The sequence below is a fragment of the Sceloporus undulatus genome, chromosome 3 (genome assembly GCF_019175285.1).
Source record: "Sceloporus undulatus isolate JIND9_A2432 ecotype Alabama chromosome 3, SceUnd_v1.1, whole genome shotgun sequence".
Taxonomy (NCBI): Eukaryota; Metazoa; Chordata; class Lepidosauria; order Squamata; family Phrynosomatidae; genus Sceloporus; species Sceloporus undulatus.
This window is the reverse complement of record NC_056524.1, coordinates 32,814,845-32,871,633: the sequence shown is the minus strand read 5'-3', so window position 1 is coordinate 32,871,633 and position 56,789 is coordinate 32,814,845. Positions and strand designations below refer to the sequence as shown.

General features: G+C 40.8%; 1 protein-coding gene across 1 annotated transcript; it reads left to right on the top strand.

Moving 5' to 3' along the window:
* Positions 1-17,347: 17,347 nt before the first annotated feature.
* SLC7A1 (solute carrier family 7 member 1) lies at positions 17,348-48,379 on the top strand. Its single transcript, XM_042461074.1, has 12 exons — positions 17,348-17,396; positions 18,350-18,733; positions 26,273-26,431; positions 28,793-28,946; positions 31,418-31,536; positions 34,960-35,182; positions 36,412-36,551; positions 38,248-38,350; positions 40,358-40,569; positions 40,868-41,034; positions 44,066-44,174; positions 46,765-48,379. Exons 1-12 carry the CDS (start codon positions 17,363-17,365, stop codon positions 46,872-46,874), a joined length of 1,914 nt encoding a protein of 637 aa, XP_042317008.1. The 5' UTR covers positions 17,348-17,362; the 3' UTR covers positions 46,875-48,379.
* The last annotated feature ends 8,410 nt before the right edge of the window (positions 48,380-56,789 follow it).

Below are 56,789 nucleotides of genomic sequence, written 5' to 3'. Positions count from 1 at the left end.
TTATTATTAAAATAAATCTGCATGCATAGTGTCCTCCATTACTTGTGTGTGTATTTGTGTGTACTGTGATAGTGTATCTTATGCATGGAAACTGTTTGGCTAACTGTTTCTGGCTTTGCACCATCTAGTTCTGGCTAGCTGCCAATACTGTGGCTCTCTGAAGATGCTTTGGCCATGTTTGCTTCATACTGCCTTCTGGAGGCCCCTTTCATAGATGTCTGCAATTGCAATGTAAGACCAGTAGGTCATGCAATTTGAAAAAGGCAGAAGCACTTCAGAGAGTTGCAGAGCTGAGGTGCTTATTCCAGTAGCAGTTGCTTTCATTTGAAAGCTTAACTTGCTTCAAGGCTGGCAACCAAGGAGTTACTGGATACCAGAGTGCAATAAAAAAGGGTTATAAGTGTGGGTTACTTCATGTGCTTAATATGTATCTAGTATACCTAAAGGCATCATATCCCATCTGATCTTGGAAGCTAAGCAGGGTTTAATACTTCAATGAGAGACTATATGCCAGAGTAATGAACTGGCAAAACCATATCTGAGTACAGTGGGCCCCTGGTATTTGTTGGGGTTTGGTTCCAGGACTTCCCATGGATAACAGAATCCATGGGTGTTAAAGTCTCATTAAATGCAGTGGATAGTAAAATGGCATCTCATATATAAAATGGCAAAAGGAGGGTTTGCTTTATGGAATTTATATGTCTTTTGAATAGTTTCAAGGTGTGGATGCTTCAGCCCATGGATATAGAAGACATGAATACTGAGGGCTGTCTGTATTCCTTATCTATCAAAACCCTATGGAATTCAATGGTTTGCCATCCATTGACAGGTGACTTAAAGGCACATCCCAGGTTTAACCACTGTCATCTCCAAGTAGGGCAAAGCAAGCCCCCTATCCTTCGGGAACTGCTGCCAACCATTAGAACAGTATTGAACTAGAAGAAAAAAATTGGCCTACTTAATATGAGGCTGCTTCCTTGGATCATTCATTACTTCATGGTATTTTCCAAAAGTCAAATGGTCAGTGTCTTAGCTGTACTCCTAGTGGATGTCCAAGGAACTCAGGAAAAGAGGTGGGGGCCTGAAGAGATTCTGATCTCTTATCTGCCATATACACTGCCTGGCATAGTACTCCTACTGCTTGTTACAAAAATTATTGTTATGTGTGAACAGAATGTACATTCTTCACATTGTAGGAAGCTTTGCAAGCTTTAGTGAAATTGGTTGTTCTGTAAGGGGGTTGTATTAGTAGGATGAGCGAACAAAAAAGTCTTTTGATACTGTAAAGCCTAGCAAACATATTATAGAATTCAAAGAAATAGCCATGTTAGTCTGGTATATCAATATGCAAAGGGATCTTGTAAAACCTTTGAGGCTAACTGTGAAAGAAGTTGGGCACGAGCTTTTGTAGACTTGGTTTACTTCCTTAGATGCAAGTATAGCATAAACATTTTTGGAGTAAAGCTTGCTTCATCAAATGTTCTTGGTATTAGCTCATGAACATTTATGTTGTAATAAATGTGTTATTTTTTAAGGTGTCCTAGGACTTGTTTTTTTCTCTAACAAACTAAGACAGATACAAAATAGTATCTTATGTCAAACATTTTCAGCTGAATAATGCAACATATGCTTGGAACATGTTTTGAAAGCATATGCAAAACTGAGTTTCTGAGAAACATTGATACTAGTTTTTGGTTATAGATGTTTGTGTTCACACAACTTGCTTCTAATGCTGGTAGTTCAATGTAAATGTGTGTTCTGCTGCTGCCCCTTAACTACTCTGCTAAAAAATTTTTTTACTGTTCAAGTTGCTCATGGAATTACGCATCAGTTTATGTATGCTGTCTGTAAGTGTATTGCTCAAAGGGCTGTGTGGCTGCTCTCATATAGAATCATAGAATCGTAAAGTTGGAAGAGACCACAAAGGCCATCCAAGGAGGGAGTGTGTTCCACTGTCGAACAGCCCTTACTGTCAGGAGGTTCCTCCTATTGTTGAGGTGGAATCTCTTTTCCTGTAGCTTGCATCCATTGCTCCGGGTCCTGTTCTCTGGAGCAGCAGAAAACAAGCTTGCTCTCTCCTCAATATGACATCCCCTCAAATATGTAAACAGGGCTATCATATCACCTCTTAACCTTCTCTTCTCCAGGCTAAACACCCCCAGTTCCCTAAGTTGTTCCTCATAGGACATGGTTTCCAGAACCTTCACCATTTTAGTTGCCCTCCTTTGGACACGCACTAATTTCTCAGTGTCCTTTTTGAATTGTGGTGCCCAGAACTGGACACAGTATTCCAGGTGGGGCCTGACCAAAGCAGAATACAGTGGCATTATTACTTCTCTTGATCTAGACACTATACCTTTATTGATGCAGTTTAAAATTGCATTGGCCTTTTTAGCTGCTGCATCACACTGTTGACTCATGTTCAACTTGTGGTCTACTTGGACTCCTAGATTCCTTTCACATATAGTCTCCTTAAGCCAGGTGTTCCCCATCCTATATCTGTTCATTTCATTTTTCTGCCCTAAGTTCAGTACCTTACATTTCTCCGTGTTGAATTTCATTTTGTTAGCTTTGGCCCAGCTTTCTAGTCTATTCAGGTCATTATGAATTTTGATCCTGTCCTCTGGGGTATTAGTTATTCATCGTAATTTGGTGTCATCTGTAAATTTGATAAGTATGCCCCCAATTCTGTCATCCGAGTCATTGATAAAGATGTTGAATAGCACTGGGCCCAGGACAGAGCCTTGTGGGACCCCACTGGTCATTTCTCTCCAGGATGAAAAGGAGCCATTGTTGAGCACCCTTTGGGTTCGGCCGGTCAACCAGTTACAAATCCATGCAACAGTTACCTTGTCTAGCCCACCTTTTACAAGCTTGTTTGCAAGAATGTCATGGGAAACTTTGTCAAAGTCCTTACTGAAATCAAGATATACTATATCCACAGCATTCCCTTCATCTACCAAGCTGGTAATTTTATCAAAGAAAGAGATTAGATTTGTCTGGCAGACTTGTTTCTCTGAAACCCAGGTTGACTTTTGTGATATAATTGTTTTCTAAATGTTCACAGATCTTTGTTTAAGATCTACTCTAGAATCTTCTTGGTATTGATGTCCAGACTAACTGGAACGATAATTGTTGGGATCCTCTTTTTTTCCCTTTTTGAAGATGGGACACACGTTTGCCCTCCTCCAGTCTCTGAACTTTCCTATTTCCAGGGGGTTCTCAAAGGAGTATTGCCAATAGCTCCGATATTACATTTTCCAGTTCTTTATATACTCTTAGATGTAGTTCATCGGTCCTGGAGACTTAGCGGCTTACACAACCGGCAGTTGGGACGTCACAGGACGTCTCCATTTTAAAAAAGGGGTGTTCTCTTCTAGATGCCCCCTGAGTCTAATACGGACTGTGTCCGTACCATATGGCGCCGGCCCTTCTACATGGCCGGACACCATAATTGACGTATATGGACTCTGAGCGTCTAAACGTCGCGTGGACGCTAATGACGTCATGAAATGCGCCCTGGCGCTTCGCGACGTCATCAGTATGCCGTGGAAAAGAAGCTCCATTTTGGAGCTTCTTTTTTGCTCTGCGCGGGAGCCGCGCAGTATGGCTGCTGCGGCTCCCGCGAGAGCAAGCGGCGGCGTTGGGCAGACCGCCTCAAAGAGGCAGTCATCGAACCCGCCTTAATTTCCTTTAGATTAAACAAGGTATTCCTCTACTATCTCTTTACTTATTCTGTGCTGTGAAATTCCCCTATTCTGTCCTCTGCTGTTGTTTTGAACTCCTCTTGGTGATTTTCCCGTTTTTTCCATTTCTTATACTGTACATGTTCCGTTTTTAAAAGTTAGCTCAGTGATGAAAGTTCCTTAGTCATCCATCGGCGTTTCTTGAGACATCTCCCATTTTTCTTCCTCACTGGAACTGTTTGAAATTGTGCCTTCAGTATCTCCCTTTGAGAAACTTCCCTCCATCCTGAACTCCCACTCTTTCTTTTAGTATTCCAACCGAGCATCACCCTCAGTACTCTCTAAGTTTACTAAAATCAGCTCTAAAGTCTAGAAGTGTGTTTGACTATGCCGGGCTTCTTTTCCACTGTATAACAACTTTCCAGGAGAACATGGTCCATTCCATCTAATGATTCTACCACTTGCACCCATTAACCAAGTCATCTTTGTGGGCTAGGAATCAGATCTAAAAATAGCTGACCCCCTTGTTGCTCTTCCACCTTTGGAAAAATGAATTGTCTCAAGGCAAGTGAGGACATTTGCTAGACCTTGAGGATTGGCTGAATTGAAATCCAGCAGCAAATATCAGGATAGTGTGACAGTCACCCATCACTACTACATCTCTCCTTTCAGAGTGTGTAGTTATCTGTCTAGAAAGGCATCATCAATTTCCTCCATCTGACTTGGGGGGTCTGTAGTAGACTCCCACCATATACATCCTTGTGTTTTTCTCCCCTTTAATTTTATCCAGATGTCTTCACTGGCTTCCAGTATTGATGTCCTGGATCTCTTCACTGGTGTTGTAAATATCTCGACAATAGTGCTATTCCTCCTCCATCCTGTTTGGCCTATTCTCTTAAAAAGGTTATAACCCATCTATTTCTACATTCCAGTTCTGAGACTCATCCCACCAGTTTCAGTGATGGCTATTATATCATTTGCTTTGTTGTACTAGGGAGTATGAGTCCTCATGCTTATTTCCATGCTCTGTGCCATTAGTGTAGAGTACATCACAGGACCATGGGTCTCTTTACTTGCTCCCTGTGCAACTTTTTTGACTCCCAACTGTTGGGTCCTTGCACTATTTGTCTTGTTTCCTCTATGTTCAGTTTGGCTATTTTCTCCATCCCTTTTGCCTTCCATAATAATTGTCCCCTCCATCACGGAACTCATTTTAAAGCCCTCAAATTCTTGAGGACTGTTGGCAAAAACATTTGTTTCCAAACTGCCGTGAGAGCAAACCCATCCTTTGCCAGAAAGCTCCCCCCCCCGGTCCGGAAACCCATGATGCAAAGAATCCCAAATCGTTCTGGTGTGGCACCATCTGCGGAGCCAGTTCTTTACATCTGCAATTTCCTCTCCTTTCCTGGACTATGTCCTTCAGCTGGAGAAGAGACAAGATGAACAACTTGTGCACCATTTCTTTCAGCTCCTACCAAGAGCTCGTCGCCCTTCTAATGTTCTGAAGACTGTGTCTTGCAGTATCATTGGTGTCCCACATGGACCAAAAGGAAGGGGGTATGGTCAGTAGGCTTGACCAGTCTGTCAGCCTTGTCACATCATGGATCTTTGCCCGGGGGGACAACACACCTCTCGAGGACTATTGTCCAAGCCTACAAATCACTGGCTTCTGTGCCCCCTCAGCAAGGAATCCCCATTACGACCACACGTCTGCTCCGAGGCTTAGCAGCAGCTGTTCCCTTGTGGGACTCTCAGGCTCCCCTGCTCGTAACCTGAAGTCTATTCATGCTGCTCTTCCTCGTCCTCCTTGATAAGAGAAAGAGCTTCAAATCAATTCTCTAGCTGCAAGCTCCCAGAACAATCCCTTCTTGGCCTAGTCTCTGTGTGACATTCCTCCAGCTGTCTGCCTTCCGTGTATGTGAAGTGACCTCTTCCCCCAGCAACTTCTGTGTGGTCCCTGTCCAATACCGTTTGTTCCGTTCTGTCCAGGAAAACCTCTTGCTCCCTGATATGCTGGAAATGTAGCTGCTCTAGACTCCAGCTGCTGTACTTTTCTCCTCCAAGAGTGCTACCAACTTGCACTTGATGCATGTGAAGTTCTCCACATCTGTAGGCAGAAGGCAAATATCCCGCAAGCGTGCAAGTGACTCGCGCAGTCCTTTCTTCAGTGTCCATACTGCGAAGTCTTAAGTAATTACTGAAAACAGGAATGTGGGCTTCCTCTTCAAAAAATCCTCCAGTATAACACCAATATTAAGGCCCTGTAATGACCTGGCCTTTCACCAATCTGGCGTGAGTCAATAACTCAGCGTCTGCTGTAGTTCTCCTGGCTGAAAAAATTTCCCTCTATGGCTCGGGAGGAGTTCCTCCCTCTAGTGATTCACAGATATGACTTGCAGAAGCTCCCACCCCTCCAGCAACAAGCACACTTTTTTCACACACTCCCATCCACAAAATGGCTGCCCAGCTATTTCTCTCCTTCTCTGCTCTGGCAGGAAACTTTCCATTGTGTGCATTATATCAAAAACCATGGTTGTAAGAAGCATAACAGTGATAATTCATTTAAAATATTGCTTACGGGGGCATGATATGTGCAGATCGTGGATGACTGGGCCACACTGCAGAACTGATGGAACAGGGATGCTATCAACTTTTGTCCCAGTTAGGTATGTTGTGACATGTGTTTCAGGTGGTGATCCTCTCCATTGACACCCCCTTGTCGTGGGGAGGAGAGGCTTGCCACACCCAATGATGTTTGTGAGCTATGCTGGCGGTGGTATAATAGCCACAGGCAGGGACTCATGCCAGACAGGTCAACAACCGAAGGGGTCCTGACCCAAGAGCGCCAAAGGCAGGATGGGACTCTCTAGCCTTATATGGAACCATTCTAGGAGAAGGAACAACTAATCCCAAACCCGGGCAGATGGTGCTCGTCTAACTCTGTAAGGGTCATCCATCTAAGAGAAGGAAAACAATCAAAACCTACGACCTGAGGACCTCGCTGCTAACCGGTCCATGCTTGTCAAGGCCTCAGCAGACAAAAACCTCTTGTTTAAAGGGTTGAGGCCAGTTCTGTGCATGCTGCGCTCCACCAGAAAAAAATCCATTGACACAGGCTCGAAGGATACATCCAATCTCTGAAAAGCCTGTAGCGCATAGGCGGGGACGAAACGTCAGGTGTACAAGATGCATGGAGAGCGCAGACCCAACCCTGCATGTAGGCGGTTCAGGATTTTGGTTGCTTGTGACTGGACTGGGAGACAGTCTTGTTCGGCAGCATCCTGATTGACCAAGCAGCCTTTTTAAGGAGAGCACTGCTTGCTCCATACTGGAGAGGGGCCTAGAAAAGGGTGGCCTAAAGAAAGTCATCCCCCAACAACCCGGTTGGCTAGCCACGGCCAACAGGCATCTTCTGATTGCGGGTCAAACAAAGACAAAGAGGCAAAGGCACCACCAACCTCCAAAGGTGCAAATAGACTCAATGCTTGCATGCGAAACATCAGAACCATGCAAGATTCTGCAGATAGTGGACATCCGAGTTGTCGTTCTGCCCTAATAGCCCATGAACTGTCACGACTTAACCATCGACATCGTTGCTCTTAGTGAAGTTGTCTCACAAAGGACGCCAGTCTTAAAGGAAACACCCGGTGCGGCCGGCTACACAACACTACTGGTCTGGCAAACCCAAAACTGAAAAACACGTCAGGTGTAGGCTTATGATCAGAAACTCCATTGACTCCAAACTTGAAACCTTGCCAACAAGACACTCTGATCGCTTATCTCCCTTACGCCTCCACATGGGTTCTCTTTCGTATATGATGCCCCAACTATGCAACCGACCCTGCGGGAAAAGACAATTCTACTCAGAACTATGCCACCTTATACAGCAAAGTCCCTGCCAGAAGACAACATCATTCATCTTGGTGACTTCAATGCCAGAGTAGGAAAGAACTTCGAAGCCTGGAAAGGTGTTTTTTGGCAAGCATGGTGTTGGAAACTGTAATGATGAATGGATGCCCTCCTGCTAGAGTTTTGTGCCGCAACAAGCAGCTGACTATCCATACAAACACCATCTTTCAGCAGAAAGATAGCTTGAAGACAACCTGAATGCATCCCCAATCCAAAACACTGGCTCTCATTGACTATATCTGACAGGCGCCAGAGAAAGATTCACTATGTCCGGCATACCTGAGTGAGCCCAGTGCCGAATGTCAAACAGATCATCGCCTCGTAGATGCAAACTAAATCTTCAATTTGAAGTTCAAATCTAAGAGGGGTGGCATCCTACGAGGAGACTACAAGTCAACCATCTTCAACAAGCTGCCATAAGAGACGACCTCCAGGCAAATTTGCAAACAATACTTGAAGACCATCCTGCAGACTCTTCTCCCTACAGTGCTTGGCAACATATCAAAAACAGCATCCTGCAATCTGCGGAAGAACCTTAGGTTCTACCGCAAGAAAAACCACAACTGAATTGATGAAAACAACCAAGAGATCCCAGAGATGTTGGCAAGACAGAAAGAAGAGAACTGCTCACCAGGCACACCTCGCCCACAGCAATCCTGCCATGTAAGAAAGCAGCCTTTCGTCGCATTGTGTAGTCAACTCCAACAAAAACTCCGAGACATCAGCAAGTGGTGGATCCAACTTAGCAGAAAAGACACCACTGTGCAGATCTGGTGATTCCAGAGGATTTTAACGAAGCTCTTAAAGCAGTGTTTGGGACCTGCGTATCAGATCCCACGTCCCTATACAGTACAGATGGTCAAACACTAATCACAGATAAAGCTTCCATTCTGAACCGATGGGCTGAACCTTTCCAAAGCTTCTTTAGTGCCAACCGAGTAGTCCAAGACTCAGCTATTCAACATATGACACAACAACCAATCAAAAATGAATTGGACATAGCTCCCACTTGGAAGAGAACCCTTAAGGCCACAGCAGATGAAAAACGGCAAGGAGCCTAGGATTGATGAAATCCACCTGAAGCTTGGAAACATATGGATGGTCAGTATCCCATGCTAAACTCCATGGCTCCTGGGAGTTGCTGGGAAAAAGGCGAACTTCCATCAATCTCCGAGATGCAGTCAGTCATCACACCTGTACAAAGAAAAAGGAGCAAAATCGGATTGCTCAAACTATCAAGGTATAACACTGCTCTCCCATTGCTGGAAAAATCCTTGCGAGGATACTGCTGAACAGATTAGTCCCGCTATTGCAGAAGAATTCTCCCTGAAAGCCACATGCGGCTTTAGAGGCTAATAGGGAGCACTACAGACCATGGTATTTGCCCTTAGACAACTGCAAGAGAAATTGTTAGAGAGAGAGCAGAAACAAGGACTCTATGTAACATTTGTTGACCCCCACAGGCCTTCGACACTGGTAGAAAAGATCTGTGGCAGATCTTGGAACGATTAGGATGTCCCCCCAATCCTCCAAAATGATCATCCTACTACATGAAGGCCAGCAAGCGTCATGTCAGATATGGCAGTGCTCTCTCGGAGCCTCGTTCTAATAACTAATGGTGTGAAACAAGGTTGTGTTCTCACTCCAACTCTATTTACAATCTTCTTCGGTATGATGCTCCAAAGGGCTACGGCAGATCTCACAGAAAGAAGATGGCATTATATACCTACCGTAATCGATGGTAGCCTGTTTATACTTAAGCTGCCTGAGGGCCGCAACTAAGACTCTGGACCTATCTAGTCAATGAGCTGCTTGCTTTTTGCTGACGATGCTGCCCGTTGCCCCATACAGAAGCCAGCTCTGCAGTCGCCTAACATCCTGCTTTGCAAGAGCTGCAGCGCTCTTTGGGACTGGAAGTAGGCCTGAAGAAAACGGACGTTCTCTACCAGACCGGCACACTCAGGAAGCACACTACCATCCCCACATCACCTGTAGGCACATCTGTGCTTAAGTCCGTCCAGCACAGTTCACCTACCTGGAAGCATCATCTCCTCAGACGCCAAGATTGATAAAGAGATCGATTACAGACTGGCAAAAGGCATATAGTGCATTGGAAGGCTTCACAAAAGAGTCTGGAGTAACAAACAATGAGGCGAAGCACAAAAATCCGTGTATATAATCTATTGCTCCTCTCTGGGTCGAAAACATGGGTCACCTATCGCCAACAACACTACGACTCCTTGAACGCTTTCAATCAGTGCTGTTTTACACAGAATTCTAAATTATACACTGGGACTGACATGTGACGAATGTTGCTGTCCTGCAGCAAGCAGGGATCAACAGCATTGAGGCCATGCTATTGAGGATTGCAGCGCGCTGGGCAGGACATGTTTCTAGGATGAAGGACAATCGCCTTCCCAAAATAGTATTCTACAGTAACTCGCCACGGGTCAGCGTAAGAGGGCGCCCCCAAAGAAGGATACAACGAACTCCCTGAAACAATATCTCAGGCTGGCCAAATGACTACACGAACAAGGTCTGCCCTGGCCCTGAATCTGGGAGCATGGAAAACGAACTATCCACGATGCTGCAGCCTTTTTGAAAGCTCACGACCGAATGAGTATACGAAGAGAACGACACCCCCCACCCAATCCCCCCCCCCCCCCTCTCCCTTCCCCTCACCCCCCCTCACCACGCAGAACAGAACACAACCCAGGAAACATCACCTAAGGAGACTCGCTGTGCATTCTGCAACAACCGGACCGTTTGTCCCGGATTGGACTTTTTAGTCCACCAACGCGCTTGTACAAAGCGCGGGATGCGTCCTTCCTGAATATTCGTTCGCGAAGCCAAAGCCAGAGGAGAGAGATAGTGGTGATATTGGGGCCAATCCTATTGTGAATTCATTGATGTGCTTCTGTGTCTGCCTTCTATGTGAGGCAGACTGTGGATGTCACTGGGAGGCCATGCATATAGACACAGCAGTCTATTTACATGGATATTGGTAGCCTGAAACATGTCTGTTAGATATGAAGTTGGGGAGGCAGGAAGACAACCCTTATCCTTATTTGTGAAGGTTATAATTTTCAAGGTATTTATGTTTGGAACTTCGCATTGATATGTCCTTGTTGTGAGAAAAAGTAGCCTGTTACAGTACAGATAACTGTGTCAGAGAGGCTGCTCTGTCAGTGGAAGGGGGATAGAATTCTTCCTTTTGGGGAGGTCTCAGGCTCATCTCCCTTGTGAACCTCTACTCTTGCCATGGTGTGAAATTGCAAATTGAGATAACTAGGCCCATTAACATATAGTATTCCCAAGATGTTGGTATGATATGTGTTGTTAGCTGGTCTAGGTGGTTGAGATCTACTATGGGTCTGTGATGGGTGGAAAGGTGATAAATGCCTTAAATAAATACAGTGGGGCCTTTTATCTGTGGGTGTTTAGTTCTGGGACCCCATGTAGATCCCAAAATGAGCAGGTGCTCAGTCCCAGTATATACAAAAACGTATAATAAAATGGCAAAATCAAGGTTGAGTTTTTGGAATTTATATTATTTTTAATTTTCCAGCCTCGGATAGTTGAATCCATGAATGAATCTGTGGATACGAAGGGCCAATGTGTAAATAAAGGCCCCATTACCTTTGAAGAGAGTTTCATAAGTTCCTATTAAGAACATTTCACTGGTATTTAGCTCTTTCTCAAAGGGTTTTAGCCTAAATTCTTCCAGTGATACTAGATCAGGTTCTTAACTGGGGATCTGTAATGTCCTACACAGGGAGTCCATGAAGGCTGCTTAGCCCACTTCCACTCTGCAGAGGAGCAGTTTGTGTGATAGAGCCAAGGTAAAGCGTGGCTGGCGGTAGCTGGCTGGGCCTGCATGTTGCCTGTCAAATGGCCACTTCATTACAGGTTGGCTGAGCAGCTGAGCAAAAGTGCAACTGACAATCAGCCAAGCCCAGCCTTTACCCTTCTTTCTTTTGTTCCTCACCTCCTTCCCAGCGGGGGGCAGTCCAATCTCCTATCGGAAATGGTCCAACCCCCCACCTTTTTGCCGTCTTCATCAGGAGTGGAGGAGACTGAGATGGGAGAGCAACAAAAGAGAGGGAAAGAAAGAGCAGGGGTCCACTAAAGAAAGCAGGCAGATAATCTGGCACCCCTTCCTTAACACTGCATGTCAACTAACATTAACTTGTTCAGAATTAACCAAGGCCTTTAAACACAATGCAGTTCTCAGCCAAAGCCTATCTGCCCGCTTGTTCTTGCTGTCTCCTCCTCCTCCTCCTCTCTGTTTCCTTTTCCATCAATTGCCCCCCATACCTCCCTTTCCTGCCTTGGCACCATGACACATTTCCTTGCTCCGAGGCTGGCTGCCTCCACCAGGCTCAAACCTTCTCTCATCTGCCTCTTTTCTACTTCCCAGTTCATTTCGCAGATCCTGTCAAAAACACTCCAATTTTGTATGCTAGAATCAAGAAATCTTAGAAGCTGGAGAAGGGCTGCTAAAGGGGCACGACTTATGACATCCATGTGCACAGTGTGCAGAGCCCAGCCAGTCAGCACGGAGTTCAATCTGGTCCAGCCTCAAACTGCAGGAGGAAGCAGCAGAAAAAGTTTCTTCTCTTCGTGCCTCCAAGGAAAGGGTTATAATGAATGGTGTAATTGTTAATGTGTCAGTTTTCAGCTATTATTATTATTATATTGATTTTAAACATTTACTTCAGTCTTGGAGGGGGGTCTTAAGGGGTCCCTAGTAAAGAAAGATTAAGAACTACTGACTTAGAGTCTTATAGCCAGCGTTAAAAATCTTCCACCATCTATAAGTACAGTGGGTGCCTCGGGATACGAAATGATCGGGTTACGAAATTTCCGTGGATAAGAAAAAGTTGGATGGACACAAAAACTGTTTCGGGTTACGAAATTCATTCGGCGGCGACAATTCAAATGCTGCAAGTGCAGCTATAGGCTTTCCCAGTGCTAACGAAAAGTGTTTCGGGTTAAGAAATTTTCGGGTTACGAAAGGTGGCGGAACGAATTAATTTCGTAACCCGAGGCACCACTGTATAGCTTGCCTCCTTTCTTTATTAATCACATTGTAAAGGAAGCTTTGGAGAGTTAAGTCCATTTGCAAGAGATGCTTGGTGAAGCTCGAATTCTGGTTTCCATGGGATTTTACAGCATGCATTGCTAGCTTATGCTGCCTGGCTTTCTTCTAAAAACGCCTAAACTCAGACCTACAAAGATATTAACTATAAGCTGACCTCATGTATAAGTCGAGGGCACTTTTTGAGACCAAAATTATGGATGTTAATATGACTCGGGGTAAGTCTACGGTTAAAATTTAGGGGCATGTAGCAAGGATGGAAGCAAAGGGAAACAATGCCAAAGGCCATCTAATCCCAACTTGCTACAGTGCAGGGAAACTTTTTAGTAATGTTGAACTTTCAGCTATATGACCTCTTTTCTGAAATGGTCAGCACCCAAAGTCAAGCTTATCACTGTACGTGGGAACTAGCCTTAATTATCTTTGGGAATTGTTATATTGCCACTGGAAGTATTGACATAAAGCCCGTTGTTGTGTAGTGAATTGGTAAGATAGGACTGGTGAGACCCTGATTAAAATTTACATGGCTGTGAAGTTCATTGGGTGACCTCTTGTCAGCCACTATTCTCAGCCTTCGCCTACCTCACAGGACTGTTGTAAGGGTGAATGATGAAATTAAGAGAGGACTCTTATTATACCACACACAGTATAACAACTAAATAAAAATTCAGGCCCGTTACAAACGGGGCCTTTTAGTATGTAGTCAAGTCCGTATTAGGTTAGGAAGGTGCGGTGCGTTCCGCACCCCCCCTAACCCTACTACGGACTGAGGTCCGTACTACAAAATGGCGGCGCCCTCCCCATACTACATGGGGGCCGCCATGACGACGTTACGACGCGCCGCCTCTATACGGGGCGGCGCGGATGTGTGATGTCGTCGCCTCGACAAGGGTGTTAGTGCGCCCTTTGCGCGGCGGAGCCGGAAGGAGCTCCGTTTCGGAGCTCCTTCCGGTTTGCGTCGCGCTTTGCCGTCGTGGGCGCAGCCTTCGTACGGCCTGCGCCCGCAACGCAAGGGAGAAAGGGCCAAGCGGCCCCTTCTCTCCTCCCCGCCGCTCGTGGTGTCCTGGGGCGAAGCCCCAAAGGAACACCCCTTTCCAGGCTGCGGGGGGGAAGCGGCCTTTTGCCGCTTCCCCGGGAAAGCGGCGGATCGGGGCCTCAGCGGCTGCCATTCTGGCCACTGAGGCCCCGATACCCCGGGGAAAGGGGCGGGTACAGGCCGCTGCTTTTTGGCAGTCTGTAACGCACCTCAGTGTGGTGAATGGTACTTTCCATCATTCTGATCATTGTGACTAGGGTGTGGTTGCTTTCTGTTAAGTGAGATAAGCTCTTCAGCCTTATGATTTCACCCTGACTTCAGAGGTGGGTGTAACCCCCACATGGGATATGTCACCCCCATAATTATGTGATACTTTAGAGATCTTTGACAGTCCCTGATCAACTCTTCAGATGGTCATCACCCCTCCCTAGCTCCAAGGTTGAGAGGAAGGAAGGGGTGGATTGATTACTGTTTTTCTAAGTTGCTTAAATTTATCTTGGAAAGACAGTCAAAGTAACAAGCTCCCAATGTAGAGCTGTACCATTTACAGAAATGTTGAAGCTGTGACAGAATATGTTTTTCCTGTTTTTTTGGTGATGGTGGTGGTGGTCAGGAATTAAGAAAGGATAAAAATTTACTTTTTTACTTAAACTTCTATTACTGTTTTAATAACAATGCATCATTCATAATGGAATGCATAAAATATACTGTTTGGCATTGCAGAGCAATTCTATGCATACTTACTGTGACAGTGATGCGCTGTTACTCACAGGTAAACATACATTGTACTTTGTACTAAGTACCTTAATTTTAAAAAAATAAAACAGCAAATATGCCAAACATCAGAAGGAGTGAAAAGCTGCTGAATCTTTCATTTTTGCTGGCCAAGAAATCAGAAATGGCATGGGAACGGGTAATACAAAGTTGAGAATAGACATCAAAAATTGAACAAGATCCTACAGCAAGTAGGTGAAGTGAATTGTAGTTCTGTGCCTTCCCCTCAAGTCTGTTAACTTTCAACCCCTGGGCAGCCACTCTAACTGCTCCTGACCAATGGGAAAGACAAAGGAGGGAGAGATAATGTAGAGAAGAAAGATGCAGCTGGTTGGAGCTTATAGGGGAGAAGAAATGAGGGCATGTGCCTAGATGGAGTGCATTTTCCTTCCCTCTGAACCAAGACCACATGCCTCCTTTGAACTGCCTCCCCTTTCCATCACCTCCCCATTGATAAAGGGCAGATGCTATAGCTGCTCCTAGGGCATGCCATCTGTGGAGGTTATGTTTTCTACAGGGTGCAAAGGGCTAGAGAATATCCCTTCCAATCTTGCCCAAAAAGATACATCTGTGTAATCTACTAACTGGATTGTGCTCATTGTAATAAGTGAAATAAAGCCTGTTATTTGAACTATATATATTAGACAGCTGCCATCTCAACATGAAGAATTAGCAAGGTATATGAGTTTTAAGCTAAATAATTGTAACTTAAATAAATTAATTAACTCTTCAATAGCATTCAGTGTTGTGTGCTTTCAAATTGTTTCCTTCCTACAGCAACCAAAAGGCAAACCTATCTCAGGGTTTTCTTGACAAGATTCATTCAAAAGAGGTTTGCTATTGCCTTCCCCTGAGGCTGATTGATGTGACTTGCCGAAGGTCACGCAATGGGCTTCCCTGGTTGAGTGGGGATTCGAACCATGGTCTCTAGAGTTGCAGTCTAATGCATTAAACCAATAATAGTTTCATAAATTCCAAATCAGCTTATGAGAGAGTGTGAGCGGTTTGAGTGTTGGATTACAATTCTGGAGCCCAGGCTTCAATTCCCAGCTGGGCTATGAAAGCCATTGGTGATCTTGGGCAAATCACTTGCTCTCAGCCTCGGGGAACCTGCCTCTGAACAAATCTTGCCAAGAAAACCCCATGGCCTTACGGTCGCCATAAGATGTAAATGACTTGAAGGCACACAGCAACAACAAGTTGCTAATCAGGCTTGGTTTGTAAAAGATTAACATCTGCTGATTTCTTGTATGAATGTTTTCATCCTACACATTTTAAAGAAAGAAAATCTTTTTCTTGAAAAGCATTTCTCTCATTCCAAAATCGAGACTCTTCTATAGGAGTGTTATTTACTATTATTCTGTTGACAAAATGGTGAAAAAAGTTTTGGGAGTGCATTTAGCTGCCAGACAATTTTTCTGTCCCTCCTCCATCCTCCCCCAGTTTTCATAGTTTTGTCTTTTCCTGGTCTAGGAATCCTCTGTTTTGGACCTGTACCTCAGAGGCATGGGGCCAAACTCAACAAGTTCTAGTCTTTATCTCTAAAGCCAGGCAGGAACAGCTGGGGCTTGCTTTGCTGCTGCTTCAGGTCTCAACCTTCTTTAGCTTGGAGTTGAAAGGAGGACAGGGATCACCCCAGCAATTTCGCTGATCTTTTGAATGCCCCCATTAGAATTTTGGGGGTGATTCCCAGTCTCCTCTTTGGCTTGGAGAAAAGGAAGAGAGCTAGGAATAATGGATTACTCTCTTTACAGACATTGAATTTACTGTCCCTGACCTCTGTTGCATTTTGCAGTGGCACAGTACAAGGTCAGGAGCAAGACTCTTGCAACGGAGGGAGGGACAGGGCCCTAGGGTCAACAAACCTTTGTTGATTGGCCACCAAGGCCAGCCAAAATGTGTTGACTCCAGTTCAGTGACAGCAAGATTGAAATTTAACTGTTCTCACTTTAATCAGTTATAAATTTGAAGGTTGGTTTTTTTAAAAAAAACAACAACACATGAAGAAACACAGGAACTAAATTACACCTATGATACATACATATACACACACATCTTCCTCTAATGTTTATCAAAAAATCTACTCGTCAAAAACCCGGGACAGCTGAAACAGAATCAGACTCCCTCCTCCCCTCAGCCTGACACACATATGTGTGCTCAAATCCCCCCCCCTTTTCCGGATCCAAGTGGGAACTGTATATACGAGCGAGCGTGCTTTCTTGCCTTTGGGAGATTATAGTGAGCTTTGCTTGGCTTGGCTGCTGCTGCAAGAGAGTGCAAACATGGCTGTATGTCAGCAGAGAAACGAGCAGCCTATAATTGCTGATGCCTAAGTAGTCATCCAGCCTCTCAAGGGTTAAGTGACAGCAGCGTTGGAACAGAAAAGGGGACCATGCTGCTAGTGCTGTAGGTTCAAGTGCAGTCTGAGCTGCCTCCCCAGCTATGTTTGGGGCTGGATGTAGGAGGAAAAGAGTGAGCAGAAGAGGTGCAGCCCTTCTTTAGTGGTGTGTCTGCTGTGGATTCTCCACAGTCATGCCTCTCTTCCACAAAATTCATTGCATTGCCTGCCAGCTGTTGGGAAAACTCTTTCCTTAGGTTGCATCTCCCTCCATCACCAAAGCGTCCTGTCCAGTTCAGAGGAGAAGGAAGATGGAAGGAGGAAGCTGAGGCTGCCAAAAAAGACCTACAGCCTACCTCTGTTCATCTCAAGCCAGGAGGAGTTTGCTGAGTTGCTTTTCAACAATCTGCTCCCACAATGCACCCTAGTCTGGGGTGATTGCTGTGGATGGGAAAGAAGCAATTTATACAGTGCATTTCTTATGCAGTGTTTAAAATTCCCTTTACATCCTTAGTTACATGCTCCTACGTTTTACCCTCCACTTAGCCACAGGTTAGAGCAAATTCCTTAATTTTGGGCTCCAAACCTGCTCCTGACTTACCCATGAGATCAATTTATACTCAAGTATAAATGGTAGTTTCTCTTTTTCTGGCTAATTTTCCTGCTTTGGTCATCCTTTTAAAAAAATCCCTCCCTGGAGAGAGAATCAGTATGCCAGTTTGAAAGCTGATGTACATTGTGCTCTGGGGGAAAAGGTTGACAGGAGTGCTTTGGACCTAGGAGACCCATTTGTACAGTGAGGAGCTTGCTGATAGTCAACCTTCTCAACCTACAGACCTCACACAGAAAATAGTTATGTGCACCTTTTGCAGTATCTGATTACTGCTATGACAGCCCTTTAAGGTACCTTAAGATTTTGTCTTCATATTAGGAAAGAAACATGGTGGCCTTTTTATATATTTCTGTTTATTAAAAATCATTTTATTTCTACCCTACACATGATAATTATTGGGTTGCTTGATACTACTACTACAGAGCTTGCCAAAGCTAGTTTTAAATTAAAACTCTGAACTGGGAGGTTTAATCCAAAACTAGTAACATTTTCAGGCTCTGCACTTCTATTAACAGAATTGGTGGCATACAGACAATGCCTATTAATGGGGAATGGCATGCCTTTTGCTTCTCTAGAGTTTATCAGTTGGCCTCCTTGAAGTTTGGAATAGCTTAAAAGACTTGAGCTCCACTGATCTGAGTCAAGCCTGATGTCACCCACTGATTATAGTGCCCTTTTCAGGTCTTACTTTATGTATAAGGAAGTATAACCTTTTTTTATTGGGAAATGTCATTATCCCATGCAGAAACATCTTCTTTAGGTGAATTGTGACTTATTTTAAAAAAACAAACTATAACCAATCAAAATTGTTTTCATCTCCACTTTGAACTTTACTGTTGATGATTCAGCTGAAGATTACAGTGTCTTACAAATAATGCTTACTCTTTTACAGGTTTCATCAGGAAGATGTCTTGCAAGGGATTTCTTGGATTTGGACAGCAGTTGTTTCGTCGGAAAGTGGTAGACTGCACAAGAGAAGAAAGCCGGCTCTCACGTTGCCTCAACACATTTGACTTGGTGGCTCTTGGTGTAGGCAGTACACTTGGGGCAGGAGTTTACGTCCTTGCTGGGGCAGTGGCTCGAGAAAATTCAGGACCTGCGATTGTCATCTCTTTTCTGATTGCTGCCCTTGCCTCTGTGCTGGCTGGACTTTGCTATGGAGAATTTGGTGCTAGAGTTCCAAAGACTGGATCAGCTTATCTCTATAGTTATGTAACTGTTGGTGAGCTGTGGGCATTCATCACTGGCTGGAATCTAATTCTCTCCTATGTCATTGGTGGGTAGTTTTTGTTCCATTTAACAAAAAAAAATTATTTGCATCTGTGAAATGTCCTTGTTATGCCTTGTTTTTAATAGCAATTGCAATTAGAGCATTTAAATCCCACTTTTTTGTAATGCCATAAGAAATGCACAGTATATTTGAATAGGGAAAACTGGGTAGTAGACTCAGGCTTCGATAGTGAACGTTCAAATGACAAGACAACAATTTAAAAGATTCCTTACGCTCACTGAGATGAATTGACATAAGGATGGCAGACTACACGCTATATTTATGGCTCAGATTTTATTACTGTATGAAGTTTATATTTGATTTCACATGCTGTATTTGCAGCATAATAGCTGTATCCTGATTGTGATGAAGAAAGGCTTTGAAAGGGGGAAATAGTGGCTCAGACTGTGATTGGCTTATCCTTGTGCATGTGATAGGGTGCTGTGTGTTTGATTAAATCTTTTGGACTGGCCAAGTTCCTTTATGACCAGGCACAATTTTGGGAGGTGTGAAAACTGGATCTAGATATCTTTATCTTAAATAGTTCAGTGTTTTCAGAATTAATGTAATCATATCTGTTTGGGTTGTTTTATCCATGCACACAACTCATTCACTTCGTTCTTTGCAGTAAGCTACATTCAGACCAGAAAGCTTCTGTTTAACCATATATTAAACAGAAAGATGGCTGTGTTGGTTCACGAGGGCCCTCAAAATCTACCATTGGATAATACCTTTATTGGGATCAACCAAAGTGCAAACTTTTGAATTCTCAAGGATCTAAAAGTAGGTTATGGGCTGAAGAAGAGGGGCGTGAACGAATGACCCAAGTCCACTCTGGCAGCAAGCGGATTGGGACTGTGTCACCAGGAGCCAAATTATCCCTGCTTCTTTTTGCTCTGGCCCAAAGGACCCGAGTGTGGTTTCACCATGTCTTCGGCCTCCCTGGAGGAATGTGTCATTTGAATGCCAGCCTCCAAAGCATCCAGATGCCGCTTCATTTGGCCTGTCTGTTCTGAGCCTAAGTGGTTAAAAAAGGATGGGCAAAAAAAGCTATATTTCAAAGATAATGCCATATCTTAGGCAATGATGCCTGCAGTTATACTCAGTCTCAGGATGGAGAGTGCAGATAGAATGAATCACTCATAGGTGTGCAGGTATCAGATTACAACATGCAGTGCCAGTGCGGGTGGGGAATAGAATCAGAAGATAACTATCACTTGAAGATAGCTATAGTTTCTTATTTCATCCAAACTGGTAAGATTGGATTAAGCCAGGATACTAATACATTTGTTTAAGATCCTAGCTTCTGGAAACAGGAAGCAGTAGTTAAGTAGATGCATCTGGCTTGAGCAAAGGTGTTCTGTGCATGAGTAAAAAGTTCATGCATATCTTAGCTTGCTGAAGATGAGAAAAAAATGTTTGCACCAGTTCATATTAATGGACTAAAGGCAAAACTATCTAGGGTGTAATTGAAATAGTATTAATAAGGTCAGTTGGCATGAATTGGAGCGTGTAAAGTCCAAAATTAATCTAATATAGAGCCGAAACAGACGGTGCTGAAGAGGTGACTTGATGGCTCCCCTTTGATGGCCAGATTGGGGCCACAACAACCACATGGCACAGCACCGTTCTGGCTTTTTGCCAGCCCAAAAAGAACTAGCAGAAAGCTGCTCCTTTTTTGAGCTGGCAAAAAGTCAGCTTTTCCACTATGGCTTTGCAGTGCTCCTGCAGCATATAAATGCCGCTCCACCGGAGTGCCGCAAAACTGCCTGCCATGTGGTTGGGCAGGCGGCTTCATAGCGACTTCCTGCCGGCTTGAGGGTGTGCGTTGTCTAAACAACATGCCCCCAAGCCGCTGGGAAGCTGCCGCAAAGGGGCACTTTGTTTTGTCCCATAGATATATATATTCTTTATATAAGAAATTTTATATAAAACGTTTCTTTATTTTTAATTTTTTTAAAAAAATAGTTGGACCTGTGAAATTTAAGATTGGGGGTATTGGAATCATATTTAAAATGTCTGACCTTTGAAAAATGTTGAGTTTTTCAATGGGCAGGCATTTTAAATAAGATTTTAAATACATCACAGAAGCTAGGTGGCTTTTATTCAACCAAATATTTGCACAGTTCTTGAATTTCTTACATTTATTTTGTTCATTGTTGAAAAATTGGCTTTATTTGCAGTAAATTAGTGTTCCTCCAGGGAAATGTAACTGTATTAGTTCATATTCATTTAGAACCTTGCTTTTAATACCCAGACAGGAAGCTTAATTTAACATGTTGACATTAAATCACCAGTACAGGAACACCTTTAGGGAATTTTGCATCATTATACTAACTGTTGGTTAGAATTTGCTTAAAGCAGGTTTTTCCTTGGCAATTAACTGAAATGTAGATGAACAGTATTACTCTGTGTTGATATCTGAACTACTTAGTATGGTCTGCCAACTTGTAGCAAGGAGCAGGAATTTAGCTCATTATTTTTTTTAAAGATGTGTGCTGAGAAACAAAGATTAATGTTTTTGCTGTTTTATAAATACTTGGTAAAGCACAGCATGCATTTGTTCTTAGGAGCAAATTTGTTCATGAAAAGAGAAACAGGAGTGGTAGTGTAGGAAGGGCGTGGAGGGAATGGATATTGAACTTCAAAAGTGGCTTATTTATTTACATCTTCCTGGTGTTGATGCACATCGTTTTGAGGAATTTCCTTGCTTTGTAGGCATTTATAGATGCTGGGAAAATACAACTCCTGTTGATCAGAGAATGCCCCCCTGCAAGTCATACTACGTTGTTTCCTATAGAATTTTCTGCATTAGGTCATGTCATCAAAGTTGGAGGTTTAAAAGATGTATTTTGATATATGCACGTTTTACAAGTGCCTAGAGAGTATTCACATGTGTAGAAGGGTAAAATATAAATCATGTTTATCTGTATTTTGAACTATAGAACCCAGCAGCTTTATGGTTATTTGGATTTACTAAATGGATGCATTCCCTCCCACTATTCTTGCATTTGATTTATAACTGGGCTTGATAAATTAAACTAAATTGAGAAATAACGTATTGTATTTTGAACTTGATTATTAGTAAGATCAGAGCCCATTATACTCCTTTCTAGAACTAACATTGTAATAATAATAATAATAATTTTTATTTATATCCCGCCTTTCCAATTGCATGATCAAGGCGGCTTACAAGACAAGAAACAATAAAATACAGATAAAGCATCACAATATAAAAAGTTTAAAAACATCATTACTAGGGGTAGGAACGGGAATCTATACAAATCACAATTCACTAGGGGCAAGAAAAAGACAGTATATTGCACTAATCCGGGGTCGAAGAACAAGAACAAGGAGCAGAGAAAGAACACTATTACCTAGAGTGAAAAAGCCAGCTGGAATAGATGCGTTTTTAATTGTTTCTTAAAAGAAACTAAAGATGCAGAGGAACGGAGCTCTATAGGGAGCTTATTCCACAATGAGGGGGCGGCGATAGTGAAAGCCCTCTGTGAGGTCCTCACCAAATGGGATTTAGGGACCTCTAACAAATTGGTCCCAATTGTGCATTGACATCATAGAGCGTCTACTGAAGAAGTACTTTTCCAAGGGACCAAATAGTTAACCCCTCTTCCCTAGTTCTGTTGCTTCCGTTTGCTGTTGCCTGTTCAACTGCCTTGTATGTATGTATGTATGTATGTATAAACAGTGAAAAAAGTGAGGCATAGCAGGATTCTCCACCTGCCCCGTGCTTCCCTTTTTGACAGTTGCATGGTTTGGTTTATAGCTCTGAAAATACTGTAGCTTTCAGGGGTTATTTTGTTGATATGGAAGAGAACTCTGTTTTGCTGTCATTAAAGAAGCAGCAAAGTAAGTGACTAGGAGAGAGCATTGAATTATTTCCCAAGTTTGATTAAAATCTGTCATCTAGATGACCCTGTAATCATAGTGGTCATGCTGAGGTTAGCATTTGGAACCAAGGATGTATGAACTTTAGCAATTCTTTTATTCAAATTTCTAGTAGCAACATTTACATCTTGCAAAATCTTTGGCCTGTTACAGACAGCCAAAATAAAGCTGCTTCGAGTCACAGTGGAGGTATGGTGTTTCAGTGATGCATGCGTCCTAAGAATCCAGAAGCCACACCAAAGCTACGCTCCAGTCCTTAGGGCTGGAGCGTGGCTTTGGTGCGACTTCTGGACTCTTAGGACGCATGCATCATTGAAACATCATACCTCCACTGTGACTTGAAGCAGCTTTATTTTGGCTGTCTGTAACAGTCAGCTTCAAACCTACTGTACTAATCCTCCTGCAGTTTGCTCCTGGACATAAAAAACCTTTTGTGGCTGCCAGTCGATCTTTTCACCACAATCCAATTAATTTATGGGAGCAACTGCAATAGACAGGAATGGAGCAATGACCTGAAGCCATGAAGCCAATAACCTGGGCAGACATAAGGAGGGAAAAATATAAACCTGAGAAGAAGAGAGGTGGTCAGTCCTGTCTTTAAGACTTGTGCAGCCTGTTTTTCTGGTTGTCCTTTCTTCAGTAGTAAAACAGTTTCATACAGACCTGGGGCAACTTTCTGTTCCACTGTGTGAAACTACAGCAAATTGATCCATATAGCTACATAGCAAGTAGACAGACTTCTCACATTGACTTTACAGTCTGGTTGCCACTTCTGTGAATCTAGACATACTCCTATAACTTTTGAAATGGAGATTTATTTATTGTATAGCCCACCTTTCAATTAAATACAATTAAAGTAACTAATTTAAAAACACAAGTTAAAACAGCATTAAAAGGCATTTAAAACATGGTGAAATAAAAACAACACTATACATCCTCCCCATTAAAAGCTCTATCTACTGACCACATTGCATGGAGGGGTATTATGGAAATTTCTCTTTGAGGAGCATTGTTTTACTCCATGTTTTGAATTTCTAATCTAACTATTCCTCAGGGTCATATTTCTGAATTGTATTAACTGCTACCACCTCTGAGTTTTATTAACTGCTTCCTGGCTAGGAGCCACCTGTGAAGGCTGTTTCTTAGACAAGGGTTCCATTTTTATCTCACCCCAGGCTCTCTGTATACCTGTGCAGAATACAGTACTGTGCAAGGGCATAACACGGAGATGCAAGGCATTAAAGAAGACACCGTTTTAAAAAATAAATAAATAAATAAAATGTACATGAGACCCAGTGTGGTCTAGCAGTTTCAGCTTTGGACTACAACTCTGGAGATCAGGGTTCAAATCCCTGCTCAAGTATAAATCCCCACTAGGTGGCCTTGGGCAAGTCACACTCTCAGCCTCAGGATAACAGTTGCAAATGCCCTCTGAAGAAACTTGCCAAGAAAACCCTATGATAGGTTCACCTTAAGTTCACCATATGTCAAAAATGACTTGGAGGCACACAACAACAACGACATGGAAGCCAACATAAGATGGGTTTTATTGTTTTTGTATTGTGTACTGCATAAATTCTGTTACTCACCTTGATCCCCAAACAGAAGAGGCGGGATATAAATAAATATTTATTATTATTATTATTATTATTATTATTATTATTATTATTATTATTAATTATGCCTATTAGCTTTCATGGATTTAAATAGAGAGCAGGCACTATGCATGATTTCAAGCTAGTTGAAACCCACTTAGATCTAATTTGCTGTAAACGAGGCAGGTCTGATTGCTTCATTAAAGAAGTTTTTTAGAAGAGATGAAGAAAAAGCTGTTTCTGAATTGTCAATCATTGTCCCAAATTGTCTCTTTACTATATTAATTCAGCAGATATTGAAAAGGTTCCTTGATCAAGTGGGCAGTAATGATACATCATTTGAAACTAGCATTCACTTAAGAATTGTGGCTCTAAATCATATTCCCTTTTTGGGAGAAAGGCTGGATAGAAATAAATAAATAAATAAATATTCATTTAGTTTGTCACCTGGAGTGTGGGCCTAGCATTTGTGATCTAGGTACCAGTGGATCACTGAGTAAAATGGAAGGCAAATGGGTGGAAAGAAAAGTTCTTTACATTTGGTTAAACCTCTAAAATAGACAATATCAGGCAAGGGGCCAGTTGGCAATTTCTTTGAAATGCATATTTCCTGAAATTGGCACCGAACAGAACAACACAACTCTAAAGGATGTGTCTTCCTGTTCTTATGACAACTATGGGACTGGGCTCGATTAAAATATAAATGTGTGTGTGTGTGTATAAATTGTTATTGGGAATGTTTTTTTTTTTAGAACTGTAACTTCAGCACCTAGCTGGAGATCAGCAGTGAAATAGAAAAGGACTATGCCAAGTATCCTATCCACTTGGGTCTTCTTGTTTGAAAACATAGGCCTGTTAGAGACTGCGAAAATAAAGCTGCTTCGGGTCTCTTTGGAGGTATGCTGTTTAAATGATGCATGCATCCTAAGAATCCGGAAGCTGCATCAAAGCTGCACTCCAGTGCTTAGGAATGGAGTGTGGCTTTGGTGCGACCTCCGGACTCTTAGGACCCATGCATCAATAAAATAGCATACCTCCAAAGAGACCAGAAGCAGCTTTATTTTGGCAGTCTGTAACAGGCCATAGTTGTCTTTCTATAGAACTCAACCATGTAAATTAGCCCTAATGGTTGCCAGTTTGGTGTGAGAAGAATGTTGAAATTTTGGGGAGACTGAATGTGACTGGGTAATTGACATTTGTGTATATAAGCATGTGCATTACAATGAATGTGATGGACTGTGAAGCCATGTTTTTAAAAGTGCTTGTGGTGCTGGGAAATTGTAGAAAGGCCAGAGCTTTGATTTTGATCCACCTGTGGAAAATTTCAGTGGGCTGTCATTAGAAACTTTGGTTATTTTATTTTCTCCTGATGGTGCAGGTTGATAGGTGCACAAAGTTCTGCTGCCAGTGGATTCCAGAGGAGAGAATAGCAAATTAACAGGAGTAGAATTCTTCCTCTGAGTCCACTAATAAAAACAATCAGGTGCATTTTGCTAACAGAATTTCCTATGTGTAGTTGCAGAGCTCGATACAGTGCCACTGTATAAGGGGTAACAGCTTCTCCCACTGCATTTTGTGTAGTTTGATAATCATCTGGAAACACATGAAAACGGTACCTTAAAACATGTGAATGAATGGGATATATGACTCTCCTAACCTCCTTGGTTTGCTTCTGTCTCTAGTGTTCCCAGTTATGCTGGTCTACTTCAATTGTCTATGTTGCTTGGGGATTAATAAGTGTTGTAGTTTAACACATCTGGAGAGTACCAGGCTAGGGAATGTTGGTGTGCCATTTGAATTAACAGAAATCCACCTCAAGATTGACATAGTCCCTTTGTAGTTCTGTAGAACTGAGGGCAGTTGGGGAGCCTTTCCAAATCTTTCAACTTCTGTTAGCACACTGAAAAAAAGAAAATGACACTTACTTTTATAATTGTATCCTTACATAAGTTTTACATGTCACACTGAAATAAACTGATAAAAGATGATATATAAAATGAAAATAGTGAATAAATAGTCCCCGTTCTTTTAATTCTCTTGACAGGAACTTCAAGTGTGGCTAGAGCGTGGAGTGCGACATTCGATGAGCTTATTGGCAGGCACATTGAGAAATTCTTTCAGCAGTACATGTCTATGAATGCTCCTGGTGTGCTGGCAAAATATCCAGATGTCTTTTCTGTTGTCATTATCCTAATCTTGACAGGTGAGAGAGAGAATGAAAAAAATGCAGGTTTGGGCAGGCTTTTCTGAAATGATAATTCATTGTCCTTCTGCGGTTTCATTGTTGGCTTTTACACTAAAGGCAAACACCCTCATTTATTTTGGCCTTGTTTTTAAAATTTTCTTGTTTGCTGAAGGTGTCAGGTTTAACCCAGTGAATAGCTGCAGAATTAGATCTTTTGTTAGCCACCTTGAAATTGCTTTTACTTTGAACGTGTACTTAGATGCTTAAATAAAAATGGGTAATGAGTCACAGTACTGCTTTCTACGTTACATTAATTACTTAAGGAATTTGGAGGGGAAGGAGGCTCAAGGTGGAAATCTTTGTATATTCACAAATCTAGATTTGCTTGAACTATAAACCTTTTGCTTTTGAAACTGAATAATAGATGTGGATGTTGAAAGGATAGAACTATCCTGCTGGTGGATGGCTGTTGATTTTAGAAGAATCAGAATATATAACCACTTTAGGCAATACAGAATTTATTCTTGAGGGGCAAATAATTGAAACAAGCCCTTTGTAAAATGTGCTGAATTTGAGAACAAGAGAAAACAAGACCCCACTCTCACCCCCCACCCTCCGTGTATTTTGCCATTTGTCAAACTGATCTTGTGGATAATTCCAAGACATGTCAAAATCATAAATGTACTTTAGCCACATTTTCCCAGAGTACAGGCAACAGTCATGAATCTGTTTTACAGCAGCTCAGTGATTCTCCTTGCTTCTGAAAGGAACACATTCTTTTAACTTTTCTGGTAAGTTCTCTTTCACTGGAAATTATGTTTGAGAATGTCACCAAGTTTCAGGAGTGACCTGTTGGGTTCTTTGTAACTGTAGAAACGGAATTAAATTGGAAACTTTGCATGTGGCTTTCTTGTTTATGACCATAAAATAGGGATCGACAGATTCCCAGGGAAGAGGGGCACTATTCCTGCTAACAAAACACCATATTTTGGTGATGTAGCAATGACAGCGAAACTACTTCTCATTTCAGAATTACTGCTGCAATGCAAACAGCTTTAAATGTTGCATTTTTCTTTTAAGAACAGCACATAGAAGAATTATACACTTTGATTGAAAAGAAAAATATGGCCTTATCAGAATGGGTCAATGTATCAATGGAATGAAAAAAATCAGCTTGTTTCTCATTCATAGTACAGTCAGCCCTCATTTTTGTGGGGATTAGGGACACAGCCCATGCCCCACAAAAGTGAAAAAACACAAATATAGGCCTGCTATTTTTTATTTTTATTTTTACCTGAGAGAACACTTTTCTAGGCATTTGTAGGTTCTTCAGCATGAGTCTATGGTCTATTCTGCCAGAATAAGACCATAGAACTGTGCTGGGGGACCTACAAATGCCTAGAAGATTTTTCTCTTTAGTCATATGTAGGTACTGCAGTGCAACCCTTTGGTCTACATCTTTAGAAAGCTGAACATAGAATCATGCTCAAGGACCTACAGTTGCCTAGAGAACATTTTTTGTGGCGTGGCAGGGGCAAATACAAGAATCTGTTTATTATTAAATCTATCAATACTTAACCTGCAAATGTGCAGTAGTGGCTGTATTTTAAAAAGCTTTCATGGATTGTTTCTAAAAGCAAAACATATCTTTTCCAAGTTTCATATACGCGGGGGATCCGATCTGCTCCCCCTTAAGCCAAATACCGTGCATGCTCAAGCCCCATACAAGTGAATGGGGCTTGTGCATGCGGCGGTGCGGTGGCACACACGTGCCACGAGGGCGCGCCCCATTCATCCAAGTCAGACATGCCGCCCTTTGCGTCCCATGCGCTCCCACATGGTTTTACACATATGCTCAAAGCTGTGTATAGCACGCCCGCGTATAACGCGGGCACATTGTACTGTATATTCAGAATAGTTTCAGATTATTTTCTCCTTCATGTATCCTACCTCAACAAAAACAGAGAGAAAAAGTGGCATTCCCAAGGTGTAGTTTTTACAGTCATTTTCTCCTAACATCTGATATATTCCTTTTTGAATTGGCTAAGAATGTTTTCCATGTCTCTTTTCTTTCTTAGTTTCATGTACATTGTCATTCAGAGGTTACTGCAGAATGCAGCTAGTAGTGAGTGCTTTTGCAGTTAGGGAATGGTAGGTAACACAACCACAGAAGCATAATCATGTCAGTCAAGTCATGTTAACGTATGACTTCTGAATCAGACCTTTAGATGTGCAGGCTCTTGGTAGATAAAATAAAATAGATTAGCTCCATAGAAACTTGCATCAGGGGAAAGATAGGGATGCAGCTCTTTCTCACATCAGAATAACTTGCTGTTGCTTCATGTTGAAAATTCTAATTATCTATTGTACCTTTTTTAGGTCTTCTAACGTTTGGTGTGAAAGAATCCGCAATAGTTAACAAAGTGTTCACCTGCATCAATGTTCTTGTCTTGGGCTTTGTGATGGTGTCAGGTTTTGTGAAGGGATCTATAAAAAACTGGCAGGTTCCAGAAAACATCTCACTTCAGTGCAAGTAAGTACCAGTTTATTTTGCTTAAAATTATGTATGTGTGTGGGTGTATATGGTGTGTTTGTATGTGGGGAGGGGTTAGATGGGGGTGAGATAGAATGTAAGCTGATTAGTATGTGATGTGGCCTCCCCAAACAATTTCTAGGGTAGGCATGGCTTGTATGTACTGATACCTCTGCTTGAATGGAGTATGTGTAACTAGCACTGTTTCCATGGTGTTCGCAATGTTATTTGAATCTCCATCACTCTAGAATTCTGGCCATATAGGCTGTGCTAATAAATCTATGTGGATTTTACATTAGCAGCCACTCCACTTATTTCATTTATTTATTTGATTTGATTTTTATCCCGCCTTTCTCTTAAAAAGGGACCCAAGGTGGCTCACCATTAAAAACACATTAAAACAACGTTTTTAAAAACAATTAAAATAGCCTAATTAAAACAGTAAAAAGTTAAAAAATTTAAACATACAAAATTTAAAACATACAAAGGTTAAAAAATAATCTAAACCACGCCCTCCCACCCAATAAAACCAGGCCTGCATTATTTTAAAAAGCTTGCTGGAGAAAGGCCAGCAGGGAGGGGGCCAGCCTAGCCTCCTGTGGAGGGGAGTTACACAGGGTGGGAGCAGTCACTGAGAAGGCTCTCCCTCATGTGCTCATCAAACAAACCTGGGATGGTGGTGGGACCAAGAGAAAGCCTTCTTCTGAGGATCATAGGGCTCTAGGTGGTTTGTATGGTTCGTCAAATAGTCAGCTCTGTAGGGCTTTATAGGTCATGATCAGCACTGTGAATTGTGCTCAAAAACAAACGGGTAGGCAGTGAAGCTGTTTCAATACAGGGGTTATATGCTCTCTATAACTGCCTCCAGTCAGCATTCTAGCTGCAGCGTTTTGGACCCACTGAAGTTTCTGAACAGTTTCTAAAGGCAGCCTCACATACAGTGTGTTACAGTAGTCCAAATGGGATGGACCAGTCTATTCAGACTGGTGGATAATCCATCAGAGACTCCTGAGGTGATCATGTAGAAGCAGCCTCTTACGTTAATTGGTTATCAGTTTGACCTCAGTTTTATCAGCTTCATTCAGTGCACATTTAGTCTGTTCCTAAAATTAAACATGATATGGTTGCTCTTTTATAAGCCTGCATCTTTAGATTGAGTTTAGAAAAATTAATTTTTAAAATTACAACTGGCCATGCTGGCTGGTGGATTCGGTGAGTTGTAGTCTAAAAAATAATCTCCAATCTGGGATTTAAATTTACTTGTACAGTCAGCCCTCCCTATCCATGGATTCTTTATCTATGAAGTCAACTTTCCATGGTTTGAAAATATTAAAAAAATTATATTAATTCCAAAAAGCAAACCTTGATTTTGCCATTTTAGACAAGGGACACAATTTTACTATGCCATTGTACATAATGGGATTTGAACAGCCATTAATGTTGGTATCCACGGTAGGTCTGGAAAGCAAAACCCTGGCAGATACCAAGGACCCGCTGTATAATAAACATTTGTTCAAAGCTAGTAAAAGCTATTATTTTTCATCTGGGAAGTTGCTTGTATACTAAGACAGTTCAGAAATCTTTTAAAAATAGATTGAAGGATGGTGTTTCCAAACTCTGTCCGTGTTTTATTTGGGCATCCTTACTGATTTCAGTGATATTCTCTATGCAAACCCAAGAGCATTATAACCTTAATCTGCTGTTAAGTGCTCAAATCTGCAGATCGTTTGTACACAATGGAGTGGTGAAGTTCATAACGTTTGGTACACATTTGAGCAATGACTTACATTGCAATCCTATACACATTTATCTAGGAGCAGAGCTTGGAATTGACACTCAGAATAACAACATGTTAGTCATTGTTTTTCAGGAGTAATGTAATATGTTGTGAATGCATTACTCTCAACTTGGTTTTACCTTTTTTTTTTTACAAAGAAAACAAAAAGTGACCTCAACCACCCAATACTGTGCTGATCTATGACCGTAATAAAGATGAACTAAGAACACTCAATACTCCTCAAAGTAACATTTCTGAAAAACAAGTAAACCTTATTTTTTTTTAAAAAAAGCCAGTTTGACCATTGTCCCTAAAATGTTTAAAGGTAACAACATTGCCTCTTGTCACTTAAAATCTGAGTTTTGCAAGCTGTGTCTGAAGGAGTAAGCTGTATTGATCTAGTGAGACCTACTGCTGAATAGAGGTGTATAGGATTGCATTATCAGGCTTCTTTTAACAGTCAGTCCCTCACGCCAAGGGATTCTTGCAAGTGTAGTGAAGGGATTCAGGATCCCCACTAATTCTCAGGATTCTGCGATGAGCATTGAGATAGTGAAACAAGTATGACAACCATGTACCTCATGGATGGAAATCTTGTAGCTGAATTTATCAGTGTGTTGAAAATATATCCTTTGAATTGGCTAGCTCTGTTAAGTGGAATAATTAACCTCTGCTTTCTTGCCATTGTTTCTAGTGGCACACAAGAGCAGTATGGTGTTGGTGGATTTATGCCCTTTGGCTTTTCTGGAGTCCTCTCAGGAGCAGCAACATGCTTTTATGCATTTGTAGGATTTGACTGCATTGCCACCACAGGTAAGGCCACAGGCCCAAACACTTTTCTGTTGTAAAATCTGCATGCAAGTGGGCAGCCTTTCCATGCTACTGATAAGAGAGAGAATGGGTTCATGTAATCAGGGAATGGGTACTAAAAGAAAATGCTAGTACTCCTCCCCCCACACACTTTTCATTAGCACTGTGCTTTCTTGGCATCAGTGATCGCTAGCATCTCTGTAGAAGTGTAAACAATAACATAAAGTATTTTAGATGTTTGTCTGATTGCTAACTAATTGCTCTTCTTGACTAAATGAACAGATATTTACATACTAGAGCAACTTAATGCTGCTTCAGAGCCCTTTTAATGGTCCTGAATGAAGATGACAGCTTCTCTTAATAGAGTAATTTATGTAAAGAACAGCCACTCCTCATTCAATCACTTAGTGCTTAGGGAAAGGAAAAAAAAATATATCTCTGCCTTTCTGTTTAAATTTGTGAAATAGGCAGCTGCTTGACAGAAAGCAGCAGTATTGTTCTCCCAGTCAACTGGTATTCTATAGCTGTAAGTTTTAAATACACTGACTAGTAAATAGTATCAAAAGACATCCATGCCCTGTTCATAATACAGTCAGCCCTCTTTATCTGTAGATTCTGCATCCACAGATTCAAATATTCATGCCTTGAAAATATTGGGACCCTACAAATTCCCCCCGCCCACCCCACAAAAGACAAACCTTGATTTTGCCATTTTATATGTAGGACATCATTTTATTATGCCATTGTATTTAATAGGACTTGAACATCCCCATATATTGGTATCCAAGGGGGGTCCTAGAACCAAACCCCAATGGATACCAGGTGCCCACTGTAACTGCAGTAGTATAATCCTTTCTCAAGGTATGTTGTTGATCAAGACATAAAGATTTGTTTGGCTGGGCTATACATAGGCTGTTTGATGAACTCAGAGAATCTCTTTCTGCACAGCCTGTGACTCATATGATTTAAATTGGTATATTTTTAAAAGTGTTGTGTATAACATCTACAAATGTAATCATAGTGGATTACATTATGCAGCTCTAGTAATAACCCCTGTATTTAATGGACACAAGGCTGCATCTAGTAGAATATGTGTTTTGTGCACTGAAGGTTCCAGGTTGAATCCCTGGTATTTTCTGGTATGGTTGGGAAAGATCCCCATTTAAAAATGCTGGAGACTTGCTGTCAGTCAGCATAGACCATATTGAGCTAAATGGAAACAGGCAGACTTATTTAATGTAAGATGGCTCCATATGGTTGTAATGTATTTCATCTAACTATTTATAGTCTTTAGTTTTTTGTGGGGTTTTTGGGCTATGGGGCCATGTTCTAGAAAAGTTTCTTCCTGACGTTTCGCCAGCATTTGTGGCTGGCATCTTCAGAGAACGCTTGCCTGGAAAGGAGCTGGGTATGTATATACTGTGTGACCCTGGGAAGGCAGGAGTGCTTTGCATGTCTATTGTTCTGCTGCTAATGGCAGGCCTCAGGGTGGGAGGGTATACAAAAGATGCCAGCCACAGGTGCTGGTGAAATGTCAGGAAGAAACTCTTCTAGAACATGGCCACATAGCCTGTAAACCCCACAAAAAACTATGGATGCCGGCCATGAAAGCCTTCGACTCCATATTTATAGTCTCTTTTTTAAAGCCCAGAGACACTTCAGAAATTCTTCAGTATAACATGGAAATGCAACTAGGCTGAGAACAGTAAAAAGCTAATAAAAAGTAGGATACTAACAAAAACATAAACTAGAAAAGGCAAAAAGAATCTAGGGAGTCAGAACAAACCTTTAATAATTTTATAAAACTGAAGCAAAGCCTGGTTAAAAAAAACTAGTAGAACACATGTAAAGAGACCTATTAGTGCATAGTTTTTATTTATTAATGTTTAGGCTAAGTATGTTTGTCTTTAAAAGTGTTTTCATTCCTATTTTGAATTAGCATAGTGAGGTGTTGCAGCCACCATCTTTTGCACTTAATGATGACATAGGGTAGAGGGGTGTGGGGAAGTGGAAATTCACAGTAGGAGAAGAAAAAAATGAAAAGGGATGAAGAAGATCTCAATAAAAAAGCATTTCTAGCATCTTTCTTTCTTTTAGAATGAACAGATACTTGTTCACTGCAACGTTTAGCAAATTGTTTTTCTGCACACTTTCAGTCCTGTACATGTCTACTTAAGGTCAAACCCTTTGAATATACATGGACTTATTCCCCTTATATGTAATTGGACTTCAACTGGAAGTCCTGTTGTCCCTAATGGTGGCACAGCCGTGGGCACATGCTGACATTGGGGACAACGGGATGTGAAGTCCTGCAGATTTTGGTATCCACGGTGGGGTCTGGAATGGATCCCCTGTAGATACCAAGATCCCACTGTACAGTGGCATAGTTAAAATGATATCCCTTATATAAAATGGCAAAAGCAAGGTTTGCTTTTTGGATTTTTTAAAAAATATGTATTTTCAAGCTGTGGATAGTTGAATCCATGGATGCAGAATCTGTGGATATGGAGGGCCTGCTGTAGAGCCACATTTTCTGATATGAAGGGTCTGACTGTTCATTTGACAGTATCACACTGTTAGAGCAGCGGACGGAATAATGTGGCTAGACTAGCTGCCTAAGTCAGCGTAGTCAGTGGTGAGGAATGATGGGAGGTGAAGTGCAATAGTATTCAGAGGATTACATGGCACCCCCTGATGTAAATCATGATTGAATACCTTTTTAAAAAAGGACATTCTACATATAGAAAAAGTAGCAGATTTATCAGAATACTGGGCTGAAGTCTTCCAAAGATATGCTACTTTTCATATGCAGATTGCTTAGCATAAGATAGAAAAGGTAAAGTCGATACTACTGCTGAGAATCACTCTGTGTTCCATCCATGCTGAGTGACTCAAAGGTGCTAGATCATATAGAATAGTGTAGAGCTTTTAAAAATTACTTTTTGGGAACTCGCTTCCTAGAATCCCTAAGTGGCTATGCTAGCTGGAGCATTTAGATAACTTTCTGTGGAGCAAATTCTGCTTTCTCCCCATGTTTTGGGGTATTAAGGGTCTTAATTACAGTTGCTGGAAACATATGGAATCTATCTTTCCAGAGGGATTCTGTTTCCAAGATTAGTGTTGCAGAAAATTATTTTGTTTTGTTTTTTTAAATCTAATATTTTAACAGAAGAAAATAATAACAAAAAGGTAGGAAAATGACTTCCAAAGTAATTCCCTGCAATAGTACATTTCAGAGAGAAACAATAAATGGCCAAAACAGATTACAGTTGAATACTATTGCCGCCTTGAATGTAATGAAGGAAATAGGATTAAGGTTCCCTGCCCCCATTACTACAGCACTGGAGGAAAATATGAAAAAGAATGAATTCCCTATTCATTATCTGTGTTTTGTAATCATATTTTGTGTATGCATTAATTTTGGAGGTGAGGAAGTGAAAAACCCACAGAAAGCCATTCCAATAGGGATTGTGGCATCGCTTCTGATCTGCTTTGTTGCATACTTTGGCGTGTCTGCTGCTCTTACCCTTATGATGCCTTACTACCTGCTGGACAAAAACAGCCCATTGCCAGTTGCTTTTAAGCATGTGGGATGGGAAGGTGCAAACTATGCAGTGGCTGTTGGCTCACTTTGCGCCCTTTCTACAAGGTAAGATGCTCTGGCTTCCTTTGTACTTTCTCAATGAATGTTTGCATTCCTTTCCTTGTTTTAAAATATGGATCCTAGAAAGATAAAATGTGCCTATCAATATTTGTTTCTGGTTGCCTTAACCAGAAATCATGCTCTCAGAATTAATATTTGTGCATTGGAAGAGGGCATAGTGGGTAACTTTTTTAAATGCCTTCCATTTTAGGAGGAAAGGTGCAACTCACTGATAGAACATGTATCTCTCCTATGAAAGGCCCTAGGTTCAATAACTGCCTCCAGAAGGACTGGGGAATGAACCCCTGCCTAAAATCCTGGTCTGTGCTGGTACCTGTTAGTATACTTCACAGACAAACCTGAACACTCAAGATATGTGCACTATACAGTGCGCCCGCCCCATGCACAGACGTGTTTTACACGGCTTTCTGCATATGCAAAAGCCGCTTGGGGAGGGAAACAATGGTTTGCGTGTGCCATTCTGCCACATACACGTGGCCCATTATTTCCTATGGGGCTCGAGCATAGGCAGATTTCCCCTTACGTGGGACGATCCGGAACGGATCCCTGCGTAAAGAGAGGGCCCACTGTAATGTTTGCAACCCCCAGTCATCATGCCCTTTGTGATGGGATTTCGATGCATGTAGAGAACATCAGGATGGGAAGGGATGTTGTAGACAATATTGAACTAGAAGGCCTGTGGTTTGATTTGGTAGAATGTGTTTATCTATTTGCCTACTGTAAATAGATGGCAGCTATCTTGGCCCTGGCTACCCACAATGTATCAGTTTGTAACTTGTGAAAACTATTTAGGTTCAGAAGCTTAAGGTCCAGTTTTATTGGTTTATCTTGAGAACAAGTTGGAATACTTGTGCAACTTTTTAGTTTTGGAATTCCAGCTTTAATTGTTAGGAAGGAGACTCTCCTTCTCTCAGCACCAGAATGGCAACATATCAGTTTTCTTTCTCTCTCCTGAGCAATGGCTTATGAGTGCTTGGACAGTGGTATTGGAAACCCATCTCATTTTATAATGAAAATACCTTCCCAAAATACTGTATTAACCCATCTCATTTTATAATGAAAATACCTTCCTAAAATACTATATTTCCAGTGAAGACATTATTGTTGGAATGTTTCAGGGTTTTTTGGTGTGTGTTGGTTTTAGTTTGGATTTCATACATTAATTTTGTGAACACAGGATAGGTGTTAAGAGTAGGTTATGCTTTTCTATCTAGCCTACTTGGATCCATGTTTCCAATGCCTCGAGTTATTTATGCTATGGCAGAAGATGGGCTACTGTTCAAATTTTTGGCTCGTGTTAATGAGAGGACAAAGACTCCAATGATAGCAACAATAACATCAGGTGCTGTTGCAGGTAAGATTTTTTAAGACTGAACCAAGTAATTACTAGATTTTTTTGTCTTCAAAGATGGGGCATAGCGGTTAGGATTAATTTCTTCCATGTGTGAACTTTTAGTGTAGTGATTTCCAAAGTGGGTGTTATGCCCCTCCAGGGGGTGGTGGAAAGATCCAGGGAAGCAGTAGTGAGGGAGAAATGAAGCAGCAGGGGGGCGGTGAGGGAAAAGGGGGCTGCAGGGGGCCTAAGTATCAGTGGACAAGAAATGGTTTCCATTTGTGGTATATGTTTACTATAAAATGGGATTTGTAAAAAAACTAGTCATTCAAGTAACTATATATATATATATATATAGAGAGAGAGAGAGAGACTTTTAATATAGTGTGTGTTGTACTTCTAAGGCAATTGGGGGAGGAGCAAGATGGCATCTAGCAGACAGACTGCTTTCCTTTAAGCTCTGTAATGTTCTCTGTCTTTTGATGTTAAACTTTTAAGGAATTTGATCTCTGGCACCTCTCCCTCTCTTGTGGAGGAAAGTGCAGAATTTATGTTGGTAAAGGATCTTGAGAATTTTAAATCCTGGTTTTAGAATCATCTGAAGAGTTCTGAGAAAAGGGTTTTTATTTTTGTTTTTAATAATCATTTTACTCATTCTGATAGAGAAAATACTGGATAAAAGCAGGCTCTACTAGAAGTGCAGAATATTAAAATTTCAATGCCTGGGACATTGGTGGTGACCATATTGGACTTCGCTCATCACGTGCTATTCCCACTAGCAGCTATTGATCACAGTTACTGAAGGTTCCATTGCTACCACACTTGCAGCAAAATAGGCAGTAATTGCAACGGCTCTCTGTGGTGGGTGAGGGTGCCACACTGCTTTACTGTACTGTGCGGAATAGCATCTCTTCCCCTGCTGGAAAGGCAGTAATGCTTAACTTCAGCACTTATGCTGGGCTCAAGTGCTATATGCAGCTCATAGCTGCAAGTTGATCACTCTTGGAAGACTTGAAACTTTCTGTAGTATTTCCTTTTCTTCTCTAGCATTCTTGGCTCTTTCTTGCTACCTACCCATATGTTACTTCTGCTCTTGACATAAAAAAAACAAATGGCCTAGTTGTCCTATAATGTTGACTCACTCCCTTCTCTTCCAGATATGCCCAGTTCTTCAAATAATTCTTTGATAAATCAGCAAATATAATATGTCTAATGTTTTAATCCCCAGCATGTTTTTAGCAGTCCTTCAAACAAAGGTATTACATACTGAAAGATAATTCCTTGTGATTCCATTTTATTTGGAAATTACTTAATGTAGGCCCTTCATTTTCTTTTTAAAAAAAGGGGCAGCTTTAAAACAAAGTCACAAAGAATTTCTCTTTATTTTTTAAATGTTTCCAGTGCCAAAGAAGAGCAATTGCTCTGTTTAAAAAGCAGTCTTTGGTAGAGTGTTGCAATTTAAGCAGCCAGTTAAACTATATTGGCTTTTGTGTACTCCTTTTTAAAAAAAAATCCTGGTTTTGGTTTTTATATGCATTTGTACTTGGATTTTTCATCTCCTCTCTCTTAAGAAGAGAACAAGGGAGAGTCTTAAGTTTTTTCACTGGGAATGGTTGCACTAGAAGTGTAAAATAAGGATAGCACTGTTAACAGTTAAGCAGAGTTAGGTATGAAGTGAAATACCTTGCCACCTAGCTGTGTTTTTCTCTCCTCCTAGCTGTTATGGCTTTTCTCTTGGACCTCAAGGATCTTGTGGATCTAATGTCTATTGGAACACTCCTGGCTTACTCCTTGGTGGCTGCCTGTGTGTTGGTACTGAGGTATGGAACAATATTTCTGTGTTACTCTATAGATGAAAATAGCATTTAAGTATTCTAGTTGTTCTCAACTAGTTGTTTCAGAATATGTCCTGAACATGTGCCGCAAAGCAGAAGATGGTTAGAAAGTTTTTCAAGGCCTTTGGGAGTTTGGTAACAACTCAGCATCCAAATAAGGGCAAATTCTTCTTTAGAAAGAAAGCTAGTTTCTAAAAAGTATCACTTACCTGGACCATTAAGGATTTTTCTGCCTCAGCCTTAGACACAGGTAGCTTGGAGATCTCCACTGCACTTCTGTCTTGGATTTGTGCGATTGCTCTTTTAGCATAACAGTTGCAGCATAACTGTTTGGACAAGCTTCCTTATCTTTATTGGTTTCAGCAAGCGGCTTCCCATAATATTAACCCTGAAATGTTTCTAGCCACAAAACTGTCCAGTCCCATCCCACAGGCTTAGGTTTTCTTAAGGGCTAGCACATTTTATGGATTTATTTGGTAGACTAAAGGAACTGTTAGGCAAAGATTGTATAAGGCAGGGCCTTAAATATTGTGCGTGTAAGTCAGCTGCTGATGTATGGCAACCCATGAACTTCATAGGGTTTTATTAGACAAAGAATGCTCAGAGGTGGGTTTGCCAGTTCCTTTTTCTGAGATGTAGCCTACACCAACTGGTATTTGTATTCCAATCCAAGTACTGACCAGGATTTGACCCCGCATAGCTTCTAAGAGCAGATAGAATTTGGTGCCTTTAGGGTTCATTGGTTAAAATTAGCAAGGAAATGAAGCAAAATCAAGTGTTGAAAATGAGTCCATGGAATTTTCAACAAGGTGGTCTTTGTTTCTCGAGGTCTCTGTTCTCTCTGTATGGGTTTCAGTCTGTCCATGTCTCTGGTCCAAAACACACTGCAGAAATAATCCAGTTTGAGACTGCTTTAACTGCCCTGGCTCAGTGCTAGGGAAAGCTGTCTGACAGAGAAGGCTAAATGTCTCTCAAATCTACAGTTCCCAGAATTTTCTAGCACTGAGCCAGGGCAGTTAAAGCTGTCACAAACTGGATTATTTCTGCAGTGTGTTTTGGATCTATGTCTCTTAAAGAACAGTTCACTTCTTCATTTTTAGATATCTGTTGATAGATACTCTTGCACCTTGCACCATTGCCAAAATTCTATGTTCCTGTTCCTTATGCACAGAGGATTTGTATGTCCTGTTTCTTTTTTATCAGTGGTAACTCAACACCTTACAAATTAAAAATAAATGCATCACAAATATAATAAAAGCATTTAACAAATAGAAGATATACAACAATAAGAAAAAAATAGAACATAGATTTTCCAATCCCATCTCAGCAGGAACAAAACTTGGAGCACACAACAATGTATATTAACACCATTATTATTATTATTATTATTATTATTATGCTTTATTTATATAGCGTTTTATATAAAAGTATGAATATTAACCATTATCAGGTTGTTATGAGCCACAGTTGACACCTGAAAGGATGCATACTGTTAGAGGATGGCAGGTCTCTTCAGGAAGAATATTCCACAGAATTGGCTCCACTGCTGAAAAGATTCAGCTTTCTTTGGCAGTACTTAGAAAAAAAAAATTCTCAGATGTTGAACAGAGTGCATGTGTGGACTGAAAGTTTATACAGATTGCACAGATGTTTATGTAGAGAATAACAGATTGCATCTCATGCTGTCATTTTTGTCTTAATGTAGTTTTGATTGTGTTATGGCTAGTATCCTATTTGGTAGATTTTAGTAGGAATATTTGAAATAAAATTTATGTTATTTAAGAGTGATAAAATTACAATTTTCCCCATTTGAGAATGAAGAACAGTAGTCTGAATAGCTATTGGCACAGAAAATTAGGATGATGTTTGAGTACCTGTCTCCTTGGGGCTAATTGCTGAAGCAGCTCAGAGTGTCAAGGGGAAGAGGGAGCCCTCCTTGGGGCTGCAAGTATTATGATGGCACTCAGTGTATTCTGTTTCCTTTTCTCTTAGGTATCAGCCTGAACAGCCTAACTTGGCATACCAGATGGCTAGTACAAATGATGAGGTAGATAACAATGAGTCAGTGAGTACCAGTGAATCTCAGACTGGATTTCTACCGGAGGAAGAGGAGAAATACTCTCTAAAGGCTGTTGTCTTCCCCCAAAATACTGATCCTTCCAAACTCTCTGGGTTTATAGTGAATGTTTCTTCCTGTGTTATAGGTAAGAGCTGCAGCTTGGCCTGCTGATTTCATGCAGGTGGTGACTGTGAAATAACTTTTGTCTTTAGCATAGAGCAGTAGGTACCCTCTCCAGAAGAGATATTGGCCATCCTGGCAGGAACATAGTACCCAGTGAAATAAGCAAAGATAATTGGAAGTAGTAATATCTCTTCGTCTTTGTAGAACATCAGATGCTTCAAACACTTCTCAGACTTTGATAGCCAAACCCTGTTAATCTGTTTTTGTGCTTCTCCCCCACTGTTTCAGTAAAATCAACATTTTTTACATTTTTTTCTCAGGTTTTCTTATCGTTACCTTCTGTAGCTTGACTGTCCTTGGCAAAGACGCTCTGATAAGTGGCAGCACGTGGGCTATTACTCTCCTTGTTATAGTTTTCCTCCTTTGCTTCATTTGCACAGTGGTTATTTGGAGACAACCTGAAAGCAAAACCAAGCTCTCATTTAAGGCAAGTAGTTTCAATGAACTATTTAGGGTGGAGGAGTGGGGGAACCAAGGCTTTTTTGGCTCCATGTATGGAAGGAGAGATTTAGCCTGCTCTTGCCAGAAGGGCAGGGGGAAGACACAGGACAAACTTTCCCACGCAGATTGGCTGAATGCACCTCAAGCCTGACCTTCAGCACTCCTGGATACTCCCTTTTCTTGCCTCTCATCTGGCAGTCTGTCTTTTTGTATTTAATATAGTTAGAGGATATGCAAGGCTGTCTTTCTCTTTTTGCACTCTATGCAGTCTTCAAAAATCACCAACTCATCACATCATGTTGCACCCTCTAAAAAGGAACTTTTACGGGATGGCATGAAGGAACAATCCACTGTGATTAGGTTATAACTGGTCAACACCTTTTTCTGTTTTCTTTTAAATGTTCAAAGTAACATACAGTAAATGGTAAAACTGCAAAATGAAAATGTTGATTATGGCTGCAATTCCTAAACCATTTTAACTTCATTGAACTCAGTGGGACCAAGTTCTGAGTAGACATGTTACAGGATTATTTGATAGGTGTCCAGTAAACAACAACACACCACATAGCAGGGCAAAGCAAAACCAGAACTACCATAGAAGTACCAGATGAAAATTGTGCACAGTCCAAATTGTGTGCAGACAGGCAGCCTGCTGGTTAATGTTTTTGTCACAGCTGAGAAGCCCACATTTGAGGGACTTGACAGTCATTATGGGATATTACTAGGTTAAGTAGCTTACTTGCTAATTAGCTTACTTGCTGTTCACCGCCATGATCTTTGGAATAGCGGTATATAAATAAAACATATTATTATTATTATTATTATTATTATTAGTAGTAGTAGTAGTAGACAGTGGCGTCACAGGTGCAGGGTTGTGTGTGGACTGCACTGGGTGGCACCTCAGAAGAGGGATGGCATCTGGTCAGGCCCACCTCCCACCAAGGGATGAGAAGGAGTGAATGTGCCCTTCCCTGCTTTGCTGTGGCAGCGGCCTCCTTCTTCTGAAGGAGAAGGGCAAGCGCACTCTTTCCAGCTTTGCTGTGGTGGCAGCTCCCTCTTTAGGAGGAGGCTGTGGTAGTGGCAAAGGAGAAAGGTGAGTGCCTCTCCTGTCTTCACTGTGGCAGTGGTGGCTTGCTCCTCAGGAGGAGGCCACCATCATGGCAAAAGAGAAGGATGGGTGCACCCCTTTTGGCTGGTGCCATCCCCCACTTCCATCCCCTTCCCCCGCACTGGATGATACCAGAGGTGAGGTCACCACAGCAAGCAGGTACAGTAATCATGAATGGTTAAGATCTTTCTAATGATTCATCTATTACATTTATCTCCCACTATTTACTCCAGGGATTTGAAACACATATACTGTACATAGTACACCCAAATATATAATTGCAACAGTCCAGTAAGATAGGTTGTGCAAAGTGTGACAGAACTTCCTCCCACTTGTAGCAGAGTTAAACATATGAAGCTTCTCCTGATCCCTTGAAAACTACCAGTACTGTTAAAAGAAGGACTGAGCCTTCAGTGACCACCTTCGCTGATTTGGTAGGGAATATGGTGCCTAGAGGCAAATGATGGAAATAACTTTATCTGCTTGTCTGGAGATCAGATCAAGGTTCACCTTGATTTATGTGTGTCAGGCTGCTGTTGGCGGCATAAGAATAGGGCCAATAAAAAGTGTCAGCATTATTCATAAGACTGAGTAAATGCTCATCCTTAACTCTGATTTTTAAGGTGAAGTACATTTTAATTTTGTGAATATGTTATTGCATGTTTGCATTGGATTCTTATTCCTTGTTGAAAGATGTTCTTTATGACTGACAGATGTTATTAATGTTCTTATATGTGATTTTAAGGAAGCTTGTTTAATTACATATGTACTCGTGGTTTTACTTACTTGTATTTGATATAATGTGCAATTGTATTTGCTGATATGTGTATTTGATGGACTTGTGAACCGCTTTGATCACTACGGAAAAGCGGTATACAAATAAAGTTTTTATTTATTATTATTATTATTATTATTATTAAGAAAGAACACTGTGGATTGAGATGTATAATTTATAGAGTAAGGGCTGGAGGGTTTTGTTAAAGACAGGGGAATGAATGCCCATGCAATGGTACCCTCTGATTTTGTAACCTGCAGCACACAGTTGTGTAATCTCTGGGCTCTCCAGATGTTGAAACTCCAGCTCTCATGAGACTACGTGGGCAATATCAAGTATTGTGTGAATTGACTTCCAAATGCATCTGGCAAGGGAGAGGCTACACTCTCTAACCCTGCTTTGGCAGAAACAGTCCTCAGCCTTAGGTGTTTGTAAAAAGAGAATTTGAATTATGTATGGCTACTTGGTCTGCAGACTTGAACAGGGTGTTTGTAGTCTTAAATATGTCAGACTGCAGATTTTATGACAAGCATCTTTCCTAAGCATGGAATGTAGAAGGCTTCAAGAAGGGGTGGGAATATATGGCTCTTCAAAGGTTGTCAGAGTGCAGCTCCCATCATCTCTCACCATTGGCTATGCAGACTAAGGCTGTTGAGATAACTCTAGTCCAGTATCATTCGTAGAACCCCATCTTTGTCTTTAAGAGTCCATTTTAAGTTTCGTTATGCAACTAGGGGAAGACATGAGCAAGGTGCTCTAACAACAACAGAACTATTACAACCCTAGAATGAGTTGATTCATTGCAAGGTTTATAGGAACAAAAGGTGGCAAAATCTGCTTTGTGGCAGTATTATATTTCCAGAGGAACCTCTCAGATAAAGTTTGCTCCCTTGAAATATACAAGCAGCTAATCCATAATATGTCATTAGACAAACAGCTTTAAATTAATAGTGGGAAGTTCATAATATCCCTAGTTTGCCTTCTTTGTGTAACATGATGTAAGAGGATTGCTTATCCCATAGGTAATCAAACTTCATTTATTATTTTACCATTATGGGAGAACGTGGCTATGTAAACAAGCTCTTATCTCTATCCCTAGATGTGATTCACATCTCCTTTCTTTTTCTTTTTCAGGTCCCTTTTCTTCCTGTCCTTCCAATACTGAGCATCTTTGTGAATATGTATCTCATGATGCAGCTAGATGGTGGCACTTGGATACGCTTTGCCATCTGGATGTTAATAGGTGAGTTTGCAACTTGGATTTTCACCATGTAATACAAATGTGTGTGGGAAACATACTGGCTACATGTAGCCCCTTCTGTTTTTCCATCTGGACTATTTCCCCACTGGAAAAAAATTAAAGGCGAAAAATGGAGAATTGCAACACCCTCAGGAGTAGCAATTCTGTTCATCAAACTAAGCATATAGGAGTCCCTGCTCCACTGCAATAGGCTTTGCAATATTGAAAGTGGGCTTCCAGTCACTTTAAGTTTCATATTTCCTGGACCCTTTGAGCTAGCTCACCCTAGTGTAAAATAATGGAACTCCCATTTATTCTAAATGTATTGGATTGTAGAAAATACTGAACAGTGCTGGCCTAAGATATTTAATTAGTAAGCATAATATTCTTTGTGGCAGCATGAAGGTTTTTTTTTTTTTTTGGCCTCCTCCCTCACTCACGCATCACTAGAATCAACTCAACAGCAGTTCTTGCCTTCATGTTTCCCCCACTCGTGGTGCCACCTAAAATTACATGCTTCACCTTGCTGCATGTGATTGGCCCACTGATAAGGCAGCATGTCTCATGGCTGTAGTTTGGTCTTTTCTGGCTCTCCTCTGCCCATTAATATCATGCTGTAAGGAGATGCAAAAAGAGAAAGCATGTGCTCATAGGAAATACAGTGAATAGAATGAAACAAATCTGTCGTAGGATTTAAAATTGACATTTTATGGCATAGTTGATTAGCTTCAATGTTTTCTTAAAGCCTGTTAATTATGTCCATTTTTGACCTTGAAGAGCTACCATAAGGGACCATAAGGTGACTCTCATATTTGGCCAATAAGATCTCCTTCTGAATGTGATTGGATTTGGCAGGAACTGGTATTTACCATGGACCTGAACCACCTCAGTTTCTAATGTGCCTCAGTTTTGTCATATGTACCAGAAAGGGTCACATGCCCACTCTTGTAGGTTCTCTATGTTCATTTCAGTAGAGTTGAGTTCAATTTTTAATTGCTTATAACCATAGGTCATCCAAATATGTACCGGTAACAAGATGATACAAATGTTAAATAGCAAAAGTTAAAATATAAAAATATAAAATATAACAGAATTTCAAATACCATTTCTAATACTACTAAGCTTACCAGTGAGAATTAAATATATTCATTAAATAAATGAAGCCATAACGACAATTTAAAAGTTGGCCATAGATATGGGCCAAAATTAAAATAGACTAAATTTCTTTAGGCTACAGATTGGTTTTTAATTATTATTATTATTATTATTATTATTATTATTATTAATTCTTTTGTTGTCCTCCTCCTCCTCTGCCTGGCCCTCTCCTCAGGAGAAGGCTGAGTAGCGGAGGAGCCTTGAGGGGCAAGCATTTTATCTTTCCTCCTCCTTCGCAACCTGGACCTCTCCTCAGGAGAAAACTGGGTTGTGGAACAGACTTCAGGAGTCTTACCAGAGAGGTTGGCTGTCAGTTAGCAGCCGGTTATCACCGGAAGTCATTCCACATCCTTGTGGGCAGCTGAAAATACTTAGGCGGGTTGTAAGCTGCCTGCGGGCCATATATTGGGCATGCTGGCTATAGACGGTTTAATGCAGCTTTAGTTGTAATTCGCTCTGTGTGTTTAGGTACATGAAATTTTACTTACTTTTGGAGGAAAGGTGCGATATAGATAAATTGATTGTCTGGCTGATAAGAATTAGTCTTAAAGTGGATTACCATAAATCCAGAATCTTTCTAGGTTGGCAAAGACTTATTTACACACTAGTTTATTTTGGTTCCTAATTTTGAATGCTTCTTAATATCTAGAAGACTGGAACTCCATCTGTATTATTAGCTCTTATTTGCAACTTAAAGGAGGTAGCTCTTCCTTACTTCTTCGAGAATGAGTTTTCACAGATTCAGAACACTTACTGTAAAAACCTGATTTCCAACTACCACAAAAAGGCATAGACAGTTAGGCATGCCAGGCAGACTTAATCATGGCAAATTGGCTCTTACAGAGAGTGTCTCTTCTTAAGGTATGAGGTTCCCAGGGCAGTGCAAAATTTTAAAGCACCCTTCTTTAAAACCAGTATCTTCAAAAGCAAAGTGGGAGCTCAGGAAGCTGACTGAAAATGGTGAATGTGTGCCCTTGCCTTACCAATCATTAGGAAACATGCTGCAGCATTCTGTGCCAGTTTAAGCATCTATGCCATCTTGAAGGGCAGCCCTATATAAATTACTTCACAGAAATTAAACCTGGAAGTTACAGAAATGTGGGTCAATGAGTCAAGGTCTGATCTGATGAGAAAAGCATAATTATTCAGTGGCATCTGATGATGGAGAAAAGCACCTGGAATCACAAACCTGAACTGCTTATCAAGCAGCATTATTGGGACCAGAAGCCATTCTTAGAATTTCTGTCTATCCAAGCTATAAACAAATCATCTCTGGACAATGGACAGTGCCTTCAAGTTTGCCTCCATGTTGTTTGGATCATTACAATTACAGTATTAGATTACCTCTGTTTCGTACTCATGAGGTGGTTGGTAAGACTGTTTACTATCCAATTACTTTGTGCTGTCTAACACTATATCTCTTACTCCATTCCTCCAGGTATGTTTATTTATTTTTCCTATGGCATATGGCATAGTGTGGAGGCATCTTACTCAGCACCAACAGATGCAGAACGAAGTACAGACAACAACATGGATAATTGTAAATGATGGAATGTCTTGTTATGCTGACAGACAGTTGAGCTTCCACTGCAGTGAAGGGCACTTTTCTGTCTTGGACCCTGAAATATTTTATTTTGTGGAACATCAGATGGAGCTCCCATGTCCCACCATTGACTTTTGCAGTGTTCTTTTACCTCGGTGGGGCAGTTCCAAGGGATCACAAGGAAACAGACATCCCTCTGGCATACTCCTAACAATACTGTTACCTGATTCTGGCAGCTTCTACTTCCCCCTGCCCCATCCCTTATCATAAGTGTGTGTGTGGGGGGGAAAAAACCAGTTTTTCTATATGTCAGTTCATTTCCAGTGCTGCTATGAGGCCAGGTCTTTCAGAGAGCCTGCAAATTAACCTCCTGGGTACTGTACTTCGAATTTAAAGGGAGCAAACTGAATTGTCTGTCTGCAAAGTCACCCACATTGCACCACCAAAAATCAAGATGTCCTTGTTGATCTGATTTTAATGGAAGGTTGGGCAGTGTTGTTTAATAATTGTACTCTATGTATTTTTGTGCAGGAAACTCCTGTGCTTTGAAATGCAATGCTGCAGTTATCTTCTGTAGGGTAATTAGTGGCTTGCAAGGCTGAATTCTTGCTCTTGTGGCACAAATGGTTGGTTAGGCCAATAACAGATCCTGCTGCTTATGCAAAAAGCTTCCAGCTTGTGGCATAATAGTCTGTAGAAAACATGGTTCTTTTATCATCTCCTGTTCAGTAAAGTATGTATCAAGTTTGTAAACTGAAGAGCAATTCCAGTAACTGCTTGGTTTGGTAAGCTGCTGCCATGCCATGCCATATGAATTAATACTATCTTTTGAGGAAGGTTACTGAAGTTCCTTGAAGTGAGAGAAAGCAACTGTATATAATCATCCAGTCAGTCCATTTGTAGAGGTATGGTTTGAATCCAGGTCTATTGGATCGAATGCCAACACTGTGTGTTAATGTTTTTAAATAATTTATTTAAAGTTCATAATTTGAAGAGAAGGTTATGCTGATTTGTCTTTTCTGGCACAGAGTAGAAGCTTTAATGTCCAGCTGAGGATTTGGAACAAGTGTTTATGATTTGTGAAATAAATCTGTTGTGAAATTGAAAGGAGTGAACATTTTGCAGCCAAGCATAAGAGTGTGTGCTAACTTATCACGCACTCTGGAGAAGTTCATGCTAATAACATTTGTGCAGCAGTTCTCTGCTGTCAGTAAAGTGCTGTTTCATTTGGTAAATGCCTGAGAGTCCAGCTTAGCCGTGCTGAATTCCAAATAGGATTTTGTTCTGTTTGCAGACACTTCTAGTACATGCACGTACTCACATTGAAGTGTCGTGATATAATAAGCAGCAGAAGCTGCTGAGATAGCTGCTTGTAATTCTAAAGCCATTTGTTAACTCTATGCACAGATAGAGCCACCTCTTTATTAAAAAAATGTGGGTTTCAAAGGGAAGATACCCCTATGAGTTTATACAGATATTTGCTGTAAAAAATAAAAAGGTAAATATTATAGTTTATTGTTAATATTTGTTGGCATTTTCAGTCTCCATGGAGACCTGAATTTATTTTTATTTTTATTTTGTATTTATATCTAGCTGCTTCATGTATTGCATTTGAGGCAGTTTTTTTGGGGCGTGGGGAGGGAGAAGTGACACTTAGACAAAAGGGAAATCTTTTATTTTGTAGAGCTTTTCCTAATTGGTACAAGAAAAATTCAGAGGGAGAGAATGTTTCTCTAAAGTACCTACAGGTGCTGTTGGGGAAGGGCCAGTAACTCAATCATAGAGGACATGTTTTGGATGCAGAGGGTCCTAGGTTCAATCACTGGCATCGCCAATCAGATAGGGCTGAAAAAACAAAACCCTGAAGCCTTGCAGAACTGCAGCTGATCAGCGATGACATTACTGAGTTTGGTGGCCCAATGGTCTTATTGCAAGTGGTTCTATTAGAAGGGAGAAATAATGTGGAATGATCTTTAAGAAGCTCTACTCCTAGCATCTTGAGGCCCAGTGGTCTGACATCAGTAAAAGGCAGCCCCCTATGGCACTCTCACTGTCCAGTGAAAGCACAGCTGTCACTTGTCTTTGTAACCATCTTGTGAGCCCACAAGTGCAAAGAGAGTGAGGGTGATCTGTCAACAGGCACAGGGAAGAATGGATTAATCAAGAAACAAAAGTCCAACTTGTTTTGAGCAGTTGGCCTCTACAGTCAGGAGACAATGATGGACAAATCAGGGTGTCTTAGGAGCAAGAATTAGGCTGTGTAAAATAGTTTCCTCTGATATGAAGAGTGAGTTCTAGCAAGTGCAGAAAGCTTAGGGTGAGAAACTTTTGTCCCTTCTTCCAGATATTTATACTGTCAACTCCCAGCATGGCTGATGGTTAAAGGATTGTTGGCCTTGTCCAAAAAACTAGTGGGACAGGTTTTTCAACCCTGCCTGGATCGATCAGTTCTTGTTTTTGCCATTCTGTGGACTTTAAAAATAAAATAAAATTCTGAGCTTCTTTCTCAACTGACCAGGATGCTCATAATCCCATTCCATGAGAACCAGTGTGATGAAGTGGTTTGAGTGTTGGATTTTGACTCTGGAGACCAGGGTTCGAATCCCTGCTCAGTCATGGAAACCCACTGGATAACTTTGGTCAAGTCACACTTTTTCAGCCTCAGAGAGAGGCAAAGGTAAACCATCCTCTCAAGAAGTCTTGCTAAGAAAAATCTGTAACAGGCTTGCTTTAGGTTTGCCATAAATTAGAAATGACTTGAAGGCATATAGCAGCAACAACAAATAATCCCATTTTACAGAAGCCATGACTGTTATTTGGATCCCACTTGCTGAGGGCTGTTTCACATTGGAAAAAGAGATCCCTGCACAGAAGACATGTTCATGTAGAAATTCCTTTCTGCGAATTTCCATGTCACTGATGACTTTAAAACTTCTTGAATTCATGTATGAAATGGTTCTTTAATGCAGAGCTGCTCTTCAGACTGCTTAGAAACTCCTGCTTGTAAAAAAGCTTGCCTTAAACTCGCAGCAGATTTGAGAGTGTTTTTCACTGTTAACTTTCAAATCTAGGCATTTGTTCTTAGCTGCAAGAGACCACATCATCTTGGCCTAATTTATTGCTACAAGTATTTTCTCCCTCTTAAGTAAGTTAGGCCTTGCTCCCTATTCCATGTGGGCAAGCTGTGAAACTGAAAATGGCTTGTGACAATTGATGAAACCTCAACTCAGGCTCTGCTAATGAAAACAGGAATGCTGGAATCCAGACAATGTCAGTTCTATTGTAGCACCCATTTTAGCACAGAATTGAACACTTGTGATTACAGTCCAATCGTATATACATCTACTCAGAAATAAATCCCATGAAATGCGATAAAACTTCTGTGTGTGCTTCAAGTTCTCTGCAAACTTATGGCAATCCCATGAACATCATAGGGTTTTCTTAGGCAAGGGATACTAAGATATAATTTTGCCAGTTCCTTCCTCTGAAATATAACCTACAGCACCTGGTATTCCTTGGTGGTCTCCCATCCAAGTACTGACTAGGGCTGCTTAGCTACCAAGATCTGATGAGATCTTGTGCCTTTAGGGTATTTAGGCAAGCAGCGATGCTTATTCCTCTGGAAGCATGAATGGGATTTCATCCTCAATGAGGTGTGTTATTTGAAATTAATTTTAGAAGACATAGTGCAAAATCTTACAAACAGCATAATATTTTCTTATATGTTACATAATGAATGTACACATTTTGTGCATGCCACATACAGATCACTGCTCCTCTTCAGATGTTAGATTCATGAACAATTCTTCATGAGAATGACTTTAGCATAGACTTTTGTCCAGTGTGTAGCTGCCGCAAGAAGTCTGACTGAAAAGCTATGTCATAATAATTGTAATGTCTGTCTGCTTTCATATTCAGCGTGCTTCAGCATAGGTGTGTCACAACACTTCTAAGCAGTACTGATCCTGGAATCAGATATGCTGGACTAGCATTAATGTTGACTCACATGAGCTTATTCTCTGCCAGTATAGATGCCCTGCAAAGGCAAGAAGAGAGGTAGAGACAAATTTTATCCAGATACTGATGTTGGTTTTTTCCACTTGTACCACCAGCTGCTGTCTTCACTGGCATTGCTACATCTCTGTGCTATACTGTGCTATAATTTAGTTCAGTGATTCCCAAACTCTGGTCCTCTAGGTGTTTGGGACTTCAGCTTCTAGAAACCTTAACTAATGGTCTGGGATTCTAGGAGTCCAAAACACCTGGAAGGCCAGAGTTTGATAATCACTGGTTTAGTTGTATCTGGCAATCCCTTGCACTGATGAAATGTGGAGTACAAACTACACCTCCCAACAATGAAGTCCTGCTCCCATAAGCACCAATAAACCAGGTGCCTATGTGGCCCCACTGCTGAAATCTAAATGTAAAAATTATACAAAGCTTGTGTTTATTGGTGAAAACTTGAACAATGTTGCTGTATGTTTGCTCTTGTAAAGAAAAGGCTGGCATTTCTTGGAGATTGTAAATACGTAGATGTGTATTATAAGTTTTAAAGAAAGGATTATTTTCTGTTGCTGCTGGGACACTTTGCTGTATGTAATGCGTATGCTGTGTGCTGCAAAAGAAAAAGAGTCTGAATAAGTTTCTTTTTCCATAATAGAAGGACCTGAAGGGGACCTGTTGATTTTTATGGAAGCCACCTGTTTCTTCAGGAGCTGTCTCTTTTCATTCTTATTAGGTTTTGAGGTTTGTTCATTTGGTTATGCAGACTCTGTGAAGTACACAATTATAGAATGAATGTGTGTATATGTGAACCATAAGTGCAAGTTATTCACACATGTAACTGGTGGTTCCTTATCCAACAAGATGAGATAGACACTGCAGTTTCTGGTTCAATCAAATCCTCTCCTCTGCCTCCTGGGAATCTTACCAGTTAACCTTAATGTAACTGTGGCCAGACTTCAGAATGAATTCTATTCATGGCAAAGTGCAAGTTTGTATGGTTCTTTATGACTGCTGCAAGCCACAGAATTGTACATATGTCAGTTTCTGTTGAAACTAAATGACAAGTACATATGTATTGTTTTGACCAGTTGAAGCTATTGTGTTTAAATTAAGGTGCAATCTATTCAGTTAAATGTGTAAAGTTTATATTTTTTTCTTCAGTTTGGCATTGGATTGCACCATAAGATTTTTGTGCAAAGGTTACATGTTTAATAAGCAAATATTGATAAGAATTACTTTGGTCCTTTATGCTCAATTGACTAAAAAATCCACTTGTGTTTAATATATTGACAAAAATTGATATTTTCATGGGCACTCAGTTAACAGTTGCCTTCTTATCCAGTCAGTTGACAGAAATACAGGTTGAGCATCCGTTATCTGAAGTCCTTTGGACCAAAAGTGTTTTTGAGTTTGAATTTTATTTTATTTTTGATTTTGGAATATTTCTATATACAAATGAGAGATCTTGGAGAAGGAACCCAACATAACACTAAATCAATTTATGTTTCATATGCACCTTATACACATAGTCTGAAAGTAGTTTTATACACAGTATTTTAAATAATTTTGTGCATGAAACAAAGTTTGTGTATACTGAACCAACAGAAAGCAAAGGCGCATTACTAACTCAGCTACCCATGTAGACAATTGTGGTTTTTGGAGTATTTTGGATTTCCAGGTAAGGGATACTCAACAAAATGTAATTTTGGATTTTCTGTTACTTTTTTTGTTACTCTCCTTAACATTTAAGCATTACTTGAAATATTGTCCAAAAATGTTGGAACTAAAATATTCCCACAAAAAAAAAAAAACAAAAACAGAATAGTGTTTTGGTCCTTTTTCATGCTTATTTCTAAACTGGGTGATAAATGTATTATGCCTTGGAGTTACTTGTGGCATGACTTTTCTGAAGTACCTTTGTTAAAATTGACTATCATATTCTTTAACACAGGAATAGAGAACTTGGTAACCTCCAGTTGTTTAGGACTGCAACTCCCATATTCCTGAGCCACTCATTATGCTGGTTATGTTATGAGTTGTAACTGAAACGAAGAGCACTGGGTAGCCTACCTCTATTTCTAATTTAACAGGAGCTTTATTTTCTGAAAAGTGTATATACTTTTAGCACCATTGGATTATTGAGTAGATGTTTACAAGGAAATTTCATGCAATTTAAATTATCTCTCCTTAGCCAAATGTGTATTTAAGGATAACTTCTAAAAAAGAATATATTTACTGAATATATTCATGGATGTACTGGCCACACCTACATTAAAGAGCCCTTGGCTGCTACTTTGGGCCAGGGCAATTTGTGAACGGATGATTGTGACCAGGATGTTTAGATGCCAAAGCTTATCAAGGAGTAGTCATAAATGTATACTAGATTGACCTTGGGCAAGTCACATGCTTTCAGCCTCAGAGGAAGGCAATGGCAAACTTGAATAAATCTTGCCAAAAACAAATCCATGATAGGTCTGCCTTAGGGTCGCCATAAGTCAGAAATGACTTGAAGGTACACAATAACAAGATTCTCTCTACCAAAAAAGAAAAAGAAAAGAAAAATGGTTTCTGGGGAGGTGCACCACCTAACTATTGAGCAATTCACAGTCATTCTGTTTTCACTTTTGTAGGTATATATTCCATTCCGGTTCCTATGAAAATATTGGGATGGTCACTGTATTGGAGACTGACTGGATGCCCAAGCCCCAGTCTGAAAATGTCTTCATGTAGCTTTGTTAAAAAATTGGCAATCATGATGATGATGATGATGATGATGATGATGATTTATTTATTTATAGCCCACCCAATCACAAGGAATCTGGGCGGGTTACAGCAACAAAAATACAGTACAATAAGATAAAAGAGAGTGACATCTACTAATGGAAGTGTGGATGGGGAGCTAATCTCTCTCTAGCTTTCTTATCAAGCCACATGGCATCACTTTGGATAGTGTTCTAACATGGCAGTATGCACATAGCTCTAGAAGTGGTTGCAGATAACCTACCTGTGCAATAGCTTTTTGCATGCACTGGGTTTCCTCATCTTGTACAATATGGAGGAATAGACATCTGTTTCGCCATATGTATGCCACCTGACTGAATCAGGTATTGATGTTCCATAACTATGTACTGATGTTGCCTAAGTCTCAATATAACTATAGACTGAAATCTACCACCTCTCATAATAGCTCTCTGATTTTATTATACAGGGTATTTAGTGTGGCATAGTGGTTTGAGTGTTGGACTATGACTCTGGAGACCAGGGTTTGATTCCCAGCCCAGCCATGAAACTCACTGGGTGACCTTGGGCAGGTTGCATGCTCTCAGCCTCAGGGGAAGGCAGTAGCAGTGGCAAACCTCAGAATAACACTTGCCAAGAAACCATAAGTCAGAAATTACTTGAGAGCACACAACAACAAAAATTGACAGGGTAACAAAGTGAATTATTCCTACTGCGGATATAGTGGAAGAAGTTCCCAAACACTGCTATAGATCTCTGTACTATTAAATCAGAACTCTCTGTACATGTCATACCTTTGATTATTAATTTCTTTGAAAGATTTCACATATGTGGATTGGGTGGTTCTTAATTGTGGATATTTTACAGACTCCCTAGGAGGAAGGAAATTTCATAATGCTAGCTTCACTGTAAGCCAAACAGTAAACCAAGTAAAGGACTTCTAGTTGATTAATCATTGTGCTTTAAGACTGCAGTCCTAAATGTACTTTATAAAAAAATAAGCCCCATTGAAGACATTGGACTTTACTTCTGACTGAAGATACATAGAATATTGAAAGATATTGAGACTATTGAGATAATGGGAGGGGGGCTGCTTTCATGTTAAAAAATACTATTTGTAATATTTTCTTTCTAATTTCTGATTGCATAACAGAGCAGTTAAAAATGGCCTGAAAAATTAATAAGCACCTCCGTCACCTTTAGCTCTGAGTCTGCATCGATTAAAACAGACACTCCCTCCCTTACTTGCAATGATTAATCAATTAGAGCTTTAATGTGGCTGTAATTGTAATGACATTTTCTTGACATGGATGAGACAAGTAGTAGTTATGTTTATTAGCCTTTTAATGTGCTTGTTTGTGAGCTGTATGTGTTCGGTGAACAGACATGGTATAGCTTCCGGACTTGCTTCCACACCTCCTTTTTATTTACTTTCTCTCCAGATTTAACATGCTAGTTTTACTTTGATGAGGTAGCAGTGTTAGTGGAATGCCATCTCTTTAGTGTTTCCTTCCTCATGCATTGTGTATGAGGGTTGGGCCATATGTTGTATGAACATGTACTGTTGCTTACACCTTTCCAGTTATGATTTTGCACTATATGTAGTTGTTTGTCTAAATAACCCTTTTGCTGTTATAATGTTAACAAGTGCATCTCAAAATAGTTTGCATTATAGAAACGTTCAGGCATTTGTTACGTAAAAACAACATATCTATCCTGTCATAGTCTATTTGCTATGGCAGTGTTCAGAATGTTGTACTTCTATAGCAAGGGCCAAATGTTATGGGAGCGACGCCTGTTGCAAACTGATATTTCCTCAGGGTATATTGCTTCTTTGGCCTTAGCACATGTCCCAGGAAAAAACAAACACGCTATATCATGGTGATGAAATGTCTATATAAACCAATGATTTCCAAACTTTGGTTCTCCAGGTGTTCTGAACTTCAGTTTTCATAATTCCTGACTGTTGGCCAAGGTGGCTGGGGAGTCCAAAACACCCGGAGGACCGAAGTTTAGGAATCTCTGAACAGTGAGGGATCTTCTTATCCATATCACAAGCAGCCAAACTTGTCCCCCCTTACAATTGTAGTATGTGTGGGCCTAATGATGTGGACAGTTCACGTCTTTCTCTTGTGCCTTTCTGTATATGTCAGGTCTCAGGAGCACAAACCATGGCTGTGGCTCATTAGGGTTGTAGTTTACAAACCTAGTGGAACTTAGGGGCTTCCTTTAGGAATACATCTGTAACAAACCAAGAAGCCATGAAAGAATCTGTGCATATTTGTATTAAGTAAAATGTATATACTTTTTTGTTGATCGTTCTATTTTTCTAATTATTTCCGCAGAATTTCTAACTGTTGTGATACAGTTATTCAGCTCCTGATGCTGACAGTAATTCCTGTTGTTTTTTCTTTCTCCCATTTCAGTGGAGTTCTTTTTAAAACTCTTGCATTTTGTCCCCCCCCCTTTTAAATAAAACCCTTTGTCTGTTCTTGGTTTTTTAAATGTGAAATCTGTCTAGAGCCTCTGCTTAATAGAGCTATTTCTGCAAATGACACTGTAAATATGTCCTTTTTTCAGATGTAGTTTTTTGACTTGAGAAATCAATTTGTAAATATGTGATCCTGCATTAAAATTATTCCTTTTAATGGTTCAAATAAATTATGGTAGTTTCCTTTTGCTTTACCTGGTTGGTTTCATAAAATGTATTTCAGGTTGTTCTAGCACACTGGTACATGTAATTGCTCTTCTGTGGAACAGTTCGCCATCTGGGAATGTGCTTTTGTTTTTCCATACGGTTGTGTTCCTTCATAATGATTTGTCCGTCTCCCCCAGTTTTCTTGTACAACCTACTACTGTGTGCTGCTGCACTCTAATGCAAGGGCTTGGAATTGCAGCAGGTCCTGGGGCCAATTTTCTGACCTTGGATTTCTCCAGGGAGGTACATAGACTGACAGGAAGGTCCACAACCTTCTCCCAAGAGGAAGATAAGAAATTAGCTTCGTGTGTGTATGTGTGTGTTTTTTTTTTTAAAAACTTGGTTTAATGTTAAAAACTACTCTCTGTGTAGTGTTCTGTGGGTTTTCCGGGCTATGTGGCCACATTCAGGAAGAAACTTCCTGACCTTTCACCTGCATCTGTGGCTGGCATCTTCAGATGGTGGGGGCAATGTGTGG

Excerpts from the sequence above, each read along its gene's own strand:
- SLC7A1 (XM_042461074.1), top strand. The coding sequence starts at position 17,363 with ATGCTCCTACGTTTTACCCTCCACTTAGCCACAG. Across the intron at positions 26,432-28,792 it reads CATTATCCTAATCTTGACAG|GTCTTCTAACGTTTGGTGTG; the intron begins GTGAGAGAGAGA and ends TACCTTTTTTAG. Across the intron at positions 41,035-44,065 it reads AAACCAAGCTCTCATTTAAG|GTCCCTTTTCTTCCTGTCCT; the intron begins GCAAGTAGTTTC and ends TTTCTTTTTCAG.